Source organism: Dipodomys spectabilis, unplaced genomic scaffold, assembly GCF_019054845.1.
Source record: "Dipodomys spectabilis isolate Male_0828 unplaced genomic scaffold, ASM1905484v1 ptg000076l, whole genome shotgun sequence".
Classification (NCBI taxonomy): domain Eukaryota; kingdom Metazoa; phylum Chordata; class Mammalia; order Rodentia; family Heteromyidae; genus Dipodomys; species Dipodomys spectabilis.
This window is the reverse complement of record NW_024870753.1, coordinates 7,555,389-7,624,690: the sequence shown is the minus strand read 5'-3', so window position 1 is coordinate 7,624,690 and position 69,302 is coordinate 7,555,389. Positions and strand designations below refer to the sequence as shown.

The 69,302-nt window shown below is 54.0% G+C and overlaps 1 protein-coding gene across 1 annotated transcript; it reads left to right on the top strand.

Annotated features, from left to right (window-relative positions):
• Positions 1 to 12,575: 12,575 nt before the first annotated feature.
• Positions 12,576 to 34,718, top strand: Trim29 (tripartite motif containing 29). Its single transcript, XM_042682919.1, has 9 exons — positions 12,576 to 13,397; positions 20,428 to 20,523; positions 21,177 to 21,410; positions 22,423 to 22,621; positions 24,140 to 24,238; positions 26,497 to 26,589; positions 28,106 to 28,201; positions 31,329 to 31,405; positions 34,633 to 34,718. The coding sequence occupies exons 1-9, from the start codon at positions 12,576 to 12,578 to the stop codon at positions 34,693 to 34,695; spliced, it is 1,779 nt and encodes a 592-aa protein (XP_042538853.1). The 3' UTR covers positions 34,696 to 34,718.
• Positions 34,719 to 69,302: the final 34,584 nt, after the last annotated feature.

The window sequence follows — 69,302 nt, the reverse complement described above, 5'->3', positions numbered from 1 at the left end:
GAAGACAAAAAAAACAAACAAAAACCTATAAATATGTGGAACATCAGTTGACAACCAGAGCAGGTCTGCCACAAAGCACTTGTTGGCCCAGTGACTTTGCTTGTCCTTCATGGCTCAGAGAGTGTGTCAGGATCACCTGGATGGCTGTAGTCGGGTCAAACTGTCCCTCTGTGAATAAATGCAGAAAAACATTTGGAAAATTTCCAGCCATTCATGGAAAAGGAAACCTTTGGAAAGCCAGGAAAGTCTAAGACTTCCTCCAGGTGATGTAAAGCACTTATTGGGAAAAAAAAAACCCAAACAAAACCCTACAGTTAAAAATCATCCTTACTATCAAAAGTCTGAACACTTTCCCTAACAATCAGGAAAAGACCAGGATGTCTGAATTCTCTACTGCTATTCAAGACTGAACTGGAGATCATGGCCACAGCAATAAGGCAACAAAACAAAACAAAACAAAACAGCTAACTAAATAAGAAAAGGCTGAAGGTACAACATAAGTGGTAGAGAACTTGCCCTGCAAGCATAAGGCCATGAGTTCAAGCCCCAGGATTGAAAATAATAACAAAGAAGCCCTTTCTTCATCAGTTGTAACTATAAGAACATCCATTTGTACAATTAATTTATGGTATTAAAAATAATTAAAAATGAAAGGGAAGAGAAAAGAAAACTATAAGAAATAAAATAGTATGTATTCACAAATGATATGATAGTTTAGGTGTCTAAAAACCCTTTTTTATGGTTGAAAATCTTTCTAGAATTAATCATCTTAGCAAGGTTGGGAGAAGCAAGGCAATGCTTACAAATAAATTTTGCTTGAACATCCTAACATTTGGAAAAGCTATTTGGGAAGGGAAACTATGTCAATTACAATAAAACTATAGACAACAAAATGCTTGGGAATGTATTTAAGAAATGATACCATTGGAAATTATAAAACATTGCCAAGTGACATTAAAGAAGATGCAAGTATATGGAGAGATATACCATATTTATATATGAGATTAATCTACTAAAGTTAATCTATTATGCTATTTCAGTCATAATCTAAGAAGGCTTTTTCAGGTAGAATTGATAGGCTCATTCTGAAAATTTATTGAAGTACAAGGACCAAAATAATACTAAAAAAGAAAAAGCTGAAGAATTTGTAACAGATTAAGATTTTGCCACAAAGCTACATCTATTAATACTGGCATACAGATAGACCAGCCGATCAATGAAGCATGATGGAGATCGTGAAAACAGACTTGATTTCACATGGTTCATTGATTTGGAGTAGAGATGCCAAAAACAATTCCATGGAGAAAAGAAAATCTTTTAACAAGTAGTGTAGAAATAATTGGACCCCTGAACCCTGCTGTTCCTGTATAGGTCATTACAGTTGGATTGTAAATCTATAGCAACAAATGGTTATAGGTTTTTTTTGTTATAGTTTTACAGTAGTCCTAAAACACTTTTGTTGTTGTTGTTGAAGTGCTAGAGTTTGAACTCAAGGCCTCATGTGTACTTAGCTTGCTTGCTCAAGGATGGTTCTACCACTTGAACCATGACTCCAACCTGGATTTGCTGGTTATTATGGAGATTGACTCTTGTTGGACTGGCTTTGAGCCACGATCCTCCAAATCCCAGCCTTTCAAGTAGCTAGTATTATATAGACGATGTGGGCCATGAGTCCCTCAGAGTGGGGAGAGGGTTGAAGAGCCCGGTGGCCTCATGGAACTGAGCAGGTGGCTAGACCTGGGAGGACCGGAGGTGCTCGAGCCCCAGGCTGGCGCGGGTTCCTGTGGGATACAAGTTCAATGAACAGAAGGTGGTTGTGTTTCTATATACCTGGAACTAACAACAGGGGCCTTAAGGTGAAAATAACATTTATGATAGCAGAAGATATGAACCGCTTATGAGGAAAAGGTGAAAATTTATATAGAACTGAAATCAGGAAACACTTCTGGGGGAAATGACAGAAGGATGATTTCAACAACTAGAGAGTCATACCGTGTTCATGGATAAGAGGACTGACTTGCTAAGCCTCAATTCTCCCCAAACTCATTTGCAGATTTAACGAACCCTCATCCCAAGTCATGGTGATTTTTTCGAGAGATTGACAAGTGGACTCTAAGAGTCATACAGAACTGGCAAAGACCCTAACAACTACAAATTTTTGAAGAAATAAAAAAAGAGAACACAAGTAGGGCACTTATTATAAAGTGACAACAATCAAGACAATGCATGTTGGCACAGATAGACATTTAGCTCATTGGCACAGAATGCAGGCTCTAGAAACATATATGCATATATTCAGATATATAACAAAGCACATATGTGAATAAATTAACCATATATTTATGTAGAGTCTATATAAACTGTATATAATCTCTATCTATATAGTTAATTCATTTTTCAAAAAAATGTCAAGGGAATTCAATGGGGGCAAATGGTAATCTATTGAAAAATGGTTCTAGAGCAATTGGATGTCCATGTATAAGGACAAATGGTTTTCATCTTGTACCAGAAGCAAGAGGAAACCCGACATGGTGGGTCAAGGACCTGGAATCCATGAAACACAAGGTTAGCCAAGGTTTTTATAGCTAGGGCAAAGAAAGGACAAGCCCTATCAGAGAAAAGCAGTTAATATATAGGACTTTGTAAAAATGGAAACCATTTGCTTTTTATTTATCTTATTTTTTAATTTTTTTAAAAATTAAAATTATTATTATCAAGGTCTCAAGAGTCACAGTTACGTAAGTCAGGTGAAGAGCACGATTCTCCTCTCATTCTGTCAGGTTTTCCCTCCCATCTCCACCCACCTGTTTGCTTTTTGAGATGGCTCTGAGAGGGACAGGCAATCCAAAGTGGGCTACAAGCACTTGCAAAGCATGTGACTAGCAAAGAACTTGGAATACTATCAGAACCCACCACTAACCACAATGAAAGAAAAACCCAACAAAACCCTTCCCACTCAACTTGATTAAGAGCCGGGCAAAAGACATGGAGAGACAGTTCATCAATAACGGCCCACAAACTACAAATCATCCCTTCCGGGGAAGCGTGGCATCATCCATCACCGGTAACACAAATCTCAGCCGTGGCGAGTTATCGGCACGCCACTGTCAGTCAGGCCGGCTGCGCCTGCGGAGACGGGAGAACCAAGCGCAGGCAGGGCAGGCCCTACTGGCCATCTCTGCCCATTCACGGGCAGGAACACAGATTGGCAAAGATGCTTTCTAGAATAGTTTGGCACTCGCCTATAAATTAGCTAAACATCTTCTTACCTAATGACCCCATAAGCCACTTCCAAAATCTGCCCAGAAGGTAAGACTCCGGACTCACCATGACGGACGGATATGATCATTCCTAGCAGTTCTCTTGAGCGCAGCCCCACCTTGAGACAAAGACCATTGGCCGAGGAGAGGTGAATCATGAGTGAATGGCAGACAGACCGTCCTCTCGTTAGACATTTAAGAGGCTCTGCTCACACAAGCCACCCCACGGGTGACTCTGGGAAGCAGGACACCGAGGGAGAGAGGCCAGGTAGAAAGGCTCGCACAGCACAGGTTTCTCCTGATGAGATTCTAGGAAAGTGAAGGCAGAGGGCAGATCAGTAATTCCCAAGGGCGGGAGGCAGAGGTTTTACTACAAGGGAGCAGTGATCTTTCTGGAGTGATAGAAATCTATCACGCTCTATGTAAGTCTCACGATGATTTCATGACTGAATGCATGTCCTAAGAACTCACCGACGGAGCCAGGTCTGGTGGCTCTTGTCTGGAATCCCAACCCTGGAGAGTCAGAGGCAGAGAGAATTGCCAGTTTGAGACTAGGTGATACCCTGGTTCCAAACAAGAGAAAGAAATCCCACACAGAAACAAACAATAAACAGCTAGGTGCAGTGACTCTTGCCTGTAATCCCAGCAACCCAGAAGCTAGAGAGCATAGGAATCACTATTCTAGGCCAGACCAGGTAAAACAGTTAGTGAACTGCCATCTCAACCAACAAAGCTGGGGTGCGGTGGCATGTGCCTCTGGTTTCAACAACATAGGTAAGTATGAACAGGAGGAGGTCTGGCATGAAGCCAGGACTCTATTTGGAAAAGAAGGACTGGGGTATGGCTCAAGCGCTAGAGAATCTGCCTAGCAAGCCCGAGGCTTTGAGTTCAAACCTCACCACCCTCAAAACCAAAACCCAAATCAAAGTTTTAAGTAATTGGTTGTTACACTTAAAGTTGCTTTATGCATATCATACCTTTTCAGAGTGCTATTATATAAAGCATGGTTTATATAAATATGCCAGAATACATCTGATATCATCAAAGAAATGAACAGACTCAAAGAAAATATCCAGCAAACATGTATCTGATAAAAAAAAAAAACCTCATTGGCATTAAAATATACAAAGGATTCCTGTGATTCAATAATGGGATTTGTGGGGTGTGAGGCCCTGGGTACAATCTCAAGCATACACCATCACCACCATCATCACCACCACCACCACCACCATCACCATCATCATCATCACCACCATCATCATCATTACCACCACCACCACCATCATCATCATCATCATCATCATCACCATCATCCACCAACCCTGTTAAAAACAGGCAAGAGACTTGAACAGAAACTTCACAAAAGAACCTGTCTGAGTGTTTACACACAAAGGAAACATTGTTCGACGTCACTAGCCACTGGCAAGTACAGTGAGATCCAGCCCACTCTGCTAAGGTGACTACATTAAAACCATCCAATAATAACCCAACGCTGCTGAGCCCGTGGTGCAACTGGAATGTTCTTACACCGCGGTGGCCATGCAGGCACTTCGGAAGAAGGCTTGATTGTTTCCTACCACCTTAAACACACACCTATGCTGATGTGGAAATTCCACCCCCTGTGCTTGTCTAGGGGAAATGAAAACAGCTCACAAAAACAAACGCTCCCAGAGGCCTTGTTTCCCACCATCCTGGGCAGGAACATTCCAGATGCTACCCAACAGACCAATCCTGGTGTATTCACATGGGAGAATACAAGGACACAAATGGCAATTCCTGCGTCAGGAATTAGGTCTCAATTAGGTCTCAAAGACCTAATACCAGAGAAAAAGGTGTTAAGCAATGCGTGTTGCATATGCATTACATGACATTCTACATCCAGCAAAGCAAATCCCAGTTGGAAACCACATTAGTCATCAGTCAGGTGCCGGTGGCTGACATCTGTAATCCCAGTGACCCAGGGGGAATCTCAGCTCAAAGTCAGCCCAGGCAGAACACTTCCTGAGACTCTTATCTCCAGTTAGTGAGCAGAAAGCTGCAAGTGGAGGTGTGGCTCAGATGGTAAGAGCACTAGCCTTGGGAAAAGCCAAGCGGGGCACGGGGCCCTAAGTTCAAGCCTCAGTACTGGTGTGTGCACACACACATCACAGTTGAAGGGAAGGAAGGAAGGAAGGAAGGAAAGAAGGAAGGAAGGAAGAAAAGAAGGAAGGGAGAGAGGGAGGGAGGGAAGGAGGAAAGGAAGGAAGGAAGGAAGGAAGGAAGGAAGGAAGGATATGATTCAGTCGTAACACTTATTTACTTATTTTTTGGTCTTTTATAGCTTTTTCTTTTCTTCTGGAGCTGAGGACCAAACTCAGGGCCCTTTCACTTGCCAGGCAAGTGCTCTTCCACCGAGCTAATGCCCAACCCCTCACATCACTTCTTATAACGGGATGTAAGGTACTTAGATGAAAAATGTATCAGCGTTGCACAGCCACAGTGTATGCATTTTACTCCATGTGAAATTCTTAGACAATAGTAACAGTCCGAAAGTAATGGAAGTGAGTGGAGGGAAAATGCCCTGACCTGGGAACGGTGCGGGCCGATGGCTGACGCTGCCGGGTGACGGTTTGCCGGGCTGGACCTTTATTTAGGTTTACTTTGTGCGTGGTGGATATACTGCATAATAAAAAGTGGGATGACGTGAAGGGATGGAGAATTGCCTCCCTCCAGCCTCCCAGCGCTCCTGGCCTCCCTCCCAGCCTCCCTCCCAGCCTCCCTTCAGCCTCCCCCCAGCCTCCCAGACCTTGCTCCCATGGCTCATGCCTGAGATGGCTGAATACCTGGAGAGACTCTGGGCTTCTGAGCAGCATCAGCTAGGTACCTACAACTAACTCTGTCCTCACTCTAGCAACCCTTTGCCCATCATGAACTCCGCAGAGGCCTCATGAGCCCCTGTTGTGTTGGGTGCTGTGTTAGCGCCCGTGGTGTGAGGGCGGCTCAGGCTCACAGAGCGCTGGCAGTGGAGAGGGAAGAGGGTTCCAGAGCTGTGTGGCCGGGTCTGCTCTTGATATTGAGAGGAGGCTGCAGGGCACGTGGCGGGAGTCACCTGCCGGGATTGGGGGTGGATGGATGGGAGGCCCACACAGCAATGCTGACCAAGCTGAGATCCTCAGTGGGCCCAGAGTCTGGGACACAGCCTCAGACTCAGTCCTGGGCCCTCAGCCCTGGCAGGGCTTCCTGGGAACATTGGGCTGGCTAGACTTGGGTGTGGAGAGAAGATCCAGCCAGAGATGAGGCCTGGAGAGCCTGAGCCTCCCTCCTTCCTGGGAGCTGCCACGCCTACCCAGCCTCCCCACGCTGCCTCGGGCTGGGCAGTGACTCAGGCCAAGCTGGCCTCAGCCCTGCCGTGAGACTGCAGCCTCGCCTCTGTGGGCTCAGGCTGCCCCCCCCCCCCCCGCCCCGTGTCCTCCATGCTCTGGTGTTGCTTTGAGGCTAATTGTGCTCCCCCCTCCCCCACCCAGGTAAAACCACACACGCAGGGAGTCAGGCCTCTCTGGGGACAGAGGAGCTGATTTTGACCTTGTCATTTCCCCTGGGGATCAGGGCCTTGCCATTGCAGAGATCAGGAGCCAGGGTGGGTGCAGCAAAGGCCCAAGGGTGGAGGGAGAGAGCTCACCAGACACCTCTCCAGTCAGGAAGACATGGACGACACAGGAAGAAAGGTAGAGCCATCACCAGGGTAGCTGACAGCATGTTCCGCCAGGAGGAAAAACAACCAGCATAGTTTAAGGGATTAGAGAGCATGTGGTGTTCAGAACCCAGTTCTGCTAGTTATTAACCGTATAACCATGGGCAAATCCTTTAACCTCTCTGTGTCTGTTTCCTCACAGTTAAGATGGGGAAGGCTGGGCGCCGGTGGTTCTCACCCATAATCCTAGCTACTCAAGAGGCTGAGATCTGAGGATAGAAGTTCAAAATCAACCAAGGGAGACCAACAAGACTCTAGTCACTAATTAAGCAGCAAAACCAGATTTTTCTTACATCTGCCTCCTGGGATAGCTAGGATTGCAGCTGTCCCCTCCCCTGCCCCCCATCTCCCAAAATTCCGAGAAAGCCATTTCTAGAATTCAGACAGAAAACCAAGAGGTGGCTGCTTCCATTTCCCCACCAGCAATCACGTCCCCCTGTCTCCAGTCCTCGAGAATATCCTGCTGTCTAGCTTCCATCCCTCCAGCTGCCTGTTAGCAGGTCCCTCTGGTTTTCCTTCTAGATGGAGGAGGAAAACTGGCCAGGCCTTAATCGAATAACTCTCTTGAGGCTAAGGAAGGAGTGCGTGATTAAGCCACCTCTGTCCAGGCTAAATAATCCAGTCTTAGGTCGCTACCCCATCATCATGGGATTTCACAGCTGGGAGCTACCTGAGACAGGTAGAAGAGGAGAGCCAGGGCCTCCGTGGCTAGCCTTAGGAGCCAGCCTGGTCCTCCACAGCTGCTGCGGTTCTTCATGGTCACAAAAACCCAGTGCACAGCTCTTAAGCCCTTGCCCAATCTGGACCTTCTTAATCCCTCAGCTGTCCTGTTGGGGAGCCGGGGCCAGCCTCACTTTGTCAACAAGGGAACTGGCTCAGACAGATTAAGTAACTTGCCCAAATTCACACATCCAGAAACCCTGGCTGCCCGCACCTGCTGTTCTTGCCCACATCCCAGCCAGCCTCACAGGCACCCGCCCAAGCTCCTCTCTGCCCAAGAAACTGCAGGCCCAGGGATTCAGACCCCGCTGTGGCTGTGAGGGGGGGGGGAGGAGGAGAGCAGGCAGGACTCCACAGAGAAATAGAAACAGCAGATGCTCCTAGTGTAGGTAAACCATGAGCTTTGTCTCCATGGACTGGAAACTGCAGGAGCCAACGGGTCTGAAATCCAGAGAAAAGTTAGAGATGCGGGCAGGAGCCGCTGCACACTGGAGGCAGAATTTCTTCTTCTAGAAACCTGTTCCTCAGAAAGGCACAGCGCTTATGGGCATCTGATCATGCAAAATGAACTCCGAGAAGTGGAAACAAGAGGTGGGTGTCTTATTTCTGCTGTGTTTGTTTTCTTTGTGTTCTCTGTTTCTATGTCTTTGGTTAGAGAAGCCTAGAAATGGAGGGACAAAAGGTGGACAAATGTAGCAATGGCACTCACTGGATACTATGTTGAAAATGAACTACACAACTTGTGGGTGGGAGATGGGAGGGAAAAACAGGGAGAGAGCCAGGGAAAGAGTAACAGTGCTCAAAAAGAAAAGTACTCTTTACCTGACTTCTGTAACTGTAACCCCTTTGTACAGCACCTTTCTGGTAACAATGAAAAACTTAAAAAAAGGAAGCCTGTTTCTTTTTTTTTTTGTATTTTCTTCTTTATTGAGATTAAACGATTACATACATTTCACAGTATTGTGACATAGTGATACTTAGCTAAAGCCACACACACACACATTAACCTTCACCATGCAGATTGCCATTATCTTGATCTACAAAGCTTATGAACGTTACGAACTTTAACCGTGAAACTATTGCTTCCAAGTCTGGTGACACGTACACTTCTTTCCTTTTGCTTAGTATCGGCGGTTCCCTCTTTCTCCTTCCTTCCCTCCTGTCACCCTACATGGGGTTTGAACTCAGGGCCCCCAAGGCTGCAGGGAGGGGAACGGCTTCAGGCTGCTTGCAAAGGAAGCTGGGAGGAGGCCCGGGACTGGCAGTCAGTGGGTGAGCGCTGGGTGGAGCTCTCCTGACCTGCGAGAGCCAAGGGGAAGAGTGTGGGGGGGGGGTCACCTGCCCTGGAAGCCACACCTGCTGCCTCTTCTTTCCTCCTCCTGTTTGCCACAGAGGAGAGGGGCTGGCAACCTACTTCGGCCATGTTGTAGCAAGGAAGTTTCCAGCTAGATCAGGGGTGGGACAGGATAAGGTGGGAGATGAGTGCCTGGGACGGTCACGGAATGCTTTTCTTTGCAAGTCTTTGTAAAATGAGAGAGGCCCCTCCACACGGAGCAAGACCCCTTCAGCCACAGTGTTGGATCCAGAGACTCCCAGGGCCATGGGGAATTGCCCCTGTGAGCCAGGCCCCCCCCCCCCCCCCCGGCCTGGGCTGAAGGGGGAGGGGCAGGACTGCAGCCAGGGGGCTAGAGGCCTTGGACCATCCTGGGGGCTCACTCCAGACCCGGGAACCGGAGGTGTGGAAGCCTCGGCCAGCTCTGGCTCCACTCTGGGCTGGGGGCTGGGGGTACATGGGTCAGAGCAGGCCTGCCCCGAAGGTCAGCTGATCCGATTACTTCCCTGGGTCTTTTCAGTCCTCGGGTCCTAAGAAGTCCAGGAGATTCACCTTTGTTGGGGGAACAGTACCCCCAAAGGAAGAGAGCCTGGGTTCCAATATATAGATGGGAAACCAATCTATCAGCCCCCCACTGAGCGTTCAGCTGAATGAATACCTGTGAAATCAAAGCTCGCCTCTGTCTGGGAGAACACTTTGGAGCACAGAGCCCTGCTTAGTCTGCTTAGATCTCTCTCTCTCTCTCTCTCTCTCTCTCTCTCTCTCTCTCTCTCTCTCTCATCATAGACTCTCTGCTCTGGGCAGCCCAAACCCTTAGCACATATTTTTCCTGTTCACCGTTTACCCCAAATTCAAATGCTTTGCTTATCATCTCCTTTCCCATTAGACAAGTCCCCCAAGGCGTGTAAGAACTCATTCATGCCTTTGTGACCAGTCCCTGCCTGGATGTGTCACACAGCAGGAAGCTCACTAAATTCGCGTGCGTGAATGAGCCATGAACATGGGTGGTCTGAGCTGAGTGTCTTGTCTGTCAGTAGGACGGTCCGGGAGCTTGTGGAGCTGAGCCGTGAGGGTCTCTCCTATGGCTGGGAAGAGGGGCAGGCCACTCTTCTTCCCACGCACCTTAAACCATGGGAGCCTGGTCCAGGCCTTCAGGACAACTGGGTGTGGCATTCTCCAGTGCCCATTCTCTCTGGTCCCCGCTGACCCTTGATCACCACCAGACTGCCCCTCCTGGAGGTGTCCAAGAAGTTGCACACTGGCTCTAAGCGTGCTAGGACCCCATGCTTCTCCTTCTAGCACAGCTAGCATGGCAGCCCAGCCACTATGGAGGGAGATGTCAGCAATCGCTGCCAACCAGAGCCTTCTCACCAAGGAAGATCTGTGCTGAGCTGCCACTAGCACACCCTTGTCTACTATTTGTATACCTCCTCCCTCCCTCTCTCCTTCCCTCAACTTCTCCCTTTCCCCAATTATGTTAGCCAATTCCCCACCTACCTATCCACCCAGCCATCCACCTGTCTATCCATCCACCTGTTCATCTATCCACCTGTCCATCCATCCGTCCATCCATCCATCCATCCATCCTTCCATCATTCCATTTCCATTCACCCATATATCTATCAGCTGTACAACTATCCATCCCTTCATCCATTCCCATTCATATCTGTCTGACTTTCTTTTCTTCCTTCTGTTCATCCACTCACCTACCACAAGCTTTCTGGGTATTTCTCTGTGTCACCCTATTCCTAAGGCTCAAGGTAGTTCCCCAGATTTCTGGAAGGCAGGTGCATAAACTCTAAGGACTGGAAGAGGCCTGCCAGATTCCGTGAGTACTGATATTGCATCTGAAATGAATCGCCGGCCATCCGTGTCCCCTCTCGTTTCCTCTCCTAGTCTAGTCTCCCAGAGGAGAAGTGGGAGGGAAACATCCCAGCATACCAGAACAGCCTTTCTCTCTCTCCCTCTCTCTCTCTCACGCCCCCCCCCCCCACCAGAGCTGAGCCTGGCTTTCTGAGAAGGGGTTCCCCATCCTAGAAATCCCCGTAAGCTTGTGGGCAAGTCATCAGCAAGTCCAAACAAGAGGGGGGCTCGGGCGGGGCCTGAGGACAGAGCCCTGGGAAGGAGGGGAACACGGGTCAGGCTCCAGTGCTCCCCACACCCCAAACACACACCTCCTCTTAAAACCCAGCTGCTTTGTGAGCCAAGCTCATCTCTCCCCTTGTTCCCAGGGCTGGGATGGCAAAGGATTAGCTGTTCAGCCAGGTTGAGCCGAGGGTGTGGAGTCTAACCAGGAGAAGGACCGAAGCCCACTCCCTCCACATAGCCCAGGACCCGCCTCTCTGGCCACATCCACCATCTGCCTACCCTCCCCGTCCAGCCTGTCCTGTATTCAAGGGGGCAGGGAGAGGCTGCCTTTCTGCAGGAGCTGAGGATCCTAGGGTTTCCCCAGGGGGGCAAGGAAGAGAGGGAGAGCGAATGGCTGTTATTTTTCTCCTGGTTTATCTGAGCTCGGGACTGTACTGTTGTCTTTTGTGGAGGAGATTACCGGTGGTCTCATCTGGAGAATGTAGGCAGATTTTTTTTTTTGAGTCACATGACAAGTCAACTTTGAAAAGGGGGAGTTAGTGAGGATTTGGGGTGGTGGTTCCAACTCCTTGGCTGGCATGGCACAGATTCTCCCCCTCCCTTGCGCTGTGTCTCTGGCCTTGGGGTGGAAGCAGGTTCAGACCTGCTCTAGGAGACAGCTAGGGCCAGGCTGTGCCTCTCCGAGGCCACGGGACAGGAGAAGGGATGCTAGACTCTCTCAGGTCATGGGTTCAAATCCCTACTCTGGTACTGGATGGAAGCCAGCGAGCCGTCTTCTGGGAGCTTTGGCTGCCTCATCTAGGACAGGATTGAAGATGGTGGTCAAGCACGCCGGGCAGTGCCTGCAAGTTGGATGTGACCAACACCCCCATCACCCTGTCTCCTGAGATCTCTGTTCAAGGCAGCCCACGCTCCCGGGCTAAGCTTCCGCTGAGAAGCAGCCCCTCTGTGTGGGGTGGAGCCGCTCCTCTGAAATCAGAACTGCTAATTACAAGGCTATTTGGCTTGTGTGACCCAATTCGGGCCATCTGTCCTCTGGGCCTCTCTTCAGACACCTCATTTTCTGCCCCAGGGCCTTGGGGCTCAGCAAGGGCTGCTGGTCTGTGAGGACAGAGGACCTGCTTCCTGGGGGAGAAGGGAATGAATGCGTCAGTCGAGGCAAGCAGCCTGGCTGGTTGTGGCGTGGTGGAAAATGATTACACTGAAGGAGGGGGTGGGGGGATCACTTCTAAAACACCAGGCGGGGCGGGGTCTCACGGGCTGCTCTGCAGGCGGCAGGCCTCTCCCAGGGCCCGGTCGTGGCTCCTCCTCCTCGCAGGTGTGTCCCAGGTGTGTCTCCGGGAAACCTGTGGCCGCCTGCCCCACTCCCTGCCCGGACACCCACCGCGGCACCGGCCTGCAGCCCCAGCCGGCTCCACCAGCAGCCACCCCCAGCCACTTCGACATGGAAGGGACGGACGCATCCAGAAGCAACAGCTCGAGCCCCGACAGCAGGGACGCCCGCAGCCCCCCGGGCCCCAACGGCACGGTGGTGGAGAACGGCGGCGGCAGAGCGGAGGGCCCCGAGGCCAAGCCGGGCAGCAGCGGGCAGGGCGGGGAGGCGGCCCCGGGCCGCGGCGCGGGCAGCTCCCCGAGGGCGGCCGAGAGCCAGGGCGCGCTGTCCTCGGGCCCCGAGTGGCGCAGGCCCATCGTCCAGTTCGTGGAGTCCGGGGAAGACAAGGGCCCCAACTACTTCAGCATGGACTCCGCGGAGGGCAGGAGGTCCCCCTACGCCGGGCTGCAGCTGGGCGCGGCCAGGAAGCCCGTGGTCACCTTCGCTGACAAGGCCGAGCTGCGCAAGTCCATCTTCTCGGAGCCCCGCAGGCTGTCGGGGCCCCTGGCTGAGCCCGGGGAGGCCCGGAGGGGCAGCGGCCCGCGGGCCGAGCTGGGGGGCCCGCCGCGGGCCGAGCTGGGGGGCCCCGGCGCCCAGGAGGTGCCCTGCGACTCGTGCATCGGCCACAAGCAGCGCGCCGTCAAGTCGTGCCTGGTGTGCCAGGCCTCCTTCTGCGAGCTGCACCTCAAGCCGCACCTGGAGGGCGCCGCCTTCCGAGACCACCCGCTGCTTGAGCCCATCCGCGACTTCCAGGCCCGCAGGTGCCCCTTCCACGGCAAGACCATGGAGCTCTTCTGCCAGACCGACCAGACCTGCATCTGCTACCTGTGCATGTTCCAGGAGCACAAGAACCACAGCACCGTGACGGTGGAGGAGGCCAAGGCCGAGAAGGAGGTGACTGGCCTGGGGGGGGGCCCTCCTCTCCTTCCCTTTTCCCTGGGCCCCTGGCCACCACCTGCACCTGGGGCACCCTAGCCTCTGTCTCCCTAGCTCCCTAGCTTCCCTGTGCTGTGCTTGGCTCTTATTCGATTCTGTTATTTTAGTTTTGTTTTGCTTGAACTCAAGGCTTGGGCACTGTTACTTTGTTTTGCTTTGTTATTTTTTCCCCCTCTCAAGGCTAGTTGGTGCCACAGCTCTACTTCTGGCTTTTTTTTTTGAGGGGGGGGTTGGTTAATGGGAGATAAGAGCTTCATGGACTTTCTTACACTGGATGGCTTTGAACCTACATCCTCAGATCCTAGCCTCTTGAGTAGTTAGGAAGACAGGCGTGCACCACGAGCATGACTGGCTTATTATTTTTTTTCCTTTTCTTTTTCTACACCCAGGATGAGGGGTTCAAGGCCCGATCTTCTCAGATCTGATTCACAGATAATCAAATAAGGGCCTAGAAAAGGCCGGGGGTGCTTGACTCGGTGGAGACCCAACTATTCACCCGCACTCTTGGGCGTGGCCCCCGGCCGGGGTGTCTGCTCTTGGTTGTTTAAGGGAGAGAGCATTTCTCCTACCTGAGCAGGACTGGCCCTGGGAATGGGCTAGAGATAAGGGAAGATGTTAGATGGGGGGAGTTTGGGGCCAGTGACATGTCCCCCGTGGCTTGCGTTTGCAGTACAGTGACTGTAGGTTTCACCTGACCCGGGCCGCTCCATTTCTCCCCCAGCCTCCTGCACCCTCCTTCAGGAAGGGCCCCGGGGTGTGTGTGGCTGCAGGTGGACGCCGCTGGGGTGGGGTGCACACTGATGTGTGTTTTGTACGCATGTGGGTGTCTGTGAATGTGGGTGTTGGCATAGGAGGTACGTAAGGTGTTTGTGTGAATCTGGTGTGTGCGCGGTGGAGGGGAGGTGTGGAGGCAAGTAGAGGCCTGTGGGCAGGACGTGCCAGGGGAAGGTCCCACAGGGAGGGGCCGCGGAGGCTGCGTTTCCCCCCCCCCCCCACAGGCCGAGCCCACTCTTCCACACCTTCCTGGGATAAACCTTCCTCTTGGTCAATGCAGGGGACTCCATTTTCCACAGGTTTTGCAACCGCAGAGCAGGCTGGCATTGGGTCCCTCTTGGCCTAGCCGATCTCTCCCTCTCTCTCTCTGTTTGTACCTCACCTCCACCCTTGGGTAAGGAGGGATGAGTTAAAGATGACAACAGACAAAGATGCTTTCCAGAAGTTTCATGTTCACCCTTGACCGCCCCCCCCCCCCCCAGCTTCAAGTTTCATGGTGGGGGACATTGCTGGAGCAGGAACACGGGGCTCACCTGTAAGGACCTTAGCTGGGAAGTCAGAATGGACCACCAGGCAAGCTTCATCGCCACAATGAGGAGGCTGAGTGGGCCTCACTTAGACTGGACTGTGCTCCAGTCCTGGTTTTGCCTCCAACGAGCTGCTAGACAGCAGACGAATGCCTTTCATTCCCTCTTAGTCATACTTTCCCTCTATGTGAGCTGGAGGGGTTGGGCTCTGGTTGGTTTTCGAGTTACCCCATGGAATTCTAGGATTCTTGGGAAGGCCTTGGAGTCCTCGAGGTAAGGAGGGCTGGCAAAGAGGGGCCCAGAGGACAGAGACTCCAGGTTCCTACCTCTCTTATAAGCCAGGCACACATACTGATCTACTTTGGTCCCAAATACCATCAGAATCTAGGGTGCTACCATAGAAAGTTCTGAGTACCCAGGGAAGAGGCAGGTTTGGTGGGCAGCCCCCTAGGAAGGCCCCAAGAACTCTTAGGTTCACGTTCTGGTTTGAGAGTTTCTGTGGGGCTCAGGTAATCCTTGGATTTGAGGATTCGAAATGTAGGACAGGAGGCAGACACACAGCGCTCAGACACAGACAAGACTGGAGCGCCCTCCCAGGGATGCAGAAGCTCTGAGAGTCAGGGTGGAGAGGACGATGCCAGGCCCGGTGGAGCATTAGCCACGAGGTCTCCTTCTTCCCCATAGAGCAGAACACCGGCCCGGAGGAAGGAAGGGACTTGGCCAAGATGTTTGTTAGGAGAAGAAGCTCCTACTTCCTCCAGAGATGTGAGCTTTAGGAGAAAATGCTAGATCCACTAGAGTGACTGCATTCGAGGGAACTTGGGGGCAGCCAGTGTGTGTGTGTGTGTGTGTGTGTGTGTGTGTGTGTGTGTGTGTGCACGCGCGCTTGCACAGTGAGGAGAGGCAGGGAGGAGGGGGCTGAGAAGCCAGGAGATGAGCTGAAAGCAGTCTGCGCAGGCCCAGCTCTGCTGGCATGCCAGGCGCGGGGACACTGGGGCCAGCCAGGATAGTGGGATGAAGAGCAATCGTGTCAACGCTGGCATCTTGTGGAGGCATCCTCTGCAGACCCAAACATCGGCCCCCACACAGCTTTGTCCAGGAGCCCGGGCAGAACCTGCTCCGCTGGCCCACAGGGAGGGCTGGAGGGTGGAAGCCCAGCCCTGTCTGGGTTAGTTGCACAAAGCTGATGATGACAGAATGCTGTGGGTGTTGATTTCCCCGGGCCTGTGCTCTTCCTACAGACTCTGAGTAGACTGTGAGTAGAGGCTATGCTAGGAGAAAGGTAACTTGGCTTGGAGGCATGACAGTATCCTCTCCTTTGGTAAGACTCCAGGTCGCCATGCTTCCCCTCCTCCAGAATATCAGAGGTGCACACTGGTCCCCCTCTGCCTCTGTGTATTTCCTGAGCTAGGTTAGGTGACGAGTCAGAAAGGACCTGTGTCTTCCTGTGTCTGAAGGCCCTCATGACCTTACTCAGGTGGGCCACTAACTGCTCTGGGCAGTGCTGTCCTAGGTTGGCTCCAGCCTGGCCGCGGGGGGTGACAGCCTGATTGGTGCCTATCAGCTCTATCATCTGTCACAGATCACCTCTCCCACCACAACGCGTGGCTTTGACTGTCATCTGATTGGCTACTTGTTCCAGGAAGGCTGTTGGGCATGAGCAGCCATTGGTCCTTGAGTTTTCTGGCCACATTGGTCTGGGCAGGAAAGCTCTTTAGGTAGACAGTGGGGGGGGGGGGGAGGGGGCTGAGATTTGGGAAGAGGAGAAGGAAGGGCTGGGGTGCCCAGGAACAACTTCCTCCCCCCCCCCCTTAGGCTCTACAGGGAATACAGGGAGAATTCCCATTTGCTCTGGGACAGGGTCTGAGACTGGGCGTAGATGACCTGCTATTCTGGAAATAGCCAAATAAGAGAGGTTCACAGATCGGAAGCAGGACTAGGAGAGTGACTGGTAGGCAGGCGGGTGGTGGCAGGATCTCTCTGGAGCATGTCTGTGGGCTTGGCATCTGCACGGCTGTCCTGTGGGGGAGGGGATTGCACTTGATTAGTGCATAGCGACAGGTTCACCGATACCAGGAGACTTATACAAGATCCGGCACTTTCCTGGAGGACCAGACAGGTCTTCCTGTGCTGCTTGAGTCCAGGGTTCCCAAATGGCGGGCCTTAGGATGGAGTCACTTGATGATTTTGTTGAGATACAGATTTCAGAGCCTTTCCTAGGGGAGATTCTGGCTCAAGGGGTCCGAGCTTGGGGTCTATATTTTTAAGTCTCCCTCAGGGGTTCTAATGTGTGCCAGGGTGGGAATTAGAGATCGAGCCCCATTTTTCACAAGGAAACCGATGCCTAGGGAGGGGGAATGGCTTCCCCCTCGGTGCCAGGTCCCAGCGGGCCCCTCCCTCACCTCAAGGCTGGGAGGGAGCAGAGACTCTAATCAAGTAGACGCACTGATGCTGGGCTGCTTGACGTCTGAGTGGAAACAGGGAAATCTATCCAGCATTTCAGATTCTTATCCAGATAATTACCATGTGACTAGGAGTACAAATTTGGCAATTAACTGGCTCATTTGGCAAATGTCACAGCCCAAGGCCCATGTAATTAATCCAGGCCAGGGGATGATGCTGGCCAGCCGATCCCCCTTTCCCTGAGGGACCACCACGTCCATGTGTCCACGTGTCCATGTGTCCGGGTGAGTCCTCAGGCAGGTGTATCCTGGATGCCCAGTTGAGGCTGAGCCGACGGAGCTGTGCCATCCCTCGGCTCTGAGGGACCTGTGTTCACTGACTGCAGGAAGGTTTTCACGGCTGTGTGGCCCACGGAGGGCTGACAGAGAGGAGACGCACACACCAGACAGTGTGGGAGAAGGAACAAAGGGAGCATTTAGGGGCAGGCCTGGGCAGGGCAAAGGCAATCAGGAAGGAGGGGTGGAGAGGGGTGGGGTGGTGGAAGCTGAGGCCTGTCAGACACCAGGGGCTCCAACCACACTCCGTGGGAGGAGAGAGAGGAAGCTGGGGCCTAGGGGAGCAATAGAAGAGAGAGAATCTCCGGATTGTCCCTCTGAGCCTAGGTGGGCTTAGATTTGCAGGGGTGAAGGGGAAGGTCAATGTGCTACAGGAGAACCTGAGCCATTGCCCCCGAGCTGGCTCTAGCTCTCTCCAGCGGAGAGTCTTGCGGTTGCGAAGGGCCTTGATGCTTTCTTTCTCTTCATGAGGTCTCAGGAAGTCTCAGGATCTTTCTAGACCTGGGTCTTTGAAGCTGGAAAGCGGGCTAACACTCCTGGCCTTCCCAGGTGTGTTTATTGCTTGAAGCATTTGCTGGTAGACACTCTGTGACTTCCTTCCTCCTTTAGAATCTTCCCAGGTTCGACGATTTCCTGCACCAGAAAATCTAACCAGAACTAAGTGGGTTCAAGGCTCCTCCCTAAAGGCCTGAGCCCCAGCCCCCCTCCACGCCCGGACTCATCTTGGGGACGAGGGGCTGTGCTAGCTGTGTAGCACAGAGCCCAGGTGTCCTGCAAGTCTGATCCTGCCAGCTGTGGGTAGCAGGCCCCTCCCAGACCAGGTCCAACTTCTTTTGTGCCCCAGAGAAAAGGAGGGCCAGCTCTCGGCCTCCTGGACCCACTCTTCCACCCACTGCCGCAGACAGCCTGACTCCACGTTTGCCCTTGCGCGTGTCCAAACCGGCCGCCTCTCCTCCACTCCTCCCAGGCTGCTGGCTGACATCGCTCCAGACTCAAGCTGGCCGGCCACTCCCTTCCTTCACTCTCATACACAGGCCTGACTCTCTCGTGAGCCTAGATGCTTCATGGTCTAAGCACCCCTGGATTTGGACCCATATACTCAGTACCTTACCTTTCCCTCTTGACCCAGTGAATCTATGCTGCCCAGGTGTGGCCTTCTCTTACCTGCGGCTGACCACACACCTCCCGACAGGTGTCCCTTTGGATAATGCAGCCATTCCTAGCCCTTCATGCTTTGGCCTTCTCCTTCTCTAGTCAAAACCTTCTCCCACTGTCAGGGATTTAAGCCCACCCGCGGCCCCCTGTCTGCCTTGCCTAGACCGCTCAGGAGAGGGGTGAGGGAGAGCAAGGCTTCCTTCCCCAAAGCCACCAGGCTACTCTAGCCACGGTCGGCTCCATGGCCCTGGGGAGCCCAGCCACCCCTCTGCACCTCGGTGGGGTGCCTAGAGGTGTGTGGAGTGGTGATAGGCCCGGCTGCTCAGGACTCCTGGGCGATGGAGCCCATGGTTCTGGAGGTCTGTGCATCCTTCACCTCTGCCCGCTTCTTGTGGATGCCTCAAGGAGACAGCTAGAGGAAGGGGTGGGATTCTGCATTCAAAACCCAGCCATGGGGCAGGGACGGGGGTCTCTGAGCAAACCAAGACTTTGGCGGATGCATTGCCATTGCTGCCTGTTGGGTGAAGATGGGCGCTTGCCTCCTTCTAAGCTGGAAGGGCGGCGGAAGTTTCAGAGAGGAGCCCAGTGACACTAAAGCTGTGTCTTTGACTTGACTGAATGCAGTTGACTTTAGCTTTATGTCTCTCATTCTTTTTTTTTTAATTATTGTTATTATAAAGGTGCTATATGGAGGGGTTCCAGTTACCTACGTCAGGTAAAGAGTACATCTCTTCCCTCGCTCTCTCCTAGATTTTCCCTCCCATTGCCCATGCACAAGTTGTATAGTTCATTTCCAATGCAGTGTTCACTGCTGCATTTGTTCATCCTTTGTCCCTAATTCCTGTGCCTCCACTTACCCTCCCAAAGGGACATGCAAATGAACGAATAAGACAACAAGCAAAGAAAACAAAAACAGCAAAAAAGGGAAAAAAACTCCTTTGTTTTCATTTCCTGGAGTTCCTTTTGGTGAACATTATTTTGTGTGATCAGAGGTGCAGAGGCCTTCTGCCTTTCTGTTCCTCTCCTAAGAGCACCCCCTGTGGTCTCCCACTGTGTGTGAACGTCTAGGGACCTGTATATTTTATTACATCCCTGTATGTTTTAGATCTGGCTTCTCCCTGTGAGAGAAATATGCAATTCCTCTCCCTTTGCTTCAGTGACAGCAGCTTTTCAGAGAAGGGCCTCTCCCCTCACAGAATGCACGGTGTCTGTCACCCAATCTTCCAGTGCAATCTGGAAACAGCCCACCCCAGACCCCGGCAGCGTGCGTGGCCCCTGAGCCGGAGTGTTAGGCCCTTGCCCTCTAGTCTTCCTCCCCAGACACCCTGGGCGAGAGCCCTCATCTTGCTGAATCTGCGGGTGCAGTCTCCTTTCCCATAAACAGGTTTATAGAGGAGCCTGCCCGGACGGAGCCCATGCCAGCGGCAATCCTGGCCTCGGCTTTCAACACAAGCCCCACGTCATTCCACAGTAACGCTGCATGCTGTGGCTGCTATGGACACTCCCTGGGCTGGGCTGGGCTGGGCTGAGGTCTCCCCTCTCCCCCCATGGCCTCATGTCCATCAAAAAAAGCAAGAATCCCACCAACCAGCCTCCCGCTTGCTCAGGAGGAAGATCTAGTGCCTATGAAGATGTAGTCAGGAGCTTGGAGATCTATCTAACTGTTGTCAGAATGGAGGAGTGCTGAGCCTACCAACAGTTTGCTTCTCCAGTGGGCCCACAGCCTGGGGGCCTGGGGGTCTGGTGCTGGTCCCTGTCCTCCGTGCTTGACTTCTTCCTCTCCCCCTCCTGCAGACGGAGCTGTCACTGCAGAAGGAACAGCTGCAGCTCAAGATCATCGAGGTGGAGGATGAAGCGGAGAAGTGGCAGAAGGAGAAGGACCGTATCAAGGTGAGCCCTGGGCTCCTGCTGCGCCCTGCTGTGGCTCCTGGCAGGAGGCAGGCTGGGGATCCTGCTGACCATTCTCCCACCCCCTTTGGGGTTCCTACCTTCTCCCCTTCTCCATCCTCACCAGGCATCCTGGTGAGCTCTTTCCTGTCACCTACAGCTCACTTGATTCCATCACAGCTAAAGAGATGCCTGCTCTTCCTACCAGACTACCAAACCACCAGATACTTGCCATTTTGCCTCTGCTGTGCCAGTGTGGCTAGATGTCTGTCTGCTGTGGTTTGGGTAATTGCAAACCGTATGCCCTAGCCACATGAACACTAGCCAGTTCCCTTTCTGAGTGATGCGTGGTTGCGGCTGGGGTTTTGGTGAGCCTGGCTTGGCTCATGAGAAATTGTCGGGGCCCGCAGGGAGTCGCTCAGGGTGGAACGGTGGCTCCACAGTGGACAAGGAAGGGTGGGCTGTTCATCTATCCACAGGTGGCAGCCCTCGGCGATGCCCTTGAACGAGATTCACAGCCAGTTGGGCTGGCCAGGCCAGGGCACCGGAAATGCCCTCATTCTGTGTTAGGAACCCAGAGATGAGCTTCACTAGGGAGAGCTCCGTCCACTCCTTACTGAAACCCTTCTTTGTCCCTCCCCTGCTTCTGATCCTAGAGCTTCACCACCAATGAGAAGGCCATCTTGGAGCAGAACTTCCGAGACTTGGTGCGAGACTTAGAGAAGCAAAAGGAGGAAGTGAGAGCTGCCCTGGAGCAGCGGGAACAGGACGCCATGGACCAAGTGAAGGTGATCGTGGACGCTCTGGACGAGAGGGCCAAGGTGCTGCACGAAGACAAACAGACCCGAGAACAGCTGCACAGCATCAGCGACTCTGTGCTCTTTCTGCAGGTAATGGCACACCACCATTCAACCTCAATCCTTCCTTCCCATCCACTTTCCCAGACCCCCATCCATCCATGCATGCATCCATCCATCTGTCTGTCCATTCGTCCATCCATGCATCTATCCATGCATGCATGCATCCATCCATCCAATCATTTAATTTTTCCACCCACTCTACTCCCCTACTAAATATGGAGGCACACGAATACCACCTTGTACTAACTTCAATAGGGCCCAGTAGGGCCCCAGGCTCAAATCAGAGGGAGCTCTGTGACTGATTAGTATTGTCTGCTCTGGGGTGATGCCTGAGTTCCGCCTATTTATTATCTTTGATCTAGCCCATTTGTCTATTCACCTATCCATCTTTCTTTCCAAGAGAATATTTTGGGTCCTCCTGGGTGCCTCGTACTCTATTAGGTGCTGTGGTAAATAGAGTAGTCTGAGACATGGTTTCTGCCCCCAAGCAGCTGCAATCCAGCTGGGAAGATAAGACATGTACAATTAAAGAACAATACAGGAAAGTGTGTAATTAAATGATAAAGCATGTGGCTCAGGAGATAAATGCCTGTGGAAACGCGGAGAAGGGCGAGCGGGCAGGAACAAGCGAAGGGCAGCTTTGTGGAGACGGAGTTTCTGTAGGCTCTTCCAGGCCACTTGGAGGGAGGAGGAGAAAGAGGGATGGAAGGGAGTTGAAGGGCACAGAAGTGTAGACAGGATTGAGAGAGATGTGGAAAGGTGGAAATACCTAGAATGCTCAAGAAAGTCCTATATCTCTTTATAGTTTCACCCAGATTCTTCCTAGCCCCACTTCAGAGACTGGGAATCATGGAGTCATAGATCAGATATTAAGCATCCACTGGCTTTTAGTTGGACCTTTTACCCAGGAAGGAAAAGCAGGTCTAGAACCCAGTTCCCTTGGCTCACAGCCCTGTCTTCCAGATGAGCTAGGAGCGCCCCCTTGTAGACAAACACCTGGAAGAGACTCAGGAAGTGAACGGTTTCTTTTCTTCCTTGATAGGAGTTTGGTACACTGATGAGCAATTACTCTCTTCCCCCACCCCTGCCCACCTACCACGTCCTGCTGGAGGGGGAGGGCCTGGGGCAGTCCCTTGGCAACTTCAAGGATGACCTGCTCAATGTGTGCATGCGCCACGTGGAGAAGATGTGCAAGGCAGACTTGAGCCGGAACTTCATCGAGAGGAACCACATGGAGAACGGTAGGGGCCCTCTGTGTGCAGGCCACGAGCACTTCTCTCCCAGGCTGATTCCCTCCCCTCCCCCTTCTCAGTGGTTCTGGGGATTGATCCCAGTCCTCTCCTAAGTCAACTCCTCGTGCCTGGGACAGGCTGGCATGTGTAGCTGGCACGGCCCGTCGCCGTTCCCACAATCCTCTACTTGAGTGTACCATGGACTGGGATTTGGGGGTTGCAGTCCCATTGGACTTGAAGTTCAACAGCTGAGTGCCAGTCCTGCCTGTGTGGGCCAGTCTCCAGGAGAAATGACCTAGAATGCCACCTGTGGCCTGAGGGACGGCTTGTGTGTCACCCTAGCTGTGATGGGTGGTGTTGAGCCCAGAAGTTGGGCTGGGCTGGGGATGGTGAGATACAGTGTGTCTCTGACTCACCAGCTCTGCTGAAACCAGCCCCTCCTCTGAGCCAGGCTGTCCCTGCAGAGGTCAACTGAGTCATCTTCCAGAAAGCCCTGGAACCTGAGAAACTGCCCCGTTAAGTCCTTGCCCATCAAGTCTCTCTAGGGCCTGAAGCCCGAGCACTTTCCCCAAAGCTCCATCCGTGGCCCGGGCTCAGCAAAACGTCTTTAGAACACAGCCTGATTAAAGTCTATTGGCCACCAATGCCCCAAGGCAATGTCCCTCTCTGGTCTCCGGGTGGAGCACGTGACTCTCGAGGGGTCTGGGAGTGTAGAGAATGACCAGTCAGGGCCAGCTCTGTGAAATCAGAGTCCTCAGGAAATATGGGGGACATTCAATTGCCCCGAAGGACAGATAAGCACTTCAGCAAGACAATCATTTGGCTTTTGGTGGCACTCAGACCCTGACAACTCTTCCTAAGGACAGCATGATGGTTCTTATGAGGATGGCGAGCCGCCGAGACCGGGTGCTCCCTGGACGCCGGGCATTGTGCTGAGCTCTTGCCTTGCCTTGTTTTTCTCTGAGGGAGGCAGGGAGCATCTTACAGAAGAGAAGGCTGAGGCTCAGGGAGAGAGGCATCTTTTCAGAGGCTGCTGCCGTGCTGGGTGCATAGCAGGGGGAGGGAAGGGCTGCTTGTCATCCTCAGAGAGTCCCCCCTGAGGCCTAGCCAGATCTGGGACGATGGCGCTAACTGGGAGTGGGAGCCTTTTAGGAGCCATCCAGTCTCTGGGCTGGTCACAGCGCCGTTTCTAGGTCACAGCCTCCATCTACCTGTGGCCCTGCATCAGGTGCAGGGTGTGTGCAGGGCTGGGCACTGCCCTGACCTGTGTCAGGGACGCTAGGAAAGCCTCTTTTGCTAATGCAACGTCCTGTCTGTCCTTGCTGCCTGGTGGCTAGCAGTGGTGGCAGATGGTGGGCAGGGGTGGCCCATCAATCAGACCTTGGAGTGACCTTGTGCTGTTTGCTGACGGCCTGGTTTTCTGCATTGGGGGATCCTTGGCTCTCCCTAGGTGGGGCTGAGGGTGAGGTCGCAGTGGGTCAGCTTGTCCCCCCCAATCTCTGCTGACCTGGCCTCTGAACTTCCCAGGTGGTGACCATCGCTACATGAACAACTACACCAGCTACGGGAATGAGTGGAGTGCTCCAGACACCATGAAGAGATACTCCATGTACCTCACGCCCAAGGGTAAGGGTGAGCCCCAGGCCCACGCACTGACTCAGCCAGGTCCTTCCTCCCGGGTGGGGCGGCCGGCTCACCTCTACCATCCTGGGAGAGTCTGGGCATGTGCAAGGTGACCAACGGTGTCTCCTTTCACTGTCAGGGCGAGAGGTGTCCTGGTTTAGATGACGAATAATCCAGCATTCCTCTGCTCCTCTAGGACCTCTCTTCTCAGGCTTAGGAGCCCTCCCTGCCCTCCTCTAGCCCTCTGTCCTTCAGGAGGTCTCTGGGCCTCCCCTCTGCCAGTGCCGGGCTGTGTAGAGCATTAGCTTAGGTCCTGAAGAATCCTGATCCCTGGGCCACCACCTTCAGGGACCTCTACTCCTCCTCTGGGTTTTTGACCTGCTCCCCAGCTCCCCAGTCCCCCTTCCGAGTCCCAGCCTACTGGGGCCACATACCTCCTGGAAAGTGCTCTGCCCCTTGAGCCATGCCCCCAGTCCTCTCCTAAGTCAAGTCCTGCTGCCCAGGACAGGCTGGCACGTGGCTGGCACAGCCCATCGCTGTTCCCACAATCCTCTACTTGAGGGTGCCTGGACTCGGATTTGGGGATTGTGGCCCTGTCGGAACTGTTCAACCGCTGTGTGCTGCTCCTGCCTATACGGCCCAGTCTCCAAGCTGCCGGCTCTCCAGGGGCAGTGACCTAGAATGTCATCGGTGCCTCTGGGGAGGACTTTGTCATCATAGCTGGCACCATAGCTGGGGTCCAGGCCGGGCCTCCCTGCCCTTGTTCTGCTACCGTAAATTCTTGGGTGCCAGCAACAAACCACAAGTGTAAGGGGGAGCCAGGGGCCAGAGATGGGGGGAGCGTGGAGGGAGGGGCAGAGGGAAGGGAAGCGAAGGGAAGGGAAGGGAGGAGACCTGGGAAGGCTCAGGGCTAGGGACAGGGGCAGAGGCCCTCAGCTGTCACCCATGGGGCAGGATGCACCCACAGGGGGAAGGCCTGGGAATCTGGAGGGTGAGCTTCCGGTCCCCTCATCAGCCAGCCGCTCCTTGGTGGCATCTTGCCCTGGGCGTTGTCCCTTTGGATGAGTGAGACGGTGAACTATACTCATCAGCAAACCAGTACTCTTCTTCCAGAACCTTCTAGTCACGGAACCCCAGCTGGCCCCCTTCATCTCCCTTAACCCCCAAGAGGCTGGCAGTCACAGGTGGCTCCCGTAGGGATGGGGAGCCAGTGTGGCCCCACGGCAGGCTGCCGGGAGTCCAAGGGCCTGGGTGGCTTGGGGTGGTCCTTGCTCCCTTTAGCTCCAGTGCCCCTCCCTCAGAAGAGGGCCTCCGTGGCCACAGCCTCCAGTGACATTTGTAGGTGGAAGAAACTGGTTTCTCCCTGCCTGGCCACCCACTCCTCTTCCCTCCCAGAGTCGGGGAGAGGAGGGGCAGGGAGGGGCTGGGGAGAAGTGTCAAGAGCTGGGAGACTGGGCCACTGGAGGCCACCAGGTGCTGAGCCCAGGAGCTTGGGGTCCCTGGGATGAGGTGATGGCCGTGTCCCCACCTTGGGGGAGGGCAGAGGGTGAGGAGGTGGAGGGCAGTGTGGCAAATGGAGGAGCTGCAGACTCAGGGTTTACAGGGAGGACCTGTGGGTGGTGGGTCCCATTTGGGGATGGGGTCCGGGAAGTTTAGGTGAGCGGGGAAGAGCTGGTGGAGCGTCCTGACCCACGGGTGCTTTGCCTTGCACCCCCTTCTTCACGGGCCGTGTGGAGCCCAGTGGGGGAGGACAGGAGGCTCCGATGGCAGCCATGTTTCCCAGTCCACCTTGGCAGTGGGGACGTGTCCCTGGCTGACCCATTGGCCACCTGCAGATGACTCAGCCCTCACTCGGCCCAGGGCCCAATGCCTCGGTCCCCACCATCGCCACGGTCACTTCTTCCTAAGCATTCTCTTTCCAGTCCCAAGTCTCACTCACATGGGGGTTGGCTCAGGAGGAAATTGTTGGCTTGTCAGCCTTCTGGGGACCCCCAAAATGTCCTACGTAGAACAATTGTACATCTTCATTATCCAGGACTGTCCAGGTGAGGTGGTCTGGGAGCAGTGACTGATGGAGCACTTCCCCCCCACACCCCTCCCCATTTGGCTATAAGTTGCAAGAGCACTTTCTACTAGACCAGTACTACAGTGCAGTCCTCTTGTGGGTACTTGAGTGCTAAGCTCCTCCAAGCCAGAGGCCACGGGTCCCCGGGGCGCGCCAACCTTTGTACAATGATGGGCAATCTTGCTCTGCCCCATAGGTGGGGCCCGGTCATCCTACCAGCCGTCCTCTCCCGGCCGCCTCTCCAAGGAGACCAACCAGAAGAATTTCAACAACCTGTACGGCACCAAAGGTAGAAGGGCCTCAGGTGGGGAGCAGGAGGAGGAGTGGTGGGGGAGGCGGGGCTGGGCCATGGCTTGAGGGGGCACCAGACGCCCCAGGAGCAGACCTGGGTGAGGAGCTGGGCAGGGGGGATGCCTTTGAGCTCACGGTGTTGGCGTGTATGCAGAGGGCCGGGCCGCGTGCGTGATGTCTTTACTCAGCTTCATGGGGAATCCCTGTATCCAGTGGGCTAACTGTCCCTGAAGGTGGGTCTGGGAAAGTAGGGGGAATGGCTACTCTGGGGTTAGTTCTGGGGATCCCTCCCAGCAACTACCAGATTAAGGACCCACCAAAGACTCCGCTGGTTTGTGTGCCTCTCTGTTGGGAAGTTATACGGTGCTTCCTTGTGCCATAGCTTAGCTATGAAAGGAAAGGCAGGCAGGGGCAGGTTTGTCCCGCCTGGGACACGGCAGCGGAAGGAGTCTATGGCAGGGGAGGGAGGTTACGGAAGGGCCAGGCCTCTGTCCTCTCCTGTCTTGGGGCTCACTGAGATCCTCCTCGGGGTCCTCTGGGATGGAGCATGTTCTGGGGGCTCATGGCCAACCCCAGCCCTTCCTAGCCACTGACTCCCATCTTCTTGGGGACCTCTGGCTTCCTGGGCAGATCTTGAGTCGGGAGCTACCCAGGGCTCCAGGCTGCTGGGGCTGGAGAAAGGTGTCTCACTTCCCGGGTGGCGGCTCTGAGACTCTGGCTTCAACATCCTCCTGATGTCCTGCGTCCCTCCCACGCTCACCCCTCCACCAGCACCTCCAGACCACAGGGCCACCCTGCACGGGGTTGGGGGGGGAGGGGGAGGGGGTGTGTGGCTCACACTGCCTAGGGGAGGGGCTGTGGAAGGTGACTCACCCCATGATTGCTGAATGGGGGAGCAGGGGGTGTCCCAGGTGATTCTGGGTCCAAAGCCTGGGAGAGAAAGGGAGGTGGAATGCTGAGGGTCTGGAGGGAAGCAGGGCAGTGGGTGGGGGGGTGGGGGGCGCTCCCACGAGCCTGTGTGCCACGATAAGGATTTGGCTTTCTGTTCCGAGGCCGGTGAGCTGTGAGTGGTACAGGGACAGGGCTGCGCTTTGTAACCTTGTTTGGTTGGTTTGGTCAGCACTGGGGTTTGAACTCATCCAGGGCTGTGTGTTGGCCTGGCTTGCGTCTTCTCATTTGAGTCACACACCTCCCGCCTGGCTTTTTTGCTGGTTATTTTGGAGATGGAGTCTTAGGGACCTTTCTGCCCGGACTGGCTTCACATTACGATCCTCTGGATCTCAGCCTCCTGCATCGATGAGGACAGGCGTGAGCTCCCGGCTTGCATTTCACACCTCCGATAGCAGCAAAGACGAAGGAGAAGCAAGGTTCTTGGCTAGAGAGGTAGCAGGAGGACGGAGAGAGCTCCAGGATGGGCCCCATGTGGGTCCTGGGGGCCTGCCTGGCCTCTCCTCTTCCAGCGCCCCCTGGGGGTTCTGATGCCTCCCCTCACCCCTTTTCTTTTGCCTTGCCAGGTAACTACACCTCCCGAGTCTGGGAGTACTCATCTAGCATCCAGACCTCCGATGACCACCCCACTGTTCAAGGCAGCTCCTCCTTCTCCCTGAAAGGTGAGCTCTCCCCCTGCCGCCCAGCTTTGGTCTCTGTGCCGTCCTTCCAGGAGATGAGAGCCTGGGCTGGCCTAGGGCAGGGGTGGGGGCTGGGCCCTGACCTTTCTCAGGGCCCCTGGGACCACCTACGGGTCCCTTCAATGTGCTCTGCAAACAGGCTCAGAAGCAGGACAGGGTACCCCCCTTCCCAAGCCCCAGCCACTGCAGGCCCAGCCTTTTACATCTTCTGCTGGATTTAACTTTGCCCTCCTGGCAACTTCCTGCACTGGTGGACTGGAGCGCAGGCCACTAGCACCTCTCAGAGCCTCATTGTGGAGGCCGCTTTGGGCTTGAACTCAGGCAACCTGGAAGGCCTCCTTTTCCTACACCTGGCCCCCTCCTGACCTGCGGGAGCGCCCAGAACTCTTGAAACAAGGCCAAGTGGTCAGTGCCTGCTGCCCCCCCCCGGGGTTGAGGTCACTCTGAGGGGACAGGGGCTCCTGGCCCTCACATCTCTCCCAATAGATTCAGCTTGGGTGAACCGGGGTAGCAGGACCCTGTCTTCCCCTGGCCTCAAAATATCTGGTCTGAAAGGAGAGGTGGGATGCTGGGTGCCTAGGGAGGAGGAGGAGGAGGAGGAGGAGGAAGAAGAGGAGGAGGAGGGGAGAGGCTGTGTGGGGGGCAGATGGACCCCAGTACTGGTCTTTCTGGGTCATCCTGCCCCTCTACCAGGCATGGGACTCCTGCATGGCTGGCCAGGGAAGGAGAAGGGACTAGAAGTAGGGGGTTTGGGTCTGCAGAACACTGGGGAAAGCTTTGCCCCCAAGTCAAGAGTGGGAAGCTCCAGGGCATGTCTTGGCCTATCTGGCTTCTAGAAGATTCCTCCTCTGGCCCCTAGGCAACTCCTTAGTGGCCTGCCTAGACCAGTCAGTCCATGGCCTTGGGGCTCCGCTCAAACACTGTGCTTAAGGAAGCGCCCCGAATGCTGGAGCTGCAGATGGCTTTGGCCGCAACCATCCTGTGTGCAGGGAGGACCCCCGAGCCCACCTGCACCCCTCCGGTGGTCCCACAGGCGGAGAGCACGCTGGGACTTCCCGGACAGCTCCGGAGGCTGAGCAGGGCTCAGAGCACGGAAGCCAGGGCACAGCCCCCCCCCCCCCCCCCGCCCCTAGGTGTGCAGGCCTCAGCCTCAGGCGCATGTGGCTAATGCCTCTCTCTCTCCCAGCAGGCACTGGGCAAACCCCCTATCAGTTCACCACCTTGGGACAGGCCACTGCTGAGTTTTCCAAGCCACTGGACCGCAGTGGGCTGTTTAAAAATAATCCCGGTACCTCCCGTTTCCCGCTCCTCCCCGCTCCTCTCCCACAGCAGGGCAGACATCCCGTGGGGGCCTCTCTGCCACTTCTAGGGTGCCCTGGTCCCTCCTCCCCAGAGCCATCCTCCTCCGCCGCCACCCCAACTCACTCTGTCTGGACTTCCGCCTGCTGCCCAAGGCCGGTCTTCTCGACCATTCCATCCCCATCTTCACCTATCATGGCTGGCATGGGATTTTCTTTCTGGGAAACCAGAGGCAAGGACTCTCCATCTCAAGCCAGGGCTGGAGGAACTCCTCCCAGGCTGCCCTGCACCCTTGGGTGCAGGGGAGAGCCCTGGGGTCCCGGCTCTGTCTTCCCACCGCTGCCTGGCCCGGTGCTGCGGTGGCCTGCGCCCACAGCAGCCTTGCGTAGAGCAGGGAAGGGCAGAGTGTCTCAGATAGGCCACAGCCTTGCTGGTCAGGGAACCAGCCAAGGACGGGCCCTGGCGAGTTCTCAGGCTTCTCAGCCTCTAGGTCACGGCTGATCGTTTCCCAGTCTGTGCCTGAGTGAGGGTAGATGGCTGGCATGGTGTGGTTTTTGCGGCTCTGTGGACAGATCCTTGTGTGCCGAGGGAGGGCTGGGGCCGTGGTGTGTCCCAAGCCCAGAGTGTGCTTCCTGTTCAGGGCTCGGGGCTCTGGGCTCCGGCCTGGCCGTCTCAACCCTGGGCAGCAGCCACACTGGCAAATCACTGTTCCTCTCCACCCCCATTTCTCTAATGAGACAGGGGAACACATGGTGGGGGGCACGTGAATGTGAGTGTGTGTGTGTGTGTGTGTGTGTGTGTGTGTGTGCATGTGCTGGTACAGGGGCTTGAACTCAGGGTCAGGGCACTGTCCCTTAGCTTTGTCTCTTAAGGCTGGCACTCGACCACTCGAGTCACACCTCCATTTCTGGCTTTTTAGTGATTAATCTGAGATAAGAGCTTCATGGATTTTGCTGCCTGGCTTGGTTTTGAACCTTGATCCTCAGATCTTAGCTTCCTGAGTAGCTGGGATGACAGGCGTGAGCCCGTGGTGCCTGGCAAGAGTATGAGTTTTGGAGTCTGATGAAGCCTGGCTTCAGATTCTGCTGTGCAGCTGAGGCGAACTGCTGAGCTCACAGAGGCCAAGAGAGGCAGGGCATGGCCAGGCCCTGGCATGGTGCTGGGTACAAAGCTGGGCTCAGAAATGAGAAACAGAGAGCTGGGAAGGTGGCTCAGTGGTAGAGTGCTTGCCTTCCATGCATGAAGCTCTGGGTTCCATTCCTCAGCACCACATACACAGAAAAGGCCAGAAGTGGAGCTATGGCTCAAGTGGTAAAGTGTTAGTCTTGAGCAAAAAGCTCAGGGCCAGTGCCCAGGCCTAGAGTTCAAGCCCCAGGACTGGCAAAAAGAAAAAAAAAAAAAAAAGAGAGAAAGAAATGAGAAGCAGAGTCAGGAGCAGCTCCTGCTGGGGAGGAATCCTGTCAGGAAATGCTTAGAAGTCACTCTTTGGGGCTCTGGGAAAGAGGGGAGCCCACAGGGGACCCCACATGGTGAGTGTGTGGCTGTCTCCCCATCCCAGCTGTCCAGTGCTGACCTGGCCCGGTCCATCTGGCCGGTCCCTCCTCCTGTCTGCCTCGCTGCTTCCTCCCTTTGGTTTCCAGTCGCCAGTTGCGGCCCGGCTGCTTGCATGCCTCTTCAGCTGGCTGCACTCGGTACTGGGCTAGATGATGCTTGGGGGTGTCTATGGGGTAGGCAGCTGTGCTGGGAGCCCCCCAGGGGGGTCCCTGACCACCAGCCCTTGGCTCCTTCTGACCAGCCTTTGTCTCCCCAGGCTACCCCTCCCTCATGCGGAGCCAGGTCCCCAAGGCCCAGCCCCAGACTTGGAAACCTGGCAAGCAGACCCTGCTGGTGAGTAGGCCGCCCCCAGGAGGGCTGCGGGGACAGGGTCCCCAGAGGCCAGAGCACCCTGCTTCCCTCGTCCGGAAGATTCTGACTCCTTTGGGCCACGTGGTGGGGAGGGAAGGGATGAGCGGCGGCTGGAATGTCTGCATGCAGCGAAGGCAGGGAACCGGGGTCGGTACACACTGGGCCTCAGTGTTCTAACCTGAGTAAGCACTGTGTAAGCCCTGTGCAAGTGGCTATCGAGCGCCTGTGGCTGGTGGTGCTTGGTCCTGAACTCCTCTGGGATTATGAACTTCTCAGTCCAGGAGATGGGCGTCCTGGAGATGGATTCCCCCACCCCCAGCCCCTCCTCCAGGAGCAGCTTTCTGGTTCTGGGAGCAAAGATACTTTAGGCCACAGGATGGGGGCAGGGAGGCTGGAGCATTAGAAATCCGTATCAAATGAAGTACCACGAGGCCCAGGCCACCTGCTGGCTGTGGCACCCTGAATGAGCCACAGACCCTCTTTGGGACTCGGCGTCTTCGTTTTTCATGATGTATTGAGCCAGGTGTGGATGGCTCATGTCTATAATCCTAGCCACTCAGGAGGCTGAGATCTAGAGGATCTCAGTTTGAGGCCAGTCTGGGCAGAAAAGTTCACTAGACTCCAAAATAACCAGCAAAAAACTAGGCTGGAGATGTGGCTCAAGTGGTAGAGCACCATCCGAGTAAGTGCAAGGCCTTGAGTTCAAATCCCTCTACCACCAAAAAGAAATATGAGTGCTTAGACAAAGTGATCCCCATGATCCTTTAGATCTGACGTGTCCAACCTCTGCCCAGGACCACAGTAACCAGGACTGTCACCTGCAGTGTCTCCAACACCCGCAATGCTTCTCTCCGGAGGTCTAGGCCACAGCCGGGGACCTGCCAGGTGTAGCAGAGGCCTGAGTCCTTGCCTCCCACAGTCTTTGCATTTGGAGGTCAGAGTATGAGGTCATTGGCTCCGGACCACAAAGAGGCTGGGGCTGGCTTAATTGGAAACAATCTTTAATCTGAGGGCAAGCAGAGCTAACTAACCGTGTGTAATTTGGAGCCTGGCCCAGGGGTATTGTATCAGCAGGTCTGCAGGAGGCAGCTATGGGAGGGAAATGGGGGTTTCTGCTGAGGACTCAGCCCTTCTCGTGCCTGCCATGTGTCCCTCCCCCCTAGACCTGGGACCTACAGAGCAGGCTCCCACCCCCCGCCCCAGACCCTGGCAGGGCAGACGCAGGTGCCGTGTATTTGTCCTCTGCTTTAGTTTGCCCACCTGTAAAATGAATTGGATGGCTTAGATGATTGCAGGGCTCTTAGAACTTTATTTGTTTTGAGGTACTAAGGTTGGAACTCAGGCCTCTTCAGGCACACCTCCAGCCGGGCTTTTTTTTTTCTTTCTTTTCTTTTTCTGTCGGTCATGGGGCTTGAACTCTGGGCCTGGGCGCTGTCCCTCAGCTCTTCAGCTCAAGGCGAGCACTCTACCACTTGAACCACAGCGTCACTTCTGGTTTCTTGTGGTTTATTGGAAATAAGAGTCTCACAGACTTTCCTGCCTGGGCTGGCTTTGAACCGCGATCCTCAGATCTCAGCCTCCTGAGTAGCTAGGATTACAGGCGTGAGCCACTGGCGCTGGCTTGTTGGTTATTTCTGAGATGCAGCCTGGCTGTTTTTGAAGGAGATTCTCCAGATCTCAGCCTCCTGAGTAGCTAGGATTCTGAGTGTGAGCCTCTGACACCTGGCTCCTTTATGACTTTTGACCTTGAGCCTGGGAGGACAGGAGGGTGATGGACAGGCCGCCTGGAGGCCGCTGCCGTCTGATCTCTCTCACCCACCATTCCAGGCCTGTCCCAAGACAGCGCTCCCTTCTCCCTGTGCATCCCGCCTTCCTGACAGAAAGGCTCTGTCTGGCCTTTTCCAGCTCCGCTCTTGGGTTTGAGGGTTGGGGACCTCGGTGTCTCTCTCTGCCAGGGTCTCCATTTCTTCCTTTGTTAACCGGTTTAGCCCAGGTCTAGGCTGAGCAGGTCACAGGCAGGAGTCCTGCGGTGAAGCAGCTACGGGCACGTGGCTGCCCAGGTGATACGAACCATGGGCAGGCAGGGCTGGGCAGGGCTCTGACCACTCTGGGATGTGTGTGTGGGGGACATAGCGTCTCCTCCTTGGGGATCAAGGCTTCCAGGGCTCAGTCTCCCACTCACATCACCAACCGGGCCGCCGGCTAGGACCTTCTTGGGGCCGATGGTGTTTGTAGGGGCCAAGTAGCAGCTTTGTTTTGCTCTTCTATTTTTTTTTTAATTAATAAGTTTTTTTTATTGTGAAGATACTGTACAGAGGGGTTACAGTTACATGAGCAAGGCGATGAGTGCATTTCTTATCAAGCGTTGTAGCCTCCTCCTTTGTTTCCCCTTCCCATCCCTGCCCTCCCGTCTCCCCCCCTCCCCCTCCTTTGTCTCCCCTTCCCCTCCCTGCCCTCCCGTCTCCCCCCCTCCCCCTCCTTTGTTTCCCCTTCCCCTCCCTGCCCTCCCTGCCCTCCCGTCTCCCCCCCTCCCCCTCCTTTGTTTCCCCTTCCCCTCCCTGCCCTCCCGTCTCCCCCCTCCCCGCCTTGCTCTTCTATTTCATCCTAGGGTTTGGGGGGCATCTCAGGGCCCAGATGTGGTGACTGGGAGGAAAGGGGGCCCCTGAGCTCCTGGAAGCACCCAGTGCGGTGCACGGGGAGCCCTGGTCTGTCCCGAGAGGCAGCTGGTCCCAGCGCCATCCACGGGGCAGGATGGGAGGAGCTATGGGATCCTGGGCCCCTGGGGGGGCCACACCGCACCCCTCTGTCTGGGTGAAGCCAAAGCAGCGAAGCACCTGAGATGCATAAAATGATGCCAAGACGGAGGTGGGAGGCCGGACGGAGGTTGCCTGGCCTTAGTTTGCCCGATGATAACAAGGATACAGTAACAGCAACTCATTTCATGGATGGTGGTGAAATGAAGCGAGTCTGTCTGTGCGCAGCACGGGGCACGGGGCTGTAGAGCTCAGGAGAGCAGACTGCTGTGGAAAGGTGGCGGCGGCGGGAGGCAGAGGCTCGGGCCCATGAAGCCCAGGCCGGAATGAACCCACACTGGAGACCATCAGGGCTCCACGTCTGTCAGGGCGGATGGCTAGAGCCTTCCAGCCTGGGAGTGTGGGTCTGGCCAGGCCGGCTTGCTGGCTCTCTAACCAGTCCTGTTTTCTCCACAGTCTCACTACCGGCCGTTCTACGTCAACAAGGGCAGCGGGACCGGGTCCAACGAGGCCCCGTGAACCGGGCAGGAGAGACGCAGCTCTTCACCCCTGCCCTCCCTGCCGCTTCTGCTTTCTAAGCTACTGTCTTCTTGATGGGGAGCAGGCCCCATCCAGCTCTGCCCTGCCCTCCTGCAGCCTCTGCCAGCCCTCTCAGGGCCTCTTTCTGCTGCCCTGCCAGCGGCTCTGTCCACGGCCTTTCCCTGCTTGGTGACTTAGAGTGATCGCTGCGACTCTTGTGCTCAGAGGCTCCTCTACCGCAGGGGTGAGAGGCAGGCGGCCTCTCCCCCTCGGGGGCTGGGTCACCGGCTCACATGGTCCCAGCCTGCCTCTCTGCCAGTGCCCCGTGTCTGGAGAGGTCAGTAGATGTCTGGCTAAGGCCAGCTTCCTAGCACCCCAATCCTACAGGGTCCCCCCTTTTCCCCAGCAGTCTGGTGCTGTCAGGAGGAGGCAGCCAGCCTAGCAGAAGCAGCAGCCCTGGGCCTCCCCAGATGGAAGCCCCCTCGGTGACTTGGCCCCATGCTGCCCTGGCCCTGGGCTCCCCCATCCACTTGGGGGTGCTCTCCTGTCTGGCAGGACCATCTCAGCCCGGGGATTTCTCTCTCCCACCTGCCAGGAGTAAGCCGCAACCCACCGTGTGAAACAACCCACCCGTACTTGCGGCCACTAGCCTGGCGGTCCTGAGGGAGACCCCAGTTACTTGTAGAATTTCCTAGGTTCTTGCTGATGGGGGAGAGCAAGTAGGCAGGGGTGGGGGTATCACATGCTGCCTGGGCAGGGAGTCTGCCTCCGCCCTCTGCCCACCCTCCAGGTCACATACCACAGCACCCTGGGCCTGGAGACCCAACCAGAGGCAGCATGGTGGGGTGAGGCTGGCGGGGCTGAGCAGGGGGGCAGCAAACAGGGCTGGGGACAGGAGCTTTTAGCACGGGCTTCCCCTCCTGAATAAACCTCTCACCCCTCACTCCTCTGGCCCTGTGTGGTGTGTTCCTGAGGTCCTGGGGGCCGGCAGCCACATGGACAACTCTTTCCCTCAGCGCAGTGTCCAGTCATCTTGCATCTTTCATTGTACCTGGAGTCTCCCTCCACGCTCTCCCCGTGCCAGGCCGAGTCTCTGAGGCTAAGAAGACTAGAACTTTCAGAGTAAGGCCTTGGTTGACGCTGAACACAAAGGGTGGGGAATAGGTTGAATATTCTGAGGGCCTCCGTGAGTGAGTAGATCCCATGACCAACCTGCCCAGAGCCTGCTAAGGGTGCTGGGTATCTGTGCTCTAAAGCCAATGGTGCCTCCCCCTGGCTGCACTGGAGCTGACCAGCATCTTCAGGCCTGACAAGTCTTCTACGAGCATGCACGTGTGTGTGTGTGTGTGTGTGCGTGCGTGCGTGCATGCGTGCGCGCGCACAGGTATCTTCTCATCCAGAAGAAAGGCAGGCTGGGGCCTCCAGAAGCTTTGGGGGCTCTGCTGGACCCCTGACACAAGGGGGAAAACTCCATTTTGTTGTCCTAAAACAGTGCACATGGGCAGGCCACGGAGGCCAGGAGGCAGTGATGAGAGAAAAGGCAAAGGAGGGACCAAAGGGGGAGCTGGAGGATGTCCAGGGAGGGGGAGCTGGAGCGCCCCTGGCCTGGGATAGGGGCCTCTGGATGAGGGCAGTACCTTGCCTCTGCCAGGCTGCCACAGTTGGGATCCTGCTATACCTCTCGCCAGCTGTGTAGACCTTGGGCGAGCTTCCCAGACTGCCTGAGCATCCACTGGATGAAACTCAAAAGGATTACTGTGAGCAACAAAAACAAATACTTGCCATGCAGGTATTTGTGTGGCGCAAAGACCTACATACACAGCAGTGAGTCATTGAGAGATTGTATCACGATTATCATTGAAATAACAACAACAAAGCAACAGCAGTAATAATGACGGCATCTCGACCTGGGGTGAAGCTTGATTGTCCTGGGCTTTCCAACCTTCTGCACCTGGTGAAGGCCGGGAGGAGCTACAAGGGGCCAGGTGAATTTCTCATCTGACGCAGCTGGGAATCAGAGCCCTGGCAGATGCACTTCTAAGGTACACCAGAAGGGGTCAGCAGTTCACTGTGGTTAATGAGCACTAAGCCTCCCTCCCCAGCCTTTCCACTACTGTGAGCCCCATTTTCTCCTTCCACATCAGCTAAGCAGGCCTCTCCACCCTAGATTGCAGAATGCATAATCCTAGTACAGCACACATACCCCGGTCTAAACAGGAGCAAGGGGCTTCCCACTCCATCCACCAGTCCCCAAGGAGCTGGGCTGGAGACCAGAGACTGGACAGGGGAAGGGTCCCCTCCCTGTGAGTGGTCCTCTGGGGGACTGGGGAAGATCCAGAAGGGCTCATGGAGTTTCCAAAGCCCCACCCTCAATCCCTGTTTCCCCATCAAACCCTCAGATCATCCCAGAGTGACCCAGGCAGTTTTTATCTTCCGGAGTATTGACTATTACGTTTGAAAATGAGCTGTTGTTCAGCTACGTAAACGAGAGAGATAAACGCTAATTGCTGAGAGAGTGTGCCAACTTCCATTTCTGAGTTCATCACTTTGCCAGGGCCAGGGCTAAGAAGGGGCAAAGGGAGAGAAGAGGACAGAGGTGGTGGGGGTGGGAATCAGATTCTCTTCAAGAGGTTGTGGCCCGGGGTGGTTGAGTCAGGAGCCTCTTTGCAGGGGATGCAAATGGTTCCTGGGTCCCCAGGGCTCCAGTGTGTCAAGTTGGGGAGAGAGGGAGGCCTTTGGCTGAGCTCACAGTGATTAAGAAGTATTTTTCCAAGCTGGGTGCGGGTGGGCTCACGCCTGTGACCTTAGGGGGCTGAGATCTGAGGATCTCAGCCTGGGCAGGGAAGTTCGTGAAGACTCTTACCTCCAATTAGCTGTCAAAAAGTTGGAAGTGGAGCTGTGGCTTAAGTGGTAGAGTGCTAGCCTTGAGTATGAAAGCTCAGGGACAGTGCTCAGATTCTGAGTTCAAGCCCCAGGGCTGGCAAAAAAGAAAAAAAAAGTTTTCAGTGGACGGTTTAGCTTGTTCCCTTGCTGGCCTGTGATTGGCCTTTGTCCACTCCTCTGCCTTACTCTGTCTAAGGTGGAGCCAGTCACTGTGTCAAGAGCAGATGGATGGGTTGCAAACCTCACTGATGATTGACTGTGCAGGCAGTAGAAGGCAGAGCCCTGTGGAGCCCATACTCCAGACTCTGATGGCTTGGGTGGGTGGTGGATCTTTGCTGGTTTAGGGGTGTAGCCTGGACCAGATGTCCCCAGACCCAATTTGGATCCATTGCACAGGCCCAGATGAGACAAAAGAACTTGGGGCTGTGGGGAGGAGCAGGAAAGAGGGGCTCCTGGGAGGAGATGTTCGGTCAGTCACAAACGTAGTCGGTCCTGCCCACTCTCTCTGGCCAAGGTTCCGAATCTTCGGATTCAACCAAAGGCAGACTGAAGATAAAAAAATAAAAAATAAAAAAAGAGAAATGCATCTAGACAGAACATGTAGACTTTTCTTCTTGTCATTATTCCCCAAACAATACAATGTAACGATGATTTACATAGCATTTACCTTGTATTAGATGCAAGTAATTGGAGAGATGATGTAAACCATACAGGGGGATGTGCTTAGATTATATGCAAATTGATCGCGTTCTATATAAGCGACTGGAGCATGGGCGAGTTTTGGTATTCTTGTCCAGGACAGGAGGGGGTGTGGCCTTCTTCTTGAATCCCTGTAGAGGCCAACACACCTAGGCCACAGCCAAATCCATCTAGTGGCAGGGAGGGGGCGCACAGCAAGGCGGGAAGGGAGGAAGGGCTGAGGTAGGCATGCTAAGCTGAGCGCATGACCCAGGGCTGGGTGAACTCGGCGGGGACCAGACGGCCTGACTTGGGCTGAGTTCCACACTTTGGCTGGCAGAGACCAGCCCTGCAGGGGACTGGATGCAGGGTTCGATCCCAGCTGTGTTAAGATCTGGGCTTGGGCTGTTTGTGGGGAAGGGCGATGGACAAATCTACCTCACGAGGAAGACTTGGTGGGCATGGAGATCAGGGCGAGGATGGAGGTCCCCACACCGTGGAGGTCAGTGCTGTGCAGGTGGACAGCCGCAGTGGACAGGATGCAGAGCAGGAAGGGGTTGGGGGCAGGCGGGGGGGGGGGGGCTGGGAGATGGGTGGAGCCAACTTGGACTGGGTGGAGAAGCAGAGGCAGGATGTCACCCATCTGCTGTAGCCTGCGCCTGAGCAGCAGACCACAGGCTGCCCTGGAGCTGCAGCCTCACGAACAGGGAACAGCGGAATCAATAGAACAGGAACGTTTTCCTCCTGATCCTCCATTTCCTCGTCTGACAAATGGGGCAATAATGTGACCAATGAGGTTTCTGTAGGGATGAAATGAAGTACACAGAGAGCCACAGAGGGCGGACATAGACACAGTATCATTGCTCACAGAACAAGACGAGGGCTGGCCTTTCCCTCCCCCGGCCTTCTTCCCCTCCCGTTCCTCCCACCCTCCAGTCCTCTTCTTTCTTTCCTTTTCTGTTGCCTGCTTTCTCAATAGTGGGTGGACACCAACCATGTCCGGCAGGGGAAAGCTTGCACATCTCCCGGAGCTCAGAGCCCGGGCTCTCCCTTTCCCGACGGGCATGCCGCCACAGGTCCCCTGGGCTGCGTCTGGCAGGCGATCCAAGCTTCTCCTTCTTCGCAGGGCCGGCCGCTACATGCATGGGTGGCCGGGGTAATTAATTTACACATTTCATCCCTCTTAGACTAACAAGCTGCTCTCTCTGCCTGTGCTGAGCCTGAGTCCTCCTGCTGGGCCTGCCCAAGATGTCCTCTGGACCCCAGATGACAGTACTTCAGGAAGGCTCCTGTTCCTTGCGGGCCTGTGCCAGCCCAGGGCTGCGGGGCCCTGAGCCCCCCCTCCTGACACTGGGTGTTGGTTGCCCCCCCAGCCTGCTGGTCCAGGAATACTAGAGGTCATCTTAGATGCCAATCAACACGACAGTCAGCCCTGCGTGTGCATCCATGGACCTAACCGATGGTAGATTGAACTGATGGGAAGAAAACCTTACATCTGTACTGAACATTGGTAGACTTTTGTTTTTTCTTGTCATGATCCCCTACACTGTCCAGCATAAGAAGAGTTTCTATAGCGTTTACATCGCGGTAGGTGCTATGAGTCCTCCAGACTGGAAGGGGGCTGCGCAGTAGGTGGAAGGCAATTACAGCCAAGAGACACGCACATCCACCGACCCACTGGTATCATGGCACCCCAGAGCCTGTGCCCCTCAGATCCTCAGGGCCCACTCTGCAGTCATCCGAATGGAAAGCATTCTGGGTAGGGAGCGGGGTGCTGCTCGCAGCTCCCTGCTCTTCCCTGAGCAGGGCCTGGCTCCTGAGATGACCAGGGGAGGACCGTGGCCTCCTTTGGCGGTGCTCCCTGCGGGCTCCACGGAGTGCTGCAAAGGGGCATAGTCAAGCCTGAGTCCCACGCGTCACTTCCTGCTTTTTTTTCAAAAAAGGAGGACCTGCACTCCGGGATCCAGACTCCTGGACGGGAACATGGCTGCCCGGGGTGGGACGCTGGAGCTAGCTGCGAGGCCGATCCGGGGGTCCTTGCCCTGAAGACCCTTCTGCACTCTCTGACGCTGCTCACAGCCAGCACATATTCCAAGATGCTTTGACTGGTGCGAAGAGAAATATAAAGTTAACAAGAACCCCGATTTGTGCTTACAAGGCAGGGGCTTTGCCGCTTGAAACCCTGCCTCCAGCCCTGCTTTGTGCTTTCATTCTTGTTTGTATAGGATCTCACCTTTTGCCTAAGCCTACATACATTTCCCGCATAGGTAGGCATATGTCATTGAACCCCGCCTTTTACTCCTTGAGATGGAATCTTAGGAACTGCTCCGGGAATGGTGAGAATGGCTATTCCAGCCCTGTGACCCCCCCCCCCCCCCCCCCCGCACACACACACACTGTGTTAGTACTAGGGTTTGAACTCAGGGCCCGTGCACTCTCCCTGAGCTTTTTTTTTTTTTTTGCTCAAGGCTAGCACACTACCACTTGAGCCACAGCTCCATTCCTGGGCTTTTTGATGGTTAACTGGAGATAAGAGTCCTATGGACTTTCCTGCCTAGCTGCCTAGGCTGGCTTTGAACCAAGACCCTCAGATCTCAGCCTCTTGAGTAGTTAGGATTACCGGTGCCCGGCTCACCATGCTCTCTCTCCAGATGTTGGCGGGCCCTTCGGGACCGGTTCTCTGCAACAGCTGCTGGGTCACGAAGTCTCTCCTTCGCCGAGGACAGCCGGCCAGCTTCTCCTGCTGCTTCCCCTACTTACGGATTCCACTTGTACGCTCCCATTCCAAATCCTGCAGGATTTAATATCCACCCTGTAATCTACTGGCACCAATAGGCATTATCTAACTAAACCTTAAATTGAAAATGCTGGGCTTCCATTTTCCATGCGCTGTGCATGGGAGAAGTCGGGGCTCTCTTGGTCCAATGTAATTTACTCTTGCACTAATTAAAGCTCGTTATTCGCTGTCCTGTGGGCTCAGCTGGCCGCCAGTGCAGGGAGGTTGAGGCAGACCATTCCAGGCTGGGGGTGTGCTCCCCATCTATCTGAACACCTTGCACTAAGTCCACCACACTTCCTGAGGGCTGATGGCTCACTCACGGCAGTGGTCATTCATTTGTCTATTCATTCCCTCATCTGGCTTCACAGCCTGGGGCTGGAGTCTCAGGCTGCTGGCCAGGTGAACCTCAAGGCCACACACGTCACTGGGAAGCCGTGTCACTCACGGAGCCAACCAAGCGTGAGATTTGCCGGGTGGCTGCGGCGAGAGAGGGAGAGAGGGAGACTCTCCGGGGCTCAGCCTGCCCGCCCGCCTCACCTGGGGCGCGTGATGGGCAGCTGCCAGGACCATGAAGCTATTTCCCCAGGGGTCAGCCCGCCGCTGACCTCCATGCCTGGCCTCCTAGGGGGGGAAGGGGGAGGCTGAGGGGGCCTGACAGCACACCAGAATCAGCTGGGGCTTGAGCAGGAGACACCACCAGCCCTCTCCTGGACTGCAGGTGGTCTTTAGCAGCCAGACCTGGACAATGGGATGGGAGGGTGGGGGGTGAGGGGGCTGGGCACGTTTTGCTCAATGACAGAGTTTTGTGGTCACTAGAAGAACCCGGAAGGAGGGCGGACAGCCCTGTGCCATGGTGGCATCTCCATCAGAGAGCATGCCGCCATCATCATGTGACTCTTTTTTTTTTTTTTTTGCCGGTCATGGGGGCTTGAACTCTGGGCCTGGGCGCTGCCCCTCAGCTCTTCAGCTCAAGGATAGTGCTCTACCACTTGAGCCACAGCGCCACTTCCAGCTTTTCCTGCTTATGTGGTGCTGAGGAATCAAACCCAGGGCCTCAAGCATGCAAGGCAAGCGCTCTACCACTGAGCCACCTTCCCAGCCCCCATCACGTGACTCTTGGGTCTAGAGCTCTACAGACACAAGTTCAAGCACCAGCTGTGCTGCTCACCTGGCCATGAGCTCAGTAAGTTCTCTGAGCCTGTCTCCTCATCTGCAAAACAGGGGTAATGAGACTCCTTACTTACAGTGGGTGCACACCAGCCTGTGTGTGCCATTCACAAGTGTGAGTCATCCTTGTCATGGATGGATGGGTGAGCCACCAAATCCTCATAACGGTGTCCCAGGAAGGGCTTGGATTACCCATGGGTCCCAGGGCCCGGGGTCCACCCCGGGACTTACACCTACAATCTATGAAGAACTTACAACTCAATCATATAAAAACATAGGGGCCCAACTATAAGCGGGGACAGGAATTGAACATACATTTCCCCAAGGAAGATACACTACACCAATGGATGGAAACAAAAGCAAAGGTGCCGGGCCTCCCTGAGGGACACAAAATTCCACCTCACACCCGCCCCGAAGAGTTCTACCGGGGGACACAGCAAGCGCCAGCGAGAGGGAGAGAGGTAGCCATGTCAAATGTCGCAGCTACTTTGGAAAACAGCCTGCCAGTTCATCAAGAGGTTAAACACAACACGATCACATGACCTGGCAGCTCCACTCCCAGGTCTAGGCTCAGGAGAACTGAAAAACAAACACTGCACACAAACGCTTGTGTAAAAATGGCCACAGAAGCATAATCCATGGTAGCCCCAGAATTAAACAACCCAAAGGCTTCATCTGCTGATGAATGAATGAGTGAATGATGAATGGATGAATGAATGAATGAACGTGGCCCATCTGTACAATAGGACTCAGACACAGAGAGGACCAAAAGTCTTGCACATACAACAACATGGATGGAACTGTGACAGAAACCAGTCAAAGAGTCTACACAGTGTACGATTCCATTAGCATGCAGCCGGGTGAAGCCAGGCTGGAGATGGGAAGAGCGGAGGGAAGGGACAGAAAAGAGGCGTGGTGGTTAAATAGTGTGGGGATCACCTCTTTTTTTTTTGTATGCCAATAATGGGCCTCGAACTCAGGGCCAGGGCACTGTCCCTCACTTTTTGTTACTGTTTTTGTTGTTTAAGGCTAAGCAAACAACTCTGCCAGTTGATCCACCTCTGAGTTTTCGCTGACTAACTGGAGGTAAGAAGCTCCTCAGATCTCAGCCTCCCAAATAGCTAGGATTATAGGTGTAGGCTACAGCACCAGGTAGGGGGTCACCTCTTGAGATGATGCAAAAGTTTTGTTTTGGGGTTTTTTTTTCGGTCATGGGGCTTGAACTCTGGGCCTAAATGCTATCCCTCAGCTCTTCAGCTCAAGGCTAGTTCTCCACTACTTGAGCCACTTCCGGTTTTCTGAGCGGTTTATTGGAGATAAGAGTCTCGTGGCATGCATACGTCTCCCTTTTGGACAACGGCCCCCTTCCTTTGCTTTCTCCCAGTCTCCCCTTCCGACCCTCTCCGCAAGTCGCACAGTTCATTTTCCACGCAGTATTCATTGAATACCACGACGATGCAAATATTTGTCCCCTCATTGCTGGGAGCGGTGGCTGCACCTATTTGTACGTATTCCAAGTCCGTGGAATTGTACAGACAAATTGTACGGTGTGTGAGTTATAAATCAATAAAGCTATTCAAAGGAGAAAGAGACCATCAGACACGTGAGGCTGAGGGGGAGGGAGGGAGGCGGGGGATGGAGGGAGGCGGAGGCTGGAGATGGGCTGGGGTCTGGAATGGAGGCCCTGAGGCCTCCCTCAGAGCCTTTCTCAGGTGGAGGATGGATGGACAGAACCTTGAGGGGGGGGCTCTTTCTAGGGAAGAGGTGCTGCTGTCTGTGCACCCCAGGAGGGGCAGGGCAGAGGCTGAGCCAGGGTTCATTGGCAACATCATGGCCTCTGCAGGGCGGGGTCTCAGGTGGGGTGACCCAGAGGGGGCCCCTACCCTGGGCAGTTTCCCCTGACTCTGCAGCTCTGGGGGAGGAGCGGTGTACCCCATCTTCTTTGGTTGCCTCTGTGTAGACGCAATCACAGATCCAGCACAGATGGACAGAGATGGCCAGCCCAGCGTCCCCTGGCGTGGCGTGCTTGTGTCTGGATGCAGGCTTGGAGGCAGGGGCGGGGCCTGCTAGGGCAGACATCGACTCTCTGGCCTGTCTCCCTCTCAGGCACCTGAGGGTGGCAAGCTTCCCCGCTCGCTGGGTACGAAGCAGGTGGAGCTCATGCCCGTAATCCTAACTACGCAGGAGGCTGAGATCTGAAGATCCAGGTTCAAAGCCAGCCAGGGTAAGAAAGTCCACATGACTCTTATTTCCAATTAACCAGCAAAAGGGCAAAAGTGGAGCTGTGGCTCAAGTGGTAGAGCACTAGCCTTGAGCAAAAAAGCTCAGGGATCAGGCCCTGAGTTCAAGTCCCAGAACCCGCCCCCCCCAAAAGAGAATTCAACTGATAGACAAGAATTGACCTTGGTTGGCCTTGGGATGCGAATGACCCTTTTGGCAGATGAGGGCTTGAATGTCCCCATTTGCAGAGGCCCTGGGAGGGGGCGGGGGTAACTGGTGAACCCATTCGTCGCCTAGAAGGTCTGGACACTGCTCCCTAAGTGCCGTCCACACCGCCTTACTCGCCCCCCCCACCACACCCCCGCCCCGGCACCCACAAGAACCCAGGCTACCACCACCACCACCGGCTTCTTGGCAGCCCCTCCGGTGTTCATGGAGCCTTCTAGAGGCCACGGGGGCTTGGGCTGCATTGGCGGTGAAGAGGCCGCCTCCCTCCACGCAGGAAGGTGGCCGCGTGCGAGAATTGTACAAGCGCTCTTGATAACCAGCAGGCAGCCCCGAGCTTGCCAGCTAACAGGATTAATCTAAATGCACACAGACGCAGCTGGGCTAAATCAAAACACAGGACCCGGGCTAAATGACACCGCTTGGCGGGGAAGCGCCGGAGTGTCACCGGACCCACTGGGACCAGGGCAGGGGCCACAGAGGAGGCCAAGGTGACCTGACGTTCGCTTCAGAGAGGTGGGTGATGCCCGGGTGTGTCTGGGGAGGGCCGAGGGGCGGGGCAGGTGCCGTCCAGGAGAACAGGGTGATCTCTAAAGACTCTTAGCCACAGGCAGGGTGGGCACTGGCTCAGGAGAGGTTGAAGGACCCCAAGTGCTCCTGGGACCCCTCCTCCCGTCTGCCAGTCCTGCCTGCCGCCAAGATCCCGCCCCAGGGCGTCCACATCCTTCCCATCACTGGCAAAGCAACGGGCCCAAGGGTTTCTGGGAGATAAGTTACCCCATGAATCAGCAGTGCCGCCCTGGTAAACAGACGCCCCGCCCCCCCTGCACCCCCATTCAGTGTGCCAAAGCCCAGGGTTTGTGTATTAGCTCCATCTTCAGAGTTCAGATTGGCGCTTTCGCTTGACTAAGGCCACGCGGCTTCCCCTCCCAAGCACAGGAGCTGGGCTCCCCGTGCGCCCTCCTTCGCCCCTTCCCCTCTCCCTGTTCCCCGCAGTCCTCCTCTCACTCAGCCACCAAGAGGCCCGCTCTGCCGGGAGCTGCCAAGGTGGGCCGTGCACAGCGGGAACACACAGCTGGGCCGTTAAGGGCCATGCACTTCCAAAGCAGGTGAGTGGAGGAGGAACGTGGGGAGCCTGACGGAGTCCCAGGGAGGTCAGGGACTCCACAGATGGAGCAGCCATGGTCTGTGGACGCTCTCCCTGACTCCCAACCCTTCTCTTTGCCTTCCAGAGAGTTCTGGGATCAGTGAAACCCTCACGCAGGGGCCAACAGGACCCAGAGATTCCCCTGACTTCCTGCAAGAAGCCAAGCTGAGAAGCTGGCACCGCGGCCGGCCTGGCAGCTTTCCTATGCTGTGGACAAACTTGTTATTTACGTTGATTGGCGTGTGATTTGCAGCTAATTCATTAATCAGCCGCAGCTATGCAGCTTGGGCCAGGCTGTCTCTCCGTGAAGATGTGCGGGGATCTGGAATGAGAGGGGGGGACAGGGTGGGGGTGATGTGGGCCCCCGGGCGGTGCCTCAGACCCACTGGGCTCTTCCTCCCTCCCTGCAACCCCGGGCCCGCTCAGATCACCCCACACCCTTGCTTTTGCTCTAGAATAACACGACACAGCATCACTTTGTGCGGCTCATCTCACCCCTAGGTGCCTCAGTTTCCCCATGTTTTCAGTAGCAGTGGCTTCCTGACCTCTGAGTTAGGAGGCAGTGAATTCCATGACCACAATACAGCAGGGTGCTTGGAGCTGGCTGTTCCAAGAGTCAAACTTACAAGCTGTGCACTGGTGGCTCATGCTTGTAATCCTAGCTACTTGGGAGGCTGATACCTGAGAATCCTGGTTTGAAGCCAGCCCTGGCAGAACAATCTGTAAGACTCTTATTTCCAATTAACCATCAAAAAGCCAGAAGTGGAGGAGCTGTGGCTTAGGTGGTAGAGCACCATCCTTTAGTATAAAAGGTTAGGCCCTGAGTTCAAGACCCAGTATCTGTGTGTATGCATACACACACACACACACACACACACACACACACATACACACACACACACAGAAAAAAAACTTGTAGTAATTTTTCCAAGCTAGCTGATGAACACAGCTATTACTAAAAATCGAATTATATAAACTACAATTAAACAAGCATTATTAAACACAAAGGTAATAAATACTCAAAACTCATTACTTCCTAGTTATTTGGCTTTGTTTTCACTAAGATCTATGCTTATGAGGTAATTTGCATCTCTTTCTGTCTGGTGAAGATTCTCTATAAGGAGAGGTCCTGATTGCACACCTGACAATGGTAGCTCGAAATTGACCGGGCTGGGGATATTCACCACGCAGAGTACTAAGCACTGTACGATCACAGCACGCCACCAGGAGCTACCTCCGGCTGGGGAAAGTCATACCGCATGAATAAACAAATGCTGGAACACAGGCCTCTGTTGTTACCCATCCACACTTGTACAAATGATGGAAAAAAATCTGAACAATAACCTTAAAAGTGTGCTGGGCCTGCGGCTATGATACTGTCAATGTTACCCTAAAATCTAAGACTTCTTACCAAACAAATGAAAGCTCTTGTCTGGTGCTGGCGAAAGAAAAGATGTGCTCAGAATTTTTCATTATTTCACTTTCTTGTATGCCCTCCCGCCCCAATAATACAAATGAAAATATTAACCCGTGTGTACGTGGGAATGATACTCATTTGTTAGTTGGCAACCATTGCTGCCCACCAATAGGGGAGCTCCTCAAAATGTATCTAGAACGTTCTGTGAGAATCCATTATTTGTATAGACTTTTCCATAAAAGGCTTTTCTATATTTTATTATTGCTTATAAACCATAGCCATATATCTTTTGTATTAATAAAATCATACACACACTGGTGGTTCACTGCGTGCCGGCACACACCTCTGATTGTACACACAGGAGAGGCCATTATCCTCTCCCTTTCTGTCCTCAGCTTCTGCTCCAGACTTGTGTGATGCCATCAGCCTCTGGTCTTTCTTCCAGCTCTGCCTGGTGGCACACATGTGTCATCCTAGCATTCAGGGGACTGAAGTAGGAAGACTGAGAGTTCAAGGCCAGCCTGGGCTACATAGTGAGACGCGGGGGAAGGGGCGGGACTTTTCCTTGTTACCCACAAGACAAGCGGTTGCCAGGGTGACAGTTTCCCCTCGGGTTGGGATGGAAGGTGTGGAGGGTGTTGTCTTGGGCAAGAGCAGGAGGCCAGCTGCCCGCGCGGCTCTGGGGGGGGTCGGGGGGCGCGCAGCCTTTGCCCGACTCCATCTCCCATCCCGACCCTGACGCAGCTTGCGCCAGGCCCTGCGGCTGTTCTGCTCCCTGTACCTGTGGCCAGACCCATCCTTTCAAATCAGCTCGTGCAGGGCCCGCAGTGGCTCTCCTTTACCAGGGCCCAAGAGATCCTGTGTGAAGACAGGGCCCCGGGCCACCTCCTCCCCAGCACACACCCCCACCAGCCCACAGCCTCTAGGTGACGTCATAAGACCTCCACGCCAGCAGTATGGCTGATTCCTCTCTCAGAGGTGATCCCCCCCCAATCCTGCCTGACTCCCTCCCTCTCCATCTAGACGCCATCTTGTTCCCCTTATGAAGGGCTTTCCTGATCCTGCACCACCTGACCCCTGGCTGTCACCCAACACACCCCTTTGCCTGGCCCCACCTCAGAATACACGGCTTTCATTAAATCCAAAGGAGGCCCTAAGCTCTGTGAGGCCCCGGGCGGCCATCCGTGTTGTTCACGGATAGACCTGCACTCGGGAAAGCTCGTGCTGGAGCCGGCTGGGTGTCCGTGCTGGAGCCGGCTGGGTGTCAGTGCGTATTTTTGGAGAAACTTTTGTTGGAAGACAGAGCAGTTCCTGAAGAGGCGTCTTTGGGGGAGAGCAGAAGCAACTTCCTTCCTCTATGGCTGTGGGGACGGGGGACGCACCTGCCCTTCGGCCTGCCTGCCATACAGAGCCTGTCGGGGCCCCGTGTGAGCCAGGGCTCTGCAGGGAAATGTGCCCACAGGCTGTGGTGCGTACATGGATGTGCACAGGAAGAGTCATTAACTTCCACAGGATGACGAGTTCCCAGATCCGCAGTCAGCGAGCTGGGGACCCGGCAGAGCTGAGGCTGCAGTTCCCGGCTCAAGGCGGACAGGCTTGAGCCCCAGGAAGAGCGAAGGTTTTGTGCAAGTCAGGAAAATACAAACGTCCCAGCTCAAAGGCTGCCAGTCAGAAAGAACTCTCTCCTTGTCTCGGGAGGGCCAGCCTTGGCTTTCTATGCAAGCTTTCAACTATTTGGATGAGGCCTATCTCATGGCGGGGGTGGCGGAGCATCTACTTTCCTAGGTTTATAGATTAAAAAGCTAATCTCAGGAAGAAACACAAAAACACACACACACATACACACACACACACACACACACACACACACACCAGGTTTGACCAACTAAATGTCTGAGTATCTCATGGACCCTTCAAGTGGAACCCTCACCGGCTCTCTGCTGATCCCAGCCCTCCCAGAGCAAGACAGCAGTATGCCTCAGCTGAGTGATGTATGATCGTTCACCAAGCAGGCAAATTTACTGCCAATGAGGCAGCCAGGGCTGGGGCTTGGACTTAGGACCTGGATGCTGTTCCTTAGCTTTTGAAACTCCAGGCTTTACCTCTTGAGCTCCACATTTGGCTCTTTGGTCCTTAATAGAGATAAGAATCTTACAGACTTTCCTGCCCAGACCAGCTTTGCACTGTGATCCTCAGCCTCCTGAGAGCCTAGGATTTCAAGTGTGAGCCACTGGCGCCCAGCAACACTGCTATTTTTCTTCTCCCGCTCCTTCTGGACCCAGAACTTAGGTAAGTAGGAGAGGGAAGATGGATTCAAAGGATCTGTGGCCTCTGGCCCAGCCCTCTATTTCTTTATCTGTAACAGGAACTTAGAGCAGTATTCCTTATCTCCCAGTCAGAAGGTCAAATAGAAGCATTTTGCCAAGCCCAGACTTTCCAGCTCCACTCATTTCTGGTGAGTTCCTGGCCATGGTCGGGGGAAAGATGGAGCCTGCTTTTCTTGTACCATGCAAGAGACATACACCAGCTGCCCTGTTGACAACCGGGCTCTGGAGGAGAGGCTCGTGCCTTGAGAGAACTCTGGCACTGTTGGATCGCTGTCTCACGCACTGCCCAGCAGGGGTCGCTGTTCTGCACGTGTTGATTAGTGGCAGAAGCACAGGTGCTTCCTGCCTAAGGTCCAGAAGATGACATCTGGCTGGGGAAGTAGGGGGCGGGGTGGGGAGGTTGGGTGCCCTGCACAGGTGTGTCTGAGCAGACCTGAGCTCTGAAATGCAGAGGACGGAGCTTTCCCATCAGCATTCTCCGCTCATCACCAGGCCGTCCCTCTCTTCTGGCTCTGTGTGGTTGGAAGTCGCTTCCATGCAGCTCCACCCAGACACTAGCAGAGCCCCAGTTCAGATAGAAACTTGTCTGGCTGGATTGTCAAGACACCAAGCCATAAGCCGCTCAGTCCAACAGCTGCTCGGCAACGGGAAGCATGGACGCTGTAAGCCAGAGGCCTGGGTGCTTCCAGTATAGATGCCACCATGGTGGCCGATGGCTGGCAGGAAGCCTGTCCTGGCTGGAGTAAGAGGAGGTCCCTGCCTCTCTGAGCGTGCCAAACAGCTGAGTGTGGGCACACCTTCGCCTTGTCGTCTGGGAGTTGCCGCACCCCGATACCTCTCCTTGGCTATTGTCTGTGCTGGGGCTTCAGCTCTGGGGGTGGCCGAGTTTCAGGCCCAGCGAGCTGGGCCTGATTCATGCCTTCAATCGTTCTGTATTAGAAGTTGACTCTGGGCTCCGGAGCTGGTTGTTTTCAACGTGAGAATCCAGGAAGGGGCAAGAGAGACAGGATTTGTCAGGGAACGAATGTGAGTAGAGGAGACATCAGCATATATAGGAGCATGTGTAAAAAGGGGCCAAAAAGTGTGCTTAGAACATTCTAGAAAGGTCACATTATTGGTGCTATGTGACCAAGGGCCAGTTATGGAAATGCTCAGTATGATAAGGCTTACACTACCTCAAGAATCATTTGAAAGAAAGTTCATGAAATTCCTAATAGAGTGTGTGGCTCATGGCAGATTGCCCCTTCCCCCCCGCCCCATCATTATTGCTAACAACACCTATTCAGACACGGAAGTAGGGCAGGCTGAAATGCTACCCCCTTTCTTTCAGCAGAGTGAGGCCTGGGGGAGGTTGAGTCCAGAGCTGTGATCTCTACAGCCCCACATGCTTTCATTGGGCCAACTTGTTGAGTGTTTGGTCAACAAAGACTCTAATGACTGACTCCCCTTCACCCCCCACTGGTGGGATCAGGTGGTTGTTTGAATTGGATGAACCGATTGATTGTTCTAATTGAATGAATCAATTCTTTGTTCTGGTATCATGGTGACCCAGTGTTGGATTGGCTGGGATTTTATGCAAGGCTCAGGATGCTTCTTGTTTCCCAATAAGTCTCCTGGCCCAACTCCATCTTCATTTCAGAAACCGCTAAAAATAAGTGACGGAGCGTGAGGACATGTACGTGTGTGCGTGCACCCCCACGCACACAAGCACACAAGATTCGCTACAGAGTCTAAAGAGACTAAAGAGAACCCAAGCTTCCTAATTTGCCAACAGCTTTTACCTCTTCTCAACCAGTTTTTCTTTTTCCCGTCTTAAAAATATTCAGCGTCGAAGCCAAAGAGCCAAATGGCACAGTGAGTGTGGTCACCTTCCTGCCAGCCACTGAGCAAGCTCTAGCGGTTGGCACGCTGCTCAGATGCTCATGGTGGAAAGTATCAGCTCTGCCTGGCATAGAAAAAGGACAACTGGAACTGCCAGCCTGAAGGTGTTCACGGGGAGGGAAGTTACTGGTGGGTAAACCTGTTGCTACTCAACTTTCCTGTCCAGGTGGCTTCGGTGGTGCAGACAGAAGACAGGCAGAGGAGTCTCCTCTCCTCCCTGAGAGTCAGATTTGCTGGTTTAATCCTGAGTCCTGCTTCCCTGGGCTGTGAGATGAGGCCTTTTCCCCACCTACCACCAATTAAAAGCACGGTGTGCCGGGGAGCAGCCCCTCACACCTGTAATCCTAGTGACTCAGGAGGCTGAGATCTGAGGAACTGGGTTCAAAACAAGGCAGCCTCCCAGGCAGACAAGTCCAAGAGGCTCCTAGCTCCAATTAGCCAGCAAAAAACCCCCACGGTCTAGAGGCATGGTTCAAGTGGTAGTGTACAAGCAAGAGCCTGAGGCTCTGAGTTCAACACACACACACACACACACACACACACACACACACACACACACACTGTGTATGGAACCAGGAGCCCCAGAACCCAGAGTCAGCACTGCCTTTCACAAGTGTGTAACGTGGAAAGTGCTCTGATTCCCTAGGCCTCAGTTTCCCGCTGCCCTATCTATTTCCTTGAGGAATAAATGAGGTGATGCAGGTAGAACCAATTGTAAACTAATAAATTTTAAACACCGGTAGGGTAGCCCCGCCCCTTGGCACTGGTCTGATTCCTGGATTTCTTTCCATCCTTCTCTGGAAGCCAGTCCTCAGGCAAGCAGAGACTTGAAGGGAGAAGGGAGTGTGAGGACAGCTACAGAAACAAAAGATTAAAGATTCCTTTTCTATTTCTTTCTTGGTTTTTCCATTCTGAGCAGTCTGATTTATCTTTGACGAACGTATCTGCATTATGAATTATACTGAGGATGGAACAGTTACATGAAATCAAAGTTAATTTTCGACTTCTGTTCAGGGTGCCATAAATAATCAACTCTGGGGGTGAGGTTATGGACAGAGGTTGCCCAAATTATGCTAATGAGGATGATTAAACTTTGGAATTCTAAGTTTCTGAAAGAATAACAATCAGTTGGCATTTACAGTTCTGCTATGCCCTAGGATCTGCAGCTCTTTAGGAAGCTGCTATTAAATATAAATAACAAAAGCCAAGCAGAGCCCTTTGTGGGTATATTCTGGTTTTTTTTGTGTTTTTTTCCCTTTTCTGGTGCTCAGCCTCTGCAGAGACACCAGCCCACCTGGATAGAAGCAGGAACCCAGGCTGCAGAAACATGGCATTTGGATTTGCCTTTGCCTCAAAACTGCACAGCAATTTTCCAGTCCTGTCAGGGACAACAATTAAATTTCACCTTCGTCCATTTGCTAAGGAATGCCGGCGAGCCCTGTTGAGCTCTAGAAGTGCCACCCCTAGCAGGTGAGTAGTGATTTCAAGAGGTTTTGAACTTACAATGGGATAGTGGGTTTGGGCCTTTTCTACTGATCTGCTTTGTGCCGGAGAACCCAGTACATTAGCTTCTGGTGCTTGATGCTCTGTCCCTGTACAGGCTGTGGAGACCTTATAGAAGAGGCTGCCTCCACCTAGCTTAAGAAGGGGCCAAAATACTCTGTTGATTCCCAGCTGTCTGTCTGGCCACCTGTATCAAAGCTCACTCTCCTGATGTCTGCGTGCAGCAGCTGCTATGGAATGACAGGTCGGCCCAGAGGTTAGGCTGCCAGCCGAGCGGCTATTGTTTATCCCAATTTCAATTCATTGTCATGACAACCCCCACACGTCATGGTCCCAGCTGTGGCCTCTGAACAGAGGTGTGTGAGGAACGAGCCGGGCCGTGTCCGGGCACCCCAGCCTCACTGCGAGCACCGGTGCTGCACTGGGGTGGCGGTTCCTTTCTCTCCTCTGCGTGTCCAGAGTGTTCTTATTTTCTCTACCACTTACCCAGAAATTGTTTTTGAAAACCATCTCATTTCAGCTGAATTTGGTCCAGAATGATTGGAGCTACTGCTCAGCCAGGGTTTGCTCTTTCTCCTTCGTATCCTGGCAGGGCTGCTGGAACTCTGCGGACCCCTGGCTCAGGTGGGTGAGAATCTGCCTACTGAACCCTCCCCGTATCCAAAGGAAGGGTGGTAAATGCTCTGCTCCTACAAACCGGTGTGACCATGAAATCAACCTTGGGGGTCTCCTTGCAAACTTCAGAGCGGTTGGCTGGTGTTTCTGTTTGGTTTGGCTGCTCTGAGAAATCCGTGTGGGGCCTGTCAAGACATCACTTATGGAGGGTCACATGCTGCATCTCGAAGGAATGGGCTTAGAATGCCGGGCACAGTGGCTCCTGCCAGTAATCCCAGCTACTCAGGAAATGGAGACTGGGATTGTTGTATTTCAAGGTCAGCACAGAGGAAGAAGTGTGATCTCTATCGCGACTCAATATTGAGGTCAGAAATCAGTACTGAGATGGGGAAGGGAGGAAGCGGGTGCTGGTGGCTCTCTCCTACAATCCTAGCTTCTCAGGAGGCTGAGATATTTGGGGATTGTGGTTCAAAAGCAGCCTAGGCAGAAAAGTCTGTGAAACTCTTGTCTTCACCACCAAAAACAGAAAGGGAGCTCTGGCTCAAGTAGTAAAGCATCAACCTTGAGAAGAAAAAGTCAAGCAAAATTGTGAGGCCCTGAATTCAAGCCCCAGTACAGGCAAGAAGAAAGAAAAGAAGGAAGGAAGGAAGGAAGGAAGGAAAGCAGACTTGCCATGGGAAGGGGGCTGTGTCTGAATGTCCACCGAGCTTCTCCTCGGCCCTCACGGGTCTTGAGATTCAGCAGCACCAGTGCCATTGTTTAGGGTAAAGGCCAAAGGCACCCTTCCCTTGGTTCCATCTGGAGAAGGCCGTGTGTCAGCATTGAGACTTCCAGGCTGGCCTAGCTCTAAGGAGACATCCACCTGTCCCCAGCGGCCTCCACGGCTCCAGATCACATGCTGCAGTTGAAGGACGGCTGCTTTGCTATTATCACACGGGATGTTGTTTTGCCTGAAAGTGGGGATGTAGGGGCCTGAAGACTTAACGAACAGTCTCCAGGTAGAGGAAGCGTGTCCTAGAGGGGGCAGAAAGCAGGCCTGGAAGTCAGGATCCAGCAGGGGGGCCAACCCCGTCTGGAGAGGAGCACTGTGTGCAATCTGGAAGCCTCTGCCCCTGGCTAGCCTTGTCCACGCTATGAGGGGGCGCTGGGCCTGGGGGGCCCCGCGTGGTACTTCCCTTTGACAGGCATTTCCTGTGTCTGTGTGATGTCACTTCCTCCCATGCCTTGCAGGGCTCAGTCTGGAGTTATCTTTGGGGAGGCTTCGAACTGAATCCCTTCCGCCCCATGGACAGCAAGGCTTTGTGTTTCAGACTGGAGAGAGATGTGAGTTGGCGGGATCAAAAGGAGTGGGTTTAGGAAAGGATCCAGATTACATGTAGGGACAGCCCCGCGCGGTTCTGGGCAGTCAGAGACTTCCCTTTTGATGGAATAGGCTTATTATTAAAAATGCATAAAAAAATGAAATTGAAAACAAATCCCTCCGAATAAGATTTTGGCTTTGTCTCAAACCCACGGTTTATTGGGAAGTTCTGTCTCCTCACATTGCCCGGCGCCCGTGTGCAAAGCAAGGGATCTCAGCCCTCTGGCTGCCCAGGATGCTGAAATGTGGAGGGAGATGGCCAACAGGTTTTCTTTCTTTCTTTTTTTGTCCAAGACTGGGATTCAAACTTGGTATCTGATGCTTTTGCTCACTGGCTGGTGCTCTACCACCTGAGCCATGCCTCTAACCCCCTGGTTTTTTTAAGTCACTGTGTTCTAGGCTGCTCCCTTGGAGAAGGTGATCTTTTCCACTTTGCTACCAGTCTGTATCCCGTACCGACTGACTTTGACCTGGCGGAGGATCCGTAGTTTCTTGTGACCCCCGCAGGCCTCTCTTCTGGGCTCCTCACACTGGCTCAGCTGGTGGCTTCCTGTGTGCACAATGGCCAGTCGCCATGCTGTGTTCCCAAGGCACTTCTCTGGTTCAGAGCACTAGAACAATCCGGGTCGCTCCCTCATCAGCACAGGAAGATGCTGCACAGACAAGGCCAGGGCCACCGTCATCCGGCGGAATTCCAGCCCCGCCAGGAAAGGCTCCCCCAGAGGCCAGGTGGAGGCGTTCAGGTGAAATGAGAGGAGGTTTCCGCCAGACTCATTTGTTCTTCAGCCGTTCACAGAGCCGCACGTGATGCTGGGGCATGATCCTTGGTCCTTGCCCTTCCGGAAGACAGAAACAAAGCAGGGTGGCTGGGAAGGGTGCTCAGTGGTAGAGCGCTTGCCTCGCATGCATGAGGCCCTGGGTTCGATTCTTCAGCACCACATAAGCAGAAAAAGCCAGAAGTGGCGCTGTGGCTCAAGTGGTAGAGCACTAGCCTTGAGCTGAAGAGCTGAGGGACAGCGCCCAGGCCCAGAGTTCAAGCCCCATGACCAGCAAAAAGACAAGAAAAAAGAAAAAAAAAAGAGAAAAAGCAGGAAGAACTACAATGTATGAAATCAGTTCCGAAGTGAGAGGAGGCTAGGGGAGGGGGGAGACTGGACGTCTGGGGTAGGGGACCCACCCATGACCCACCCATGAAGGAGGAACACATTGCTTCCTGAAGAGACAACACGGAAGCTGCCATCTGGCAGGACTTGGGGGCTAGGCATGGGGCTAGGTGTCCTGGAGATTCAGGTCCCAGCTCCATTTCTAAGGTGTGGTCCTGGCCAGGTCGCTCCAAGGCCCTGTGCCTTAACTTCCTCATCTGTAAAGTAGTGAAGGTAGCATCAAAGCCTGTGTTGACATGGAGGCTCCAAAGTGTCAACGGCTGAGCATAGTGGTTCACACCTGTAATCCTAGCTACGCAGCAGGCTGACATCTGAGGACTGAGGTTCAAAGCCAGCCTAGACCGACAAATCCATCTAAAATTATCTCTAAATAACCAGGAAAAAACCTGCATGTGGACTGAGGCTCAAGTAGTAGAGCACTGGCCTTGAGTGATAAAGCCAGAGCCAAATCTCTGTGTTCAAGCCCCAGTACTGCCACAGGGTGGGGGGGGGGGGGGGGAATGAGAAAAAAAGAAAATACCATGCCCTTCAATTCATGTTGTTTTTTGTTGTTGTTGTTATTTTTTTGGGGGGGGTCCAGTCATGGGGCCTGAACTCTGGGCCTGGGCGCTGTCCCTCAGCTCTTCAGCTCAAGGCTAGTGCTCTACCACTTGAGCCACAGTGCCACTTCCGGCTTTTTTCTTTTTGCTTATGTGGTGCTGAGGAATCGAACCCAGGGCCTCAGGCATGCAAGGCAAGCGCTCTACCACTGAGCCACCTGCCCAGCCCTCAATTCTTGTTGTTGTTTTTTTTGAGACAAGGCCAGGCAGTGATGCTAGCTTTGAACTTGAGACCTTCCTGCCTTTGCTTACATCACCTTGGGATCTACAAAGGCCAGGCAATGATGCTAGCTTTGAACTTGAGACCTTCCTGCCTTTGCTTACCTCACCTTGGGATCTACAAGTATGCACACTCAGGTCCAGCTGTCGTTTTCAAATAGCATGATTTGCCTTTTGTGTTTGTCTGCTCTTTCTTCATGAGTAGGCTGAATCCTGGGCAAAGTGCTAGACTGTATTTGAAAATAGCCCTAAAGCATGACGCGCCGGGGGTGGCGGCTCAAGTGGTAGAGTGCCAGGGAGCTTGAGGCCCAGAGTTCATGTGGCCGCGTGGAAGCCCGCCAGGGCTGTGTGGCCCCCTCGAGAAGGAGGGCGCGTCTCCACGTGTGTGGACTCTGCTGCCACTGGTGCCCTCAGGGGACTGGTTTCAGGACGCCTCGGGGACACCGAACGCTGTGGGTTCTCGGCTCCCCTGTGTGCCGGCGTGTGGCCTCTCCGTCAGCCATGCAGATCCGCCCGTACACTGGAGATCACTCCTAGATTACGTGTAACACCTAATGCCATGTGAATGAAATGTCAACAGTTCTTTTTTGTTTAATATTTTATTTTCAAATCAGCATACATTTGTAGCAGTTGGGGATTTTGTGGTGATATTTACACACTCGCACACACTCACACACTGTGCACCTTGAACAAATTCATCCCTTCCATCAATAACATCGTTTCTAAGACTTGTATTGTTAGCACGCACACTTGGCACTGATGTGATTCCCCCCCCCCAGTAGTTTCCATCTGCCGATCTGAGGATACAGGACTTTGGGGGTCAAAGGTCAGCTATCCCAAGGCTCAGCTGTTTCTGGGGTGGCCCAGGCCTGGGCAGAGCAGTCACCACCCCTGGGGCTGTGACCCAAGGCCAGGGTGGTCAGTGCCCAGGGGACTCTTGGGATCTCTGGGGACATGGCACTCTGTCACTGTGCAGCTGGGACCTGGAGCATGGGGATGCCATTTTCCCTCCCAGGCATGCAACCTCTACCCTCAGGTGGCACAGATGGATTCACTGCAGAGACCACCCAAGTCCCTTCCACCCCCACGAGACCCCTCACCCGCCCCCCAGGACAGGAGCCTTGCCTCCTGCCTGCATCACAGCGATCGTCATTTGTTCCTACATTTTTTCTATGTGTGCCTTTTGCTCTTTCCTCCTGTGTTCACTCAACCCTGAGAGGGGGCTGTCTCCTCCCTGTCTGTCTCCCCCTCCCCCAAGATTTGCTTCTGAGCCCTCGGGACAATCAACGCTTGGGCTCCCAGGTGAACGAATCTGCCCACCATTGCTGGTAGCTGAAACTCAGACCAGAACCCAAGGTCTTGGAGTTGGGGGGGGGAAGGGTGTGCTGGCCCCCCTGAACGAGGGTGGGGGTAGGAAATGGGGTACATGACTCCTAGTCTCCTCATGGAGAGCGTGGCTGACTCTATCAGAACAGCTCCCAGGGACCCCCCCCTTCCTTCCTACCTGGCTGGGTTTCCTGGTAGCCCGTCCCCTCTTTTGCTAGGCCGTGCATTTGTTTACTGTCTGTCTTTGCACCCAGCACTGAACTCTGTAGAGGCACGAGTAGCCGGTGCCCTGTGCCAGCCTGGCGCAGGCCCTCCGTGCGGGGCAGGGGAATGAGATGCAGGGAGGCCCCTGAGCCCTTCCAAGCATCCTCAGCAGAAGCAAAGGCGCCAGGCACTTGGCCTCAGCCCTCAGGTGCTCTGCAGTTCAGAATTGATCTAGAAGCTTCTCTGCTCAGTCACAATTGTCGGGAGGAGGAGCTCCAGAAGAGGCAGCCAGGCCCAGGGCTCAGGCTGGCGCTGTGGGTTCTAGAATACCAAGACGCTTCAAAACACAGACAGACAAACGTTCTAGAGCTTAGGCAAAAGGAAAGAAAAATCACAAACATCTTTCTCTCCGATTTGTTTCACGTTTCCAAGTTGGTTTTGCAGGGCTTTTGTTTTGACATACCCACAGATTCATGCGATGGAGCCAGGCCATCCGCAGCCCTCCGTCACCCCCGCCCCCCTCGCCGCCCCAGCCGGTCTCCGCAAGCTCACTGGCCCGTTTTCACACATGAAGTGTTTGGGCCACATTCATCTCCTTCATCCTCTCCGCTCACCCATCCTCCTCCTGACTCCCCATCCCAGCTTGGATCTGTTCGGCATTCCTGTCCCGCATTCTTCTTAGCACATGCTAATGGTCCCGAGGCATTTCCCCGTGGTATTTCATGCACGCAAGCCTGGTACTTTCATCAGATTGACCCTTGTTTCTCTCACTTTCCCCCTCCTGCCATCCCCAACGATTCAACAGCTTCTGGTGATTTTCGCTTTGCCGTCTCCATTCACAGGTGCCGTGGACTCGTGTATTGTTCCCCCTCTAACACACCCCGTCCCAATTCCCTAGAGTGATCTCACAATGACACACTGGTCACCTATATGTGTACGCATGTGTCTACAACATGACATGTATAATACAATCCCATGTTGTTGGCTTTTAGGTCTAGCACCCACCTATGGGAGAAAGCATTTCGTCTTTTTCAACTGGGCTTGCTTTGCTGAACACATTTCTCTCCAGTTCCATCCATTTCCCTGCACACACCCCAATTTTGTTCTTGTTTATGGCTGAATAATTGTCTATTGTGTACATATAAAGCCACATTTTTCTCCATCCATTTGTCCCTTGTGGGGTATCTGTGCTGTTGGTGTGGCTTGGTGAATGTGAATAGTGCTACAGTAAACATGGGTGTGCAGGTGCCTTTGTTGGGTCCTGACTTGCATTCCGTCTGGCACACATCTGAGTGTTATCACTAGACACTCTGGTAGTCCTACTCGTAGTTTTTTGAGGCACCTCCGTACTGATTTCCATAGTGGTGTACTACTTTACATCCCCACCAACAGCACCCAGGGTTCCTTATTACCCATATTCGTATTCTCCAGGATGGCCTTTATGACTAGAGGGGAGATAGAGGCAGGAGGATAGAGGCCAACCTAGTCTACGTAGTGAGATCTTATCTCCCAGAAAACCTAGGACTGGTCTCATGGCTCAGTGATAAAGTATACACAAGTATACACAAGGCTCTAGGTTTGAACCCTACAACCACGAAGAATTTAAAACAAAAACTTTCTAAAGAAAAAGCAGTAAGTCTTGAGTTACTTCAGTCACTTCATTCTGTCTTTCTGTGGGGCCACTAGGAATTTTATCTGTGTTTGAATTTTGAAGCAATGAAATAAAATGCAAACCATGAAGTACAATGCTTTCGTTTTAGAAGTGCAAATTTTAGGTTATATGCAAAATATTTTGCTTAATTTAAATATTAAAAATACCTTTATTATTTCTTTATATTATCTTTATCATCTCCCCAAAAAATATCTTTACAATTAAAATTTATTATTCTCTTTAAAGTATTAACTATCTTTTTTTTTTTTGGTATGGTATGGGGAATTGAACTCAGGTCTTTATACCTCCTAGGCAAGTGGAAAAGTATTAGTTGTTAATTGTGGAAAGCTAAAGAATAAATTTAAAAGGAAGATAAAATATAACATCATTGGCACAGTGTAGTATTTGCCTACAGAAATGCTATCTGCAAATATTTGGGTTTTTATTACAATTCACTTATTAATTACTAGATAATTATTTACCTAAAATATTATTCTTTTAAATTCCTTTATTGGGATAGTTGTATATGAGATTAATGAAAGTAACTTTTCTATAGCTTATGTTTGTTTTCTAGCCATTATTAGTATTTTTCATGATTATTACTGAAAATAATTTTGTTGACTAAAGGATTAAAACAGTCTACTGGGACCAGGTAGCCAGTAGCTCACACCTGTAATCCCAGTTATTCAGAAGTCTGAGATCTGAGGATCACAGTTCAAAGCCAGCCCAGGCAGACAAATCTAAGAAACATTTGTCTCCAATTAACCAGCAAAAAGCTGGAAGTGGAGGCTTGGTTCAGATGGTAGAGCAGCAGCCTTGAGAGGAAAAAGCTAAGACAGAATGCAAGGTACTGAGCTCAAGCCTGGGTATTGGCACAAAAATCAATCAAATACCAATTTGCTGAGTATGGAGAAGGGGAAGGGGGGGTCCATGGACTCTGGGAATGGAAGACACTCCCTGAAGACACCCCCTGAAGCAAGTTCTGCTCAAATGGCAGGGAGGGATGGGGAACTTTCTTGCCTTGAAGTGGGGTGGCTGAGGAGAACTCAGCCTCTGTGGGTAGGGCCGGAAATGAATACAGGAGTTCAGCAGAGGTCCCTGTGAGCACTGGCCAGGACAGGAGGAGGAGGAGAAGGAATTCCTCTCTCCTGCCTGGAGGCTGCAGCTCCTTGGCCGGGGAGCCCGGGAGTGACACCTCCCCGGAGTGGCCCTGGTTCACGTGGCTGAGGTGGCTCAGCATCCCGCTGTCTGCTTCTCCCTTATTTCCTTTACCTTCCCATGTCTTCCTCTTCTATGCGTAGCCTCATGACCACATTTGATGGCAAGAGCAGTGGCTGTGTGTCCCACGAGCGGACAGGGAAACGGATATTGGGGGAACCACTGATTTCTGCCCCAGGACGATGACTGTATGATTTTCTCCAGCCTCAGACAGTGGTCAGACGGGACCTGATACCCATCCGGTGGCTACCACCGAGGGAAGCTGCGCTGGCCTGGGGCTGAAGGACGGAAGGGGGTAAGAAATGAATGTCTCATCTTCTTAGCCGGACCCGCCCCTAGTATGCTCATTTTCTTCTCTTTAAGCAGCTCAGGGCTGCCCAATCAATCAGCTGATTCTAATGGTTGAATTAAGGGAACCAGGAAGAAAGCGAGTTTGCTGTGAGCCCCAGCCTGGCTGCTGGCGGAAAGCACATTTCCTGGAGCTTTGCTCAGGGCTCTGGGAGGAGACCCAGGAGTCTTGCAGGCTTAGCAAATCCCGCTGCTGTGTGGATTTATTTTTATTTGTTTGTTTATTTATTTTTGCAGTGCTGGGCGCTGAATCTAGTGCTCTGAGCACGCCAGGCCAGCGATCTATCTACCAACTGAGCCTACCGCCGCGCGCCCACCCTTCACTCACCCTTGTTGACTAAAGGTCTCAGTTTGGCCCAGGTGAATTTGAGCAGGTAAATTAGTGAAACCTTGAGTATATCTAGAAGCTTTTGGAACATGGAGACCCATGGCAAGGGCATTCCTGATGACACCCCAGGACTTGTGCTGTGGAATTGGGGGAGGCCCTCGAGATTGGACTGGGAAGGGGAGGTCTGAGGTAGCTCTTGGAACATGGTCCTCCAAAGCCCCTTAATAGCCCCATGCTTGGCCACCAGCGGGGTCCCTTGGCCCCCAGGCTCTCTGGGGTCGCCCCCGTCTCCCCTCTGCTTGCTTCTTTCCCTTTTCCTTGGAGGGCGAGTTGATGGTTAAGCTCATTGCTGTTGAGATCATTTATTTCACACCTGGTGTTTCACAGGCTTGAGGTCAGCCTGGCTATTGGCTGCCCTTGAGCCAAGTACCCAGCCCATGTCCAATCCGATTCTAAAGCAGCCCCCAGCCAGTGCTCCTACCTCAGTTAATAAAACCCTCTCCTACCCCTAGGGATGGCGGGTTGCAGCCTGGCAAGTGGAAAGTCAGGAGATTGCAAACACCTCAGATCCACGGAGGCACCAGCAGGGGGCGGTGTCCGTGCCCCAGGACTATGACACATGACTTGTGTGACAACCGTCCTCTCCCTCGACCCCAGGAGGTCCTCACCAGGCCACCTCTTCTGCCTTACAGTACAGTAAGTGACCCAGAGAGGTCGCAGGCAGACAGCGGAGCAAATCACAAGGATTGTCCTATGCCTGTCATCCTCGCTACTCAGGAGGCTGAGGGGTAAGGGTCGTCGTTTGAAGCCATGAGACTCTAATCTCCCATTAATCAGCAAAGAGCCGGAAGTGGAGATGTGTCTCAAGAGGTAGAATCCCAGCCTTGAGCAAAAAGCGAAGGCCCTGAGTTCAAGCCCCAGGATTGGCGCCTGGCCACATGCACGTGCACGCGCGTGCACGTGCGCACGCACGCGCGCACGCACACACACACACACACACACACACACACACACACACACACACACACACACACATTATCATCTCCGGTCCTGCCATCACACTTGGCAGTGCACATTACTGAGTCTCTAGTTGTGGGGAAAGTGATCTTGAGGAATTGTCCTCCCAAGCCTGCCAGCTTCCCCATCTACAGCAGGCCTCCGGCCCACCTGGGCCCCCAGCTTCCCCTCCTGGCTCCCTGCGCCCGCTCTGAGGTTGGCTGGCGACAAGAGACAGCCCCTTTTTTTCCCCTGCAGGCAAGAGGAGCTGTGGGCACTTCCCAGCCCATTAACACAGCACACACGGAGCGAGGTTAATGGGATGGAGGAGGAACTGGCAGGAGAGAAAGTCCCCAGGGCCACACCGCCCACCGCCTGTCCCTCAGCCACTCTCATTTTCCCGGCTGTGGGCACCTCTGTCTAAAGACAGAGAGGCAAGGAGGCACGGGGGGCGTGGGGTCTTCTGTCTCCTTCCAAAGGGCAGCCATCAGCTCAGTTAAAGGAGTCATTAAGATAGAAAATCAGTTTTAATGCTCATGGACAGATTTGTGAGATTGCATTAGGGCACAGGGACACCGAGGGATGCAAATCTCAGCCCCAAAAGCTGTTGTGGGCTAGCGCAGGTCCAAAGGGGCCCTGGAGGAGGAGAGGCCCCCACCTGCAGTGGGCGTGGTTCCCGCCAGCCCCGCCCTCAGGAAGCATCCCTGGGAGGACCAGGCCTAAGAGATTGCAGGCCAGGCTGAGATGCTCTGCTCACAAGTGAGAAGTCCTCCATCTTCAGGAGGAGGGGAGGGCAGGGGAGGGCAGGGCAGGGGAGGGGAGGGGAGGGGAGCGGAGGGGAGCAGAGGGGAGGGGAGGGGAGCAGAGGGGAGGGGAGGGGAGCGGAGGGATGCAGATTTCCCAGGTCATAACAACACATTTCCTAACCTGAGTTCTGAGGAGTCTTGCACACCTGTTGAACTTGAAAGGCAGTCAGAGCCCCTCAGACCACCTGGCAATCTGACTTTACCACATCACCCAGGAACTTGCTGGGCAATACTGAGCTGATCAAGATTCTGCATGGTCCCAACTTCACAGGGAGAAAGCTTTGGGACCCCGTCTTCCTCTCCTTCACCAGCCTCCCATGATGGGTGCCACTTGGGTTAGATGCCAGGAAGGACTTCCCAAATAGATGTGGAAGGATGGCTGCATGCTGGCTTTGGAGACAGAGGAAGCAGCCACGGTTCAAAGAATGCAGGCAGCCTGGAGAACCTGGGAAGGGCATGGGAGAATTTCACCTTGACTTTAGTAAGAGCCAGGCTGGATTTTTTTTTTTTTTTGACCTCTAGAACTGTAAGACAATAAGTCGTGCTCTGGCAAATTAGACCGCTTAATCTGCAGCAATTTGTTAAGGCAACAATATAAAAATCAGCAACGTATTCCAATCCGTTATTCTAGCATCTCATCTGAGAATTGTGTACCGAGAGCCCCATGGTGGTGCTGGGGATGCGTGTTGATTGCAAAGATGAGTTTTTAACCTTCTGGAATTTAGGAGCTTGTCTCATTTTCCCCAGAAGACTTCTTGAAAGGTGAGGGCCAATGCCTTCACTTCCTCCTTTCCTCCCATGACCCTTGAACGTCGCTGAATCCAGACACAGCTCAACGTGTGCATACTGACTGGTGGAAACGCCGACGCGTCAAGAGCAGAAGCCGTGATGGTCTGCAACTCCCACCCTGAGCACGTTACGTCTCCGGGCCTCAGTCTCCACAGCGTGAAAGGGGAGTCGTGATAGTAACTATGTCTGAGCTTTGTGAGAACTGAATTTGCTGTATGAGGAGCCTTAAAGAGCAGGGGCGTGCCTTCCTGCTCTTTAAGGCCACAAATCCGAACAGCTCAGGGTCCCACCCTTTGACCTCATTTAACCTTCATGACTCCCCTTAAGACTACTTCTAAATACAATCACCCTGGGGGGCAGAGGGGAATGGGGGTCAACATATGAACTTAAAGGGGATGCCAGTGCTCAGCCCATAGCCACCAGGGAGCTGGTGTAGGGGACTTGGTCTCCTTCCTGGTCTGCAGGAGGAAACTGGTTCACTGTACATGAGGGAGAGTCTCTACTTCCCAGGCAAGCAAGATGGCCACAGCTCAGCATCTAGACATCCACGACCTGTGGCCCCACACCACGTCAACCCATCTTCCGACTGGGGGGGTTGGCGTCCCCCAAGCTGCCTCCCCAGCCCGCACAAACCGGAACATGGAGGCGGAGACAAGTCACACAGCTCGCCAGGGCCCACTGAGCCCTGGTTGTTTCTAGAAACAGAATTGTCTCCTATTCCCTAGAAAGATGGGACGTCTGCCTGATGTCTCGTACCTTGACCTCTGCCGCCGAGGTTTCCAGAAATGCTTGGTACCTGAGAAGAGAATGGATTGGTCCCCAAGAAGCAAAAAGGGAAGTGGAAAATCAAAATTAATAAGAATTTGATGACATGTCTACAAAACATGTCAACTCGTCAACGGCCACTTAACTCCTGCTTATATCTGAATTAGAATTCATGCCCACCCTGTATGGGGGGGAGGGGTGTTTAAGGAGATTGATGTGTCACGGAGCTCCAGATCTCCTTGGATTGCAACCGGATGGCGGGAAATGACCTTTGCCACCCCATGGTGGGATCACGGAGCTTTAGGAGGGACAGGAGCCCCCTGGGAGCCGCCCAGCTCTGCTCCATCACCCTGAGCCACTTCCTACCTTCTTCCTTCCAGAACTAACGAGCTATGGCTGACATTAAATGAAAACCCAGCTGAACGTCACGCGGGGTTGGCCCGGGGACAGACTCCCTGAATGCTCTCAGCTGCGCCCCCCGCCCCCGCCTCGACAGCATTTAACCCATCTTCGGGCCAGGCATCCTGTTCCACTGGGGGTGTGCAGAGTGAGACCCCCTCCTGCCTCAGGAAGCTAGTGTTTCACAGCGATTCTGTCATGAGCTTTTCTCATGTGGTTCTCGAGGAATCCCCGGAAACAGTCCTGCTCCGTAGCCACGCCAGCCTGGCCCTGTCCACCCTCTTGTCTTCCCCTCCTGGACGCAAGGAAGGCAGGCCAGTACCACCATGGCCCAGCTGCTCGTTTGGTTTTCTCTCTATCTCTCTCTTGTTGTTGAGGAAGTTATTCAAAGTATCTAAGGGGACAGCCACAGGTCCTGTCCGCACCTGCCTGGCCCTGGCCTAGGGCAGCGGCCTCTTCCAGGTTCCAGCCAGGGCTGGCCAGGCGTGGGTGGGCAGGCTCCTGCTGGCCAGGGCCGCTGGCTTTGGGAGCCCTCCAGGCTCAGACAGAGTGTCCTGGAGTCCGTCAGGCCTGGAAGGGAGGGTGTCCGGCCAATGTACTCCACAACTTCTTAGGCAGACTTCTGAAGCTATGTGGAACTAATTAGCTATTTATTTCAGCCAATTCATTATGTTCTCTTTGAACCATGCTTCCCTTTCCTGGAGGAAAGCTGCCCTGGAATGTGTCTGAATGTGGCAGGCGAAATGTGCTTGCGGGCTGTGTCAGGAGCCAGCTTTGTGCCTTTCCTCGCTCGCTTGCTCTCTCTCTCTTGCTCACTGGCTCCGCTCAGCCAGCCTCTCTTCTCTGTCTCTAGCAGGGGGATAGGTGGAAGCAGCCCTCTGCTCGGCACAGGTCCTGCCTGTCCCGTCTGGCAAGGTGTTAAATCACCCCCTGAACCCCCACCCCTGCCTCCTAGCTGCAGCTATCTAAAGCATCAGCCTCCACTTGCTCCCCACTCCTCTTAGGGCTCGGGGCTCTGCAGCAAATCCTCTGTCTCTCTCTCTCTCTCTTCAATCCCTCCTGAGCTGCCATTCCATCATGCCCAGGCACCCGGCTTAGCGCCGCTCCAGCCAGCCCTGTTGGTTCTGTCACCCTGATCGCCCTGCTCTGATCCTGCCATCTGCTTCTGTGTCCCCCCCCAACTCCCAGCCCCTCAGATGAAAACCTGCCACGTCCTGAGGTTCTCATGTCATCTCCCCCTCCCTACCTGCGCTCACAGCTCACAGCTGTGTCACCACCCACTGGGCCTGGCAGCGCCCATCACAGCCACTCCAGGAGAAGACAGGAGATAAAAGTAATGGGCAGTCGCCAAGGGCCTGTAGCTCATGCCTGTAATCCTAACCTATTCCTGAGGCTGAGATCTGAGGCTTGTGGTTAGAAGCCAGCCCAGGCAGGAAGGTCTATGAAACTCTTTTCTCCAGTTAATCGCCAGAAAGCCACTCTGCACAGCAGCTGGCCATGGTGGAATGGTCTCAACAAAGCAAGCCCCCCCCTCCCCCAAACACTTAGGCCACCACGGCCGCTCACTCTTCTCAACCTCTTTCCAGCCCCAAAGAATCAACAGACCACAAGCTAAGCTTCCACCTAGGGCCGCACCACCAGGCCTTGGAAATAATCCTTTGAAGAATGCCTGCCAACAACTGCCTCTCCAGGATGGCGGCTGGGGCCCGCGTGGCGCTGGCTTTGGCACTGGGAAAGCACTGTGTTGTATCACTGCCCAAGGCCTGAAGATTTTTCTACCCTCCTTGCCCCAGCTCCAGAGAGGTTGGCTGGCCCAGAGCACCTGTGAGCAGTGGGCTGTGGGAAAGCCGGCAGCACAGGGCTGGTCTTCAGCACAAATAGTAAGGGAGCTGTAGAGACCTGCCTATTGTTTAGTGGATTTAGGGGACCAGCAGGATGTGGAGCACAGATCTAGAATTATCCTTCCATTCAATCCTGTGATGGGTCTGTCTGGCCTGAGTTGCCCGTGGCAGTGGTTCTAAGAGACTCCACCGGAAAAGTGTGGACCTTGGGGTCAGGATTCTGCACTATGTCTGGCACCTGCTTCTCCCCACAGCCCATTCCATGCTGTCAGTCACTAGCACCCTCAACTCTTCTGCAACCTGTTACTAGGCCCTGCCCGACACTCCCCGGGGGCCCTGAGCTCCTGGAATTGGTGATCAGCCTCACAAAGGAGCTGATGAATCTCTCTGTCACCAGCTCACACAGGCTTTTAAGGAATCTCCTGGTGTGGGTGTTTGGGGAATGTGGTAAACTATTCTTCATTCACTTTTGAGATGTAGTTTAAATTTTGTGCCATTACCAGGGCTTGAACTCAAGGCCTGGGTGCTGCCCGTTAGCTTTTTCCGCTTCAGGCTAGTGCTCTATCGCTTGAACCACACCTCCATTCCTGGCTTTTTCCTGGTTAATTGGAGATAAGAGTCTCAAGGTCTTTCTTGCTGGCTTCAAATCCTAATCCTTAGATCTCAGACTCCAGAGTAACAAGGGCTACAGGTGTGAGCCACTGGTGTCTGGTTAGTTTAATTTTAAAGATGAGTGTTTCAGAAAGCCTGCTGGGGTCCAGGTAACCTTAACCCAGGATCGGATGCATTCCTCCTGTTCCAGCCAGGTGCAGCTACAATCCTCCTTTCAAAGATGAGGGAGCCAATTCAGAGAAGAGGGAGGGCTTCCCCATTGAACTAGCACAGGGCAGGGCTGGGATTTGAACCCAGTTCTGAGGATGTGTCCAGTGCTTCCCCAGGGGTAATTCAACTACTTCTACCCTACGTCTCCTGGATGGGTGAGTACAAAGAACTTAGGTTTGTGTGTTTGTTTTGTGGTACTGGGGTTTGAACTTGGGGCCTTTGCACCATTTCCCTTGTCTGGAAGCCTGCATGGTCTAGGTCACTTCCAGCTGGCCCTTCCAGCTGTCAAACAGTCCACTCGGTGAGGCTTCCACGTGACCTGCCTTTGCTCACCGGTCCCCCCAGGCCCCAGTCTGGAATGCCTCCTCTTCTGCCCTGACCTGGGAAGGCCGACACAGCTCTTCTTCCAAGGCCCACCCTGAACGCCCTGCTCATGGGTGCCCCCTAGGGGGAGCCCTCACCCTATCGCCTTCATCAAACCCTGGGTCGGCTTCCTCACCAGGGTTGTAGTGAGGCCTCTTTGAGCACCTATCCCGTATCCCCCCTTTACCTCAGCTCCCCCAGCTCTGCCCGGCCTAGAGCCCTACCTGGCTGCGTGAATTCATTTTCAGGCGGGATGAGTCTTGGTGATAGGCCAGATCTTCCTGCCTCAGGTCTTGTGCTAAGGGCCAGGGTTTCCCAAAGGGGCGGAGCTGGGAGGTTCCCCGTCCTCCTTCTCTGTTGTATGGGGGTCACTGACCCTTTCTCAGCTAATCAGCAGGTGGAAATGTAGCCGTCCGACTGGGCCACCCAGGCACCAGGCCTTTGTGCTCGCCTTCTCTCTCCAGAGTAATAAACAGAGTCGTTACCAGGTGCCTCTTGCAGTCTCTGGTGCTGGCAGGTTATTTATATGCAAATTCGCCTGTCGGTGGCTGTGGAGGCTCATAAACAC

What these genes read in the sequence shown, in the direction of transcription:
- Trim29 (XM_042682919.1), top strand. Translation starts at nt 12,576, where the DNA reads ATGGAAGGGACGGACGCATCCAGAAGCAACAGCTCGAGCCCCGACAGC. An exon ending in AGGCCAAGGCCGAGAAGGAG is followed by an intron (nt 13,398 to 20,427) that starts GTGACTGGCCTG and finishes CCCCTCCTGCAG; the next exon opens with ACGGAGCTGTCACTGCAGAA. An exon ending in AGGAGAAGGACCGTATCAAG is followed by an intron (nt 20,524 to 21,176) that starts GTGAGCCCTGGG and finishes TTCTGATCCTAG; the next exon opens with AGCTTCACCACCAATGAGAA.